We start from the raw sequence: 70,883 nt of genomic DNA, 5'->3' as shown, positions 1-70,883 counted from the left end.
GGAGACATGGGTTTGATCCCTGGTCTGGAAAGATCCCACATGCCACAGAGCAACCAAGCCCATAAGCCACAACTATTGAGCTTGTGCTCTAGAGCCTGGGAGCCACAACTACTGAGCCCAGGTATTGCAAATACTGAAGCCCAAGTGCCCTAGAGCCTGTGCTTCAAAAAGAGAAGCCACAGAATGAGAAGCCTGTACACTGCAACTCGAGAGGAGCCCCTGCTCGCCGCAACTAGAGACAGGCCTGAGCAGCAAGAAAGACCCAGCATAGCCTTAAGTAAATAAGTAAATTAGGGGAAAAAACAACATGAATATTTGGTTATCAAGAAAGTTTCTAAAGAATAAATTGAATGTAGTCAAGAATGAATTGATGACATTCTGTCCGTTCAGTTCAGTCACTCAGTCATGTCCAACTCTTTGCGACCCCATGGACTACAGCAGCCAGGCCTTCCTGTCTACCAGCTCCTGGAGTTTACTCAAACTCATGTCCATTGAGTCAGTGATGCTATCCAACCATCTCATCCTCTGTCATCCCCTTCTCCCGCCTTCAATTTTTCCCAGCATCAGGGTCTTTTCAAATGAGTCAGTTCTTCGTATCAGGTGGCCAAAGTATTGGAGTTTCAGCTTCAGCATCAGTTCTTCCAATAAATATTCAGGACTGATTTCCTTTAGGATGGACTGGTTGGATCTCCTTGCTGTCCAAGGGATTCAAGAGTCTTCTCCAACACCACACTTCAAAAGCATCAATTCTTCAGCACTCAGCTTTCTTTATAGCCCAACTCTCACATCCATACATAACTACTGGAAAAACCATAGCTTTGACCAGACGGACCTTTGTTGGCAAAGTAATGTCTCTGCTTTTTAATATGCTCTCTAGGTTGGTCATAGTTTTTCTTCCAAGGAGCAAGCATCTTTTAATTTCATGGCTGCAGTCACCATCTGCAGTGATTTTGGAGCCCCCTAAAATAAAGTCTCTCACTATTTCCATTGCTTCCCCATCTATTTGCCATGAAGTTATGGGACCAGATGCCATGATCTTAGTATTCTGAATGTTGAATTTTAAGCCAACTTTTTCACTCTCCTCTTTCACTTTCATCAAGAGGCTCTTTAGTTCTTCTTTGCTTTCTGCAATAAGGGTGGTGTCCTCTGCATATCTGAGGTTATTGATATTTTTCCCAGAAATCTTGATTCCAGCTTATGCTTCATCCAGCCCAGCATTTCTCATGATGTACTCTGCATATAAGTTAAATAAGCAGGGTGACAATATACAGCCTTGACGTACTCCTTTCCTGATTTGGAACCATAACTTGATGCCATTAGTTTAACATTTTGTGCTAATTGGGTATTTATGGCTTTAGCCAAACAAATATTTTACTTAAATAGATTTAAGTCAGATGTATAATATTACAAATAGCTTTTTTTTTTTTTCCGTCTTTTTTTTTTACAAACAATTTTTAAAAAATTTTGCCCATAACTTGACCTTTGGTCATGTTTCCTTCCCTTTTTTTCATATGCTTATGAAATAATTAAGTCTTTAAGGAGGAGCCACAAACAGGATAACTACACTAGAGAGTTCATTTTTGTAACTTGAAACTTCAGTGATAATGAAGACTGGTATTTTCATTTCAGTGTTTAGCCAGAGAACTTAACAGAAAGGCTTATTTTCAAATGTTCCTGATCCTTAAGCCCAATAGGCTTATGTTCTATATTTAGTATTGATTTAGTATTACCAGGAAGCAGTAATTCTTTGGACCCTGGTCTCATGTTCTCTGTTAGAGAGCAAGCATAAAAGATAAGCAGTGTCTGAAAGTTTCCAGATCAGAGAGCTGAAATTTTGGCATTATCCTCAAATACAATAGTCTTCTCAGACCTCCCTTTGAAGAATCGTTCTTAAATGATTCAGCTTATCCCATGTGTCCAAGAAGCCTAGGGCAGGTATCCAGTATGCTGGGGATGGAGATGGGGGGGCAGGAGGCAGGGAAAGGGGTTAAAGAAAACATATGTTGCTTAGGAAAAAGGCTTGACAGGTTTTCTTTTTCCCTGGGAAAGAAGCAAGGTAGGAAAGAATTTAGGCTGCCTTTACTGCATTTAATAACTAGAGTCACTCCATTTCATGAAACTTGGAAATGCAGCCAACTATTTGTAGGCCATTTCCTAGAAAGGTGGTTGACATAAAACTAAAATGTTCCTATCTTTTTTCCTTTGATGCCCTCCTGGAAACTCTCTTACCTTAATTTCCATGATCTATACCACCCATTCAAGACTACTCCTTTCCTGGCTCTTCCCCCTACCCTGATCTAAGTGTTCCATGGTGTCCTGGTCTTTGCCCTCTTGTACTGTCACCACAATCAACTGATCAAACTGTCAACCTGTGTGGTCTGCTGATTAGTTCCAGTCCTTATCCACAGTCTGCTCCACTCACTGAAGCTGAGTCTCAAATGGGACACTATGCTATTCTTCTGGACATTTTTACCCAATGTGCTGGCTACTCAAGCATGAGTGTCACATCAGATTGTCCTGACCTGAATTTTATCTGCCTGTTAATGATACCATCAATCATAGTGATAAAATTGATCTGCTTTGATTTCCACATACACTCCTTTAGAATCTCATTCTGTCTTTTGGATCTATTTTTACCACTGATAAACTAGTTTGGATTCTACTAGGTTTTGTTTGTATGTTTTTCTTTTGAACTTTTTGCCAAGATTCCTAACTTCCACTCTGTGCCCATTTTCACCAGACTCTTAGTTCCTTCATTTCCTTTGGTCTTGCTTCCTTAACTACCCAGTTTGGATAAGATGGTTATGACCTCCATTACCCCTTGACACCACTGGCCTCAGCTTCCCACTTCTCGTAATTCTCTTCCACTGTTTGCTTCTCCTCTGCCTAGAGTTTACCATACTCTTACTTTGGTGGAAGATGACCTGCTAGAGGAAATCACAATGCGGACTGATGCCCCATAAATACTGATGTTTAGTCTCAGATTCTCCACATCAGCCTGCAGTCCTTTGTACTTACAGATGGACTCCGGATTTTGGTGGCCTTGATGAGGTTGCTAACTCTCCACTTCCATTATCTCTCATCTTTTAAATGCAGTTGAAACTAGTACTCCATGCATAGAGCTGTGAGAATTAGAGGAGAGAACACAGACTGAAGATCTCAATCCCCAATACACTGTCCCTTGTTACTGTGCTCCCTTCTAGTTTTACTTTCCCTTCTCTTTTCATATAATTTTCTTGAAAGTCAAGTCTTCGCTTGATATTTCCACTTCAATATTTTCATTATACACTCTTTAGCTCACTGTGCTCACTTCTGTCTACATCTCTCCATTTCTCTCAACTACACTGAAACCACTTGGGCTCAGTTCACCAGTGACTGTTGCTAAAGCCAATTTGTGCTTTTGAGTTCCTGTTTTACTTGACTTCCTTGACTATTTAGTGTCCATGATAGTCCACGCACCATCACACGGTTCTCTGCCAATGTGCTTTTGTAGATGACCCAAAGAGAAGAGTAATCCACTAGATGACAAGACCAATACTGAAAAGTCCTGTTGGTTGGGAATGTGCGTGAACTGTCTACCTAGCCCCTTCCCAATAGCAGAGATTTATAGGTGCCTGTGCGAAGTCACCATCTGGTTTCCTTTCCTTGGCAGAGGATCTACAAATACAGAGTGGAGGGAACTGTAGGTACCTGAGAGGTAAAATGGTGGAAGGGAAAGTTGAGAGAAGGAAGATGTTGAGGCCAGCGGTGTCATGAGGTAATGAAGTTGATTAGCCACCTTGCTTGGGAAAATGCCACATAATAAAGATAACTCAAAGCTTGAGGCATATTAGAAAGCAAAATCATTTAATGTACATAGATGCCCAGTCACTCAGTTGTGTCCAACTCTTTGTGACCCCATGGGCTGAAGCCCACCAGGCTCCTCTGTCCATGGGATTTTTCCAGGCAAGACTATACTAGAGTGGGTTGCCATTTCCACCTCCAATGTACATCGATACACATATATAAATCTTGCTTAGTAGAAAAAATAAAAGTTAAGGTATGTGCCTACTTATGAAACCTATGGAAATCATCAGAGGTATGATGCTAACACCAAAATCTGGGAAACTATCAAAATTCTAAGCCCATTATGCAGATAGAGTCAGGCAGCAGACACCTGAAAAAGTGCCACACAAGAGCAGAGTGAGGTGGATAAATTAGGAACTTTATGGTCTGAAAGTCCTGGGTCTGAGTCCTAGCTTTGTGTCCAGTATAAACTCTGAGCAAGGTACCTTACTCCTCTCAGTCTCGGCCCCTACACCTCTGTCAAAATAGTATCCATGTTATATGTAATATATATCCCTTAAACCACTGGGTTGTCGTAAAGAGCAAATAAGATGAAGTGATTTCAAGTGAAATTAGCTGGTTCATGGTACAGAAAAGTAATAAGTATTTCCTTTTCCACATGGTGATCCTTCAGACATAAAAGTGAAGCTATCCTGTTACTTTTTAAAGTTTTTAAAAGATATTTTCACTATTCACAGATGACCTGATGCTCATGTGACAGAATTAGAAAATGCAGATAATTTTTAAAGTTTTTTTAAAAAATTTTAAAATTGAAGTATAATTGCTTTACAGAATTCTGTGGTTTTTTGTCATACATCAACAAGAATTAGCCATAGGTACACCCATGTCCCCTCCCTCCCCATCCCACCCTTCAGCCTGTCACAGAGCCCCTGTTTGAGTTCCCTGAGTCATACAGAAAATTCCCATTGGCTATCTATTTTACATTTGGTATTATAAATTTCCATATTATTTTCTCCATACATCTCCCCTCCTCCCTCCTCTCCTACCCCCATGTCCTTAGGTCTGTACTCTATGTCTGTTTCTCCACTGCTGGCCTGAAAATAAATTAATCAGTGCCATTTTTTTTAGATTCCATATATATGTGTCAGTATACGATATTTGTATTTCTCTTTCTGACTTACTTCACTCTGTATATTAGGCTGCAGGTTCAGCCACCTCATTAGAACTGATTCAAATGTGTTTCTTTTTTATGGCTGAGTAATATTCCATTGTGGATATGTACCACAACTTCTTTTTCCATTCTTCCGTCAGTGGACATCTAGGTTGCTTCCATGTTCTAGGTATTGTAAATAGTGCTGCAGCAAACATTGGGGTACATGTGTCTTTTTCAATTTTGGTTACCTCAGGGTATATGCCTAGGAGTGGGATTGCTGGGTAATATGATGGTTTTATTCCTAGCTTTTTAAGGAATTTCCATACCGTCTTCCATAGTGGCTATATCAGTTTACATTCCAGTTTACCAGTTTACATCCATCAGTTTACCAGCAATGCAAGAGTGTTCCCTTTTCTCCACACCTCTCCAGCATTTATTGTTTGTAGACTTTTTGATGATGGCCATTCTGACTGGTGTGAGGCATATCTCACTGTAGTTGTGATTTGCATTTCTCTAATAATGAGTGATGCTGAGCATCTTTTCATGTGCCTGTTAGCCATCTGTATGTCTGTTTTGGAGAAATGTCTCTTCAGGTCCCTTTCCCACTTTTTAATTGGGTTGTTTGCTTTTTTGGTATTGAGTTGTATGAACTACTTGTATATTTTGGAAATTATTTGTCAGTTGTTTCCTTTACCAGTATTTTCTCCCATTCTGAGGGTTGTCTTTTCACCTTATTTGTAGTTTCCTTTGCTGTGCAAAAGCTTTTTAAGTTTAATTAGGTCCCACTTGTTTATTTTTGTTTTTATTTCCATTACTCTAGGAGGTGGGTCATAGAAGATCTTGCTTTGATTTATGTCATTGAGTGTTTTGCCTATGTTTTCCTCTAAGAGATTTATGGTTTCTGGTCTTACTTTTAGGTCTTCAATCCATTTTGAGTTTATCTTTGTGTATGGCATTAGGTAGTGTTCTAATTTCATCCTTTTGCATGTAGCTGTCCAGTTTTCCCAGCACCACTTATTGAAGAGGCTATCTTTGCCCCATTGTATATTCGTGCCTCTTTTGTCAAAAATAAGGTACCCACGGTGCATGGGTTTATCTCTGGGTTCTCTATCTTTTTCATTGGTCTATATTTCTGTTTTGTGCCAGTACCATACTGTCTTGATGACTGTAGTTTTATAGTGTAGTGTGAAGTCAAGAAGGTTGATTTCTCCAGCTCCATTCTGATTTCTCAAGGCTGCTTTGGCTATTTGGAGTCTTTTGTGTTTCCATATGAATTGTGAAATTTTTTGTTCTAGTTCTGTGAAAAATGTCATTGATAATTTGATAGGGATCACATTGAGTCTATAGATTGTGTTTGGTAGTATAGTCATAGAAAATACAGATAAATTTTTAAAAATTTCATCCATCATCTCAGTTATGGCACCAAAAAAAGAATAAAATAATTTAATCCATCATACTCCTGTTGACCATAGGTCACCATTATATTTTTTGGTAAAATCTTCAGGGTTTCTATGCATATATGTAATTATATAAAATGGGCTCATGTGGTAACTATTGAGTTGTATTCTGCTTTTTTCAATTAAAAATTGAAAATTTCTTCACAGCTCAGTAAACACTATCATTTTTGTTGATTGCATGATAGTACATTTTGTGTTTGTATCACAGTTTATTTAACCATTTCCCTATCACCAGACAGTTAAGTTGTTTACAGGTTTTGCTGTTGCCATTATTTTGCAAGTGCAAAAAGGGTTGACCTAATCATGAAGAGACAACAGGGAACTCTAGGTTGAAGAATATTTTACAGAACAACTGGCCTATACTGTTCGGAAGAGTCAACGTCTTGAAAAACAAAGGCAGAGGAACTGTTTCAAGTTAAAAGTGACCAAAGAGATGTGACAACTAAAAGCAATGTGCTATCCTGAGTTGGATCCTGGTTCAGAAAAAGAATTCTTGCTATGAAGGACATTTGGGGGACTGTTAACTAGATGTAAATATGGATTGAATATTAGATAATATTGTATAAATGTTAATTTTCTGATTGTGATTATTGTTGTTATATAAGAGAATATCCTTGCTCTTAGAAAATACATACTGAAGTGTTTAGGAGTAAAGTTGTGTCATGTCTGCATTTTAACTGGTTTAAAAAGTAATCCATGTGTGTGATGTATAAAAAGACATAAAACAAATAGGGCAAAATGTCACAGGTTGTTAAGTCTTGGTAAAGGATGTATTGGAGTTCTTTGTACTATTGTAACTTATCTGTAACTTTGAAATTATTATTTACTTTGAAAGTTAAACACACCAGCAGAAACAGCAGCTCTTATTAAGGGAGCCTGAAGAAGGTCCAATCTCAGGAAACAGGAGTAAACCTTGGTGAGTCATCAGGATGTTTTACTAAGGAACCACATCTGGAGGAAAGGGTATAAATTGTATTTGGATCAGGTGGCCTAGAGAGGACTCTCCTTTCCCATTTAGGAATCAGGGAACCAAGAATCAGAGGATTCTCTACCTTTTCTACTGGCATACATCCAAAATAGAGGAAGTTGATCTTTTGAGCTGTTTTGATCCTTCACCTGCCACTGTTTTGCTTTGTATTTCATGTCTTCATCTTAGATTCCTTTTTCATTTTGTTAAAGTAACATTTCTTTTTTTCTTATAGGATACATGAGTAAAAAATATTTAAAAATAATGCTGAGATGAACATTCTTAAACATATAGCTTTCTGCCCTGTCTGATTATCTCCTTAAGGTAAATTTCTAAACAGAAACTCCCACGTCAAAGTTCTGCGCACATTTTTTAAAGACCCTTAATTCACATAACTAAGTGCCCTGCAGAAAATTTTTATTGTGTATCCACAAATCAATGTAATACACCACATTAACAAATTGAAAAATAAAAACCACATGATTATCTCAATAGATGCAGAGAAAGCCTTTGACAAAATTCAACATCCATTTATGATAAAAACCCTCCAGAAAGCAGGAATAGAAGGAACATACCTCAACATAATAAAAGCTATATATGACAAACCCTCAGCAAACATTATCCTCAATGGTGAAAAATTGAAAGCATTTCCCCTAAAGTCAGGAACAAGACAGGGGTGCCCACTCTCACCACTACTATTCAACATAGTTTTGGAAGTGTTGGCCACAGCAATCAGAGCAGAAAAAGAAATAAAAGGAATCCAGATTGCAAAAGAAGAAGTAAAACTCTCACTGTTTGCAGGTGACATGATCCTCTACATAGAAAACCCTAAAGACTCCACCAGAAAATTACTAATCAATGGATATAGTAAAGTTGCAGGATATAAAATTAACACACAGAAATCCCTTGCATTTCTATATACTAACAATGAGAAAACAGAGAAATTAAGGAAACAATTCCATTCACCACTGGAATGAAAAGAATAAAATACTTAGGAGTATATCTACCTAAAGAAACAAAAGACCTATGTATAAAAAACTATAAAACACTGGTGAAAGAAATCAAAGAGGACACAAATAGATGGAGAAATATACTGTGTTCATGGATCGGAAGAATCAATAAAGTGAAAATGAATATAGTCCCCAAAGCAATCTATAGAATCAATGCAATCCCTATCAAGCTACCAACAGTATTTTTCAGAGAACTAGAACAAATAATTTCACAATTTGTATGGAAATACAAAAAACCTCGAATAGCCAAAGCAATCTTGAGAAAAAAGAATGGAACTGGAGGAATCAACCTGCCTGACTTCAGGCTCTATTACAAAGCCACAGTCATCAAGACAGTATGGTACTGGCACAAAGACAGACATATAGATCAATGGAACAAAATAGAAAGCCCAGAGATAAATCCACACGCCTATGGACACCTTATCTTTGACAAAGGAGGCAAGAATATATAATGGAGAAAAGACAATCTCTTTAACAAGGGGTACTGGGAAAACTGGTCAACCACTTGTAAAAGAATGAAACCAGAACACTTTCTAACACCATACACAAAAATAAACCCAAAATGGATTAAAGATCTAAATGTAAGACCAGAAACTATAAAACTCCTAGAGGAAAACATAGGCAAAACACTCTCCAACATAAACCACAGCAGGCTCCTCTGTGACCCACCTCCCAGAATATCGGAAATAAAAGCAAAAATAAACAAATGGGACCTAATTAAAATTAAAAGCTTCTGCAAAACAAAGGAAACTATAAGCAAGGTGAAAAGACAGCCTTCAGAATGGGAGAAAATAATAGCAAATGAAGCAACAGACAAACAATTAATCTCAAAAATATATAAGCAACTTCTGCAGCTCAATTGCAGAAAAATAAAAGACCCAATCAAAAAGTGGGCCGAAGAACTAAACAGACATTTCTCCAAAGGAGACATACAGATGGCTAACACATGAAAAGATGCTCAACATCACTCATTATCAGAGAAATGCAAATCAAAACCACAATGAGGTACCATTTCACACCAGTCAGAATGGCTGCTATCCAAAAGTCTACAGGTAATAAATGCTGGAGAGGGTGTGGAGAAAAGGGAACCCTCTTACACTGTTGGTGGGAATGCACACTAGTACAGCCACTGTTGAGAACAGTGTGGAGATTCCTTAAAAAACTGGAAATAGAACTGCCATATGACCCAGCAGTCCCACTGCTGGGCATACACACTGAGGAAACCAGAATTAAAAGAGATGCCTGTAACCCAATACTCATCACAGCACTGTTTATAATAGCTAGGACATGGAAGCAACCTAGATGTCCATTGGCAGATGAATGTAGAAGAAAGCTGTGGTACATATACACAATGGAGTAATACTCAGCCATTAAAAAGAATACATTGGAATTAGTTCTAATGAGGTGGATCACACTGGAGCCTATTATACAGAGTGAAGTAAGCCAGAAAGAAAAACCACCAATACAGTATACTAATGCATATATATGGAATTTAGAAAGATGGTAACGATAACCCAGTATGCGAGACAACAAAAGAGACACAGGTGTATAGAACATTCTTTTGGACTCTGTGGGAGATGGCAAGGGCAGGATGATATGGGACAATGGCATTGAAACATGTAAATTATCATGTATGAAACAAATCGCCAGTCCAGGTTCAATGCATGATACAGGGTGCTTGGGGCTGGTACACTGGGATGACCCAGAGGGATGGGATGGGGAGGGAGGTGGGAGGGGGGTTCAGGATGGGGAACACATGTACACCCATGGCAGAATCAAGTCAGTGTATGGCAAAACCAATACAATGTTGTAAAGTAAAATAAATAAATAAAAAGAAAAAAAGAAAATTTTTATTGTGAACACAGTAGCCAAATACAACAATTACTAATTTCCAATCTTGTTTCATATACACCCCTACTTATTCCTCTCCCACACTCCATGGTTTATTTTTAATCAAATCCCATTATTATATATATATATATATATATATACACACACAAATATATATAGTGCATGAAGACTAAAAAATATAATCACAATAATATTATTGAACCCCTCCAGTGTTTAAATTTCTCAATGGTAAGCGCTATTTAAGTGTTTGCCATTATCTGAATTTCCACAGATTTGAGGAGGAAGAAGCAAACACAAGTTCTTGAGGTTTTGTTTGAAATCATCTTAAAGGTCAAAATTCACTACATATAAGTACCTCTATATTATGTGTTATATAGGTATATGTTACAGGCAATTCTGGTAGGTATATAAAATCAAGTGCTTATTCATCTAGTTTAATGCTAATTTAAACTCCCCAAAGATACTTAAGAATATCAGGAGGTACAATCAACATAATAGAGGCAAAATACAATTGCTAAATAATTATCACAAATGTCTGTCAGATAGTACGCCTTTAAAAGTTCACACACAAATTTGAGTGGAAACATTTCTATATATTCATGAAAATTACAGAATTTTACCTGGATTCAGCCAAACAAATTATTTTGCAATAGCTACTGGTGAAAATGAGTTATTTAAAAAGCAACTGCTTTTTAAACTTCTAATAAATGGTGGAAATTAGGCATAGTCTTAATTATATAGTGACAAAGTCATTATTAGCATTATTTTTAGTCATGCTGATAATATTCCTTCAAACTCATTTCCTATATTAGGAAGGTGTTTCCGAGGAAAATCCTATGATACTTCATTTCCACTGGTAGCTATTTTGTGTAGCGTATGACTCTGTACTGGCAGTGCCCTGCCAGGCCCCTTTACTAGCTATGCCCCCATCCCACATTAGCTTCAAGTGTACCTTACACAGGGACGTCTGGTTTCTTGCAGTTGACTGATAGGAGCTTGAGAGGGTCCACTCCCCGTCTTCCCAGGTAGAATACAAAATTCTTGTCATCTGGGCTTGAAGGCCGGACTCCTGCAGGGGATCAGTCTGAGGCTCTGTATCCTTGCCCACATCTCCCACTCCTGTTTCTATTCCTCCCTCAGATAATGGAAATAATGTATCAGTCGGAGTAAGAATTTATGCTTTTGTTTTAGGAATGTTTCAGTTGGAAGTCCACTAATAGTGATTTTTGAGCAAATGTGTTCATTTCAAGGGCATTGATGCCACCTGCTAAACTGAGGGTTACAAATGGAGCAGAAAAGAAAGAATGGGGCCTTTGTTGGAAAATAGAATATTGAAAGCAATTCTGATAAGAGTCTAAAACAACCACAACTAGATTTCTCATCCATTTTACTCAGTCCTATTTGGTTTTCCACTTGGAGTAGTCATCTACTTTTAAAAAAATTAGTTAATTTATTTTAATTGGAGGATACTTACAATATTGTGATGGTTTTTGCCATACGTCAACATGAATCACCTCCAGGTATACATGTGTTCCCCCATAGTCATCTGCTTTTGTGAACTCATCTCTCTCTGCACTAAAATAGTCCTGGAAATTGTGAGTCTTTGGTACACTGGAACAGTCTGTCAGTTTTATGCACCTGGGATCAGTATCTGCTTACACTGAGAAGCCTGCTTCCTTCCTCCTGAGGCTCTGAGGCTGTTCTTTGGCATTCCTTCCAGAAGACCCATTCTACTTTCTCCAGTAATGGAAATATTCTGGGTCTGCACTAATACAGTAGCCACTAGCTGCAAATGGCTATTGAGCATTTGAAATGTGACTAAATATATATGGAATCTAGAACAATGGTACCGATAAGCCTATTTGCAATGCAGGATTCTTTATCAACTGAGCTATTAGGGAAGTCCGAATAGAGGCACAGAGGCAGATAACAGACTTGGGGAAGGAGCGGGTGGAAGGAATTGAGAGTAGCTTTGACATATGTACATTACCATGTGTTACATAGATAGCTGGAGGGAACCTGCTGTATAACACAGGGGGCTTAGCCTGATGCTCTGTGGTGACCTAGAGGGAACTCACTGGGGGCGGGGGGGTGCTGTGTTAGTCACTCGGTTCTGTCTGACTCTTCAATCCCATGGACTGTAACCCGCCAGGCTCCTCTGTCCATGGAATTCTCCAGGCAAGAATACTGGAGTGGGTTGCCATTCCCTTCTCCAGAGGATCTTCCCAACCCAGGGATCAAACCCGGGTCTCCTGCATTGCAGGCGGATTCTTTACCAGCTGAGTTACCAGGAGGGAGGTCTAAGAGGGATGGGACATATGTATACATATGGCTGATTCATGTTGTACAGCAGAAACCAACACAACTTATTGTGCTTTACACAATAAGTGTAAAGCAATTATACTCCAGTTTAAAAATTTTTTAAAGAAATGTGGCTAAGTAGGACTGAGGAACCAATTTTTAAATTTGATTTTATTTTAGTTCATTTAAATTAGATCTAAAGAGCCACATGTGGTTAGTGGCTGCTCTCTTAGCACAGCTCTATCTTATTTATAGCAGGGCCCTTTAAGTAAGCATGAAGGGAGAGCAGAGACTACTGTGCTGAATGGTGGAATGATTGCTTCATTTGAGTAACCAAAAGTATTAGAATGGAGGAAAATGGAATGTCTGGTTAGAGAATAGCACACAAGCAAATGGACCTACTTGTAACTTTTTATTTACTTAGTGTGTGATAACCCTGAGGCAAGAATATATCATAAATAGAGGAGGCCTTGATAAATCTTCAGTGTTAAAATCTGTCCTGTACAATGTGTACTATATAATCACTTTCAAACAACAGAGGTATTTTAAACTCAGCAATAAAATCTTTTTTTGGAAGTCAATTTCTTATCTGTCTCCCTGTTCCTGCCCAGCTTGAAAAGACACACAATTTCCTATGGTAGTATTTGGCCTATACAAAATTAACTTAAAGTAACCTGAGCTTCTTTGACTTACAACTTTCCCTACCATGGGAACCTGAACTGTATAAGACAGTTTACTGTTGAACTCATTAAAAATATATGAAGCATATCTATTATACCTAATAATTTCTAACACACACCCCTCAATCCTTTTGTTTGTGATACCACACTGTGGGTCAGGAGATGAAGGAGTAAGCCTTTGGTGCTAGCAGCCATCTAAGAAGGTGTTAAAGATAGTCTGGTGTAGAATACCCTGTCCATTTTTAATATTCTGAATTTTGAGCCTGATCCTGGAAAACAGCACCATCAGAAAGAGATGTCATGTTAGCATACAGATACCTGAGAACATCAAGTAGCCACAGTTTTTAACTGTATTAATAACCAGAGTAACAGTGCTTTCTGAAAACCAAAACAGAAGGTAACATAACCTTAGGGATTTTAGCCTCTCTAGAAGCAAGGAACCCTTATTATTCTTTCTGTCTCATTTGCTGATTTTTCTACAGCAAAAACACTCAAATGCAGCACAGAAGCATGAAAGGTATACCTTTTAAGAGTACACATTTATGTTGGGTGAGACAACTCTATCTTCATGTAGAAATTAATTATTTTATTGCCTCACCTTGAGAACAAACTGTATACTCAGTATATAGCCCTTTTTTATTTTTGTGAGCTACTAATTCTATTTTATGTAAGGTTCTCTTTTCAAAAAAGAATTTAACATTCCTTAAAATGTACATGTATCCGTATTTAAATGTACAAACTTAAGTATACATACACATACCCAGGTGGCTCAGTGGTAAAGAATCTGCCTGCCAATGCAGGAGACACAGGAGATGCAGGTTCGATCCCTGGGTTGGGAAGATCCCCTGGAGGAGGGCATGGCAACCCACTCCAGTATTCTTGCCTGGAAAAGTGCATGGACAGAGGAGCCTGGCGGGCTACAGTCCATAGGGTCTCAAAGAGTCAGACATGACTCAGCAACTGAGCACACACACAGCACACATACTAAATACTGATAGATGGCATTACATTTTAAACCTTAGTTTTTAAAATATAATCACTCTTGGGACTTACCTGGCAGTCCAGTGGTTAGGACTCCGCAATTTGACTGCCGAGGGCTGGGGTACCATCCCTGGTCCAGAACTAAGATCCTGCCAGTTGGCAGTGAGGCATGAATGAATGAATCTCTAAAAGCTTATAAGACATTTGGTTTTTACCATCATGATTTGAAACTTATAACCTAAAGGAACCAGGATTTTTTGGGAAAATGGCTGATTCCAAGGCTAGGGCTGGGAAAGCACAAGATGAGCATAGAAAATCATGCAGTGCTAGCAATTAAGAAAGTGCTCAGGACTTCCCTGGCAGTCAAGTGGTTAAGACTCCATGCTCTCAAGACAGAAGGCACCAGTTGATCCCTTGTCAGGGAACTAGGATGCTGCGTGGAACAGTCAAAAAAGAAAAAGACAGTGCTCAAAGAATGGTGGGGAAATATCAAGATACAGGAGCCAACATAGAGGGCCTCCCAATGGCCAAATCTTGAGCAATTTGGGTAACAAAGTCATGCTACTAGTGGATCATTACATATAAGATAAAAGTGGAATCCCTGAGTCTATGATGATATAAATAATTTAATAAATAATGAATAGGGAGAAAGGAAAGCTCTTCATTGTAATAGAATTCAAGCTAATAAACTAAAAAGGAATTATGTTAATAGGAAAATCAACATTTGACAAACACCCCAGTGATAATTATTTCAGGCAAGAATGCTAAAATTGATGAAAGTTTGATGAGAAACTAATTTTTACATAGTCTTAAAGTATCATTCCTCATAATCTTTATTAGTTACAAAGGGGAAAATAGTATCTTTATAGTGAAGAAACCTAGCAGACACTGCCTTAACTAAGTCATCCAAGTGAACATCCTTAATGGGACAGATGGGTAGCGTGTGCCACCTAAGGTGAAGCACTGTGAGGAACACACCATCATAACTGTTGTCTTTCTCACCCAAAGTGGACTGCCTGAAATCTAATGATGTCACACCATTGGACAAACCCAAATTGAGGGACCTTGTTCAGAGTAACTCACCAGTGCCCTTCAAAAAAGACCACAGAGACTGGGGAACTGTTCCAGAAGGAAGGAGAGTTAAGGAAGCGCAGTATGCATTCCTGGAACCAGTCGTGGTCCAGGAAGGACATTAATGAGACAATGGTGAAATTGAAATAAGGGTTCTAGATTAGTTAATACTGTTGTAACAGTGTTAATTTCCTGATTTTGATCATTGTACTAGGTGTGATTGTATTGGATGTTAACGTGGGAAGGGTATACTGGGAAGTTTGAAAGACAAGAAATAGGGCAGTAGGAGAATCAGGAAGGTGGTATTCCAGCAGCCAAAGAGATATAGAGACATTCAAGAACAAAGTGATAAACTACCAAATGCAATGTGAAGGACAATTATGTAAGGCCAAAAAGAATGTCCATTGGATTTGGCAAGATAGCAGTCAATGGTGTTCTTTGTTAAAGTTTTTTTTCAGTACAATGGTTGGTGCAGGAGACAGAGGTAATGAAGGTTTGTTGAGAGGAGATGGGAAATTAAAAAGCAGATGGAGCCAGTATGGAGTGTTAATTTCCTCATCACCTCTTGGCCTGGAAAAAAGAGGTGGAGAAACAGTGTAGATGTTGGTGGAAGGAACTGATGGGATTCAGGTCTGATTCCTTCCTTCTCTTCTTAAGTTAATGGGTTGAATCTGTGTTCTAGAGTGAATTTGATGGAGTTGAAGGAGGATGTGTTCAGAACATGCCTGAGGAGAACAAGAGGGGGAACTGACCAAGCACTTGTAAAGGACTGTGCCTGGGTGTTTAGGGCCCAGTTGAGGTTTGAGACCATGAATTTGTAGAGGAATCAATGTCCATAGTTGTGGGATATTCTCCTGCAACCCTTCATGGCCTAATAGGGTGGGCAAAGCAGGCTGTGAGTTGAACAAGGGGGTGGCACTGCCATTGTACCAGAGCAAAATTAGAAGGGTACAAAGGACCTCTGGCAGTGGTGAGAGAGTGTGCAGGTGGAATCCAAAGTGAAGTGGGAAGTAAAGGTTGTAAGGAGAGCCAAGAACAGAATGCTAGACGATGAAATTGGAGACCTGCCATGAACCTGAAGCACAAATTATGTTAGGCATGGTGGCCAACATGAACTGGAGAGGAAGAAAACTGGTCAGAGATTGGGAGCTGCCAATCAGGAGCAATGGAAAGCATCCTCAACCTGACCTACACCATTGTAGGGAGACTATATATTCCAGTTTGCCAAAGACAGTTCCAGTTTATGTGTTACCCTGCGTCTTGTCCAATTTAGCATTTGTCCCAGATTTTTCATTTTCCTATCAAGTGTTTTGTTTTACTAATTAATTTTTTTTTGCTGCGCTGGGTCTTTGTTGTTGCACGTGGGCTTTTTCTAGTCATGGCAAGCAGGGGCTGGGCTACTCTTTGTTGCATTGAGTGTGGGCATCTCATTGTGGCAGCTTCTCTTCTTGTGGAGCATGGGCTCTAGGCACAAGGGCTCCACTAGTTGCAGCTCATGGGCTTAGCTGTACCATGGCATGTGGGATCTTCCCGCACCAGGGATCAAACCCACGTTCCCTGCATTGGCAGGCAGATTCTTAATCACTGGACCACCAGGGACGTCCCAAGTGTAAGTATTAATAGTTGAGTCGAAATAAGCCAGGATGGGTCAGTTGCATACCACTTTTTAATTCCAGCTTCTGCCTTGGTCTTGTCTACTAGCTTGTGAGATGCAATGTGCAGAGAACCAAACTCTCACTTTAACACAGTTAAACCTAAGCAACAACCAGTGGACAGCCAGTGATAAACCTTCTCCCTTTTCCTCTCAAGGACAGTGTGTTGGGTGTTCACTGGTGTCAGCAAGTGCACTGACATTATGAGTTAGAGACAACCGACTCATTCTTGTCCTGGGTGGGGGTTGGGGAGCAGTATTCACTACTCAGCCTCTTCTTGGACATTGGGTGTGCCAGCTGAGTGTGCCCATGCTAAAACCAGCAAGATACATGAAGCCACTAGGCCAGTGGACATAGGAAATTACATATGTACATGTATGGAAAATATATTCAGGAAACAGAGGTAGAAATATGTCCTGCCATAGAACATAATACAGCAAATAGTCTGAATGCTCTTGGTACAGTAGTTATTTATTATATGTTGCAAATCTACAACCCTTATTTTTTTTAAAACTTGCAGTCCACCCTTTCAGCATGAGTTTAAAAAACTAAAGTGCATAACTAATGAAAAATACTGAGCTTGTTATTTAAGAAAATTGGTCATGAATGTGTAACATGAACAAAACACTTGTTGATAATTATCATCCACACGTGGGTGGGGCTCCTCAGTGATATCACTTATCACATGAAAACCAGAAGCCGTATGCATACCTGCAGAGACAGCAGCATCTACCTCAAAGGTCTGTAGTTATTTTAAGAAAATTGTGCCCAAAGAGGATGACTTAAGGAGGTCCAGCTGCAGAGAGGGTAGCTCTTCATATTGCTCATGAATGACTTTTGTTTAGATCAAACACTTTTCAACATTCATTACTTATTTTTTTATGTCAAGTTTCCTTGTACATGATGAAAAGTGAAACAATAGCTTTTAAGATGTAGCTCTATTAGCAGAACTTGACAGTTAAATGATGTCAGTTTTATACTGATATCATGAAATGATTCAAACTGCAAATCAGTTATATTAGGGTTCTTAAGAGAAACAGAACTAACAGGATGTGTGTGGGGGGGGGTGGGGTGTGGGTGTGTGTGGAGAGAGAGAGAGATTTTATGGACTTGGCTCATGCGATTGTGGAGGCCTGGTGAGTCCAAAATCTGATGGAGAAGGCTAGCAGGCTGGAGACAGGGAAGAGTTGCAGTTCCAGTCTGGCTGGCAGAATTCTTTTTTGCCTGCAGGGGAGGTCAGCCTTTGTTTTATTTAGGCTTTGAAATGGAGGCCCACCCATATAAGGAAAGGTAATCTGGTATACTCAAAGTCCAGTGATTTAAATGCTAATCTCACCCAAAAAACACCTGCACAGAAACATCCAGAATAATGTTTGATGAAATATCTGGGCACCACAACCCAGCAAAGTTGGCACATAAAATGAACCATCCCATTAGTTAATTCCAGTAATTGTTCAGTTTCTCATCCAATTCATGGAATCAAAGTAAAGCTAATGGGAATTTATTCTGATGGAGAAACATCTGACATTGAAAAGGCTATTGTAAATTCAGTCTGAAAATTCAACATTTAGGATAAGGATTTTTGCAGTGATTTTTTTTTTTTTCATAGAAATACACAGCACCATGGTAAAAACAAGGTTCTTACTAAACAAAGAAATCTGTGGAGCAGAAATATACTCAGAATTGGCTGTGGTACAGAAATAATTCCTCATTTTGTCCACATAAGTGGACTACAAAATTGTTTCTTGAAAGGCAGGGGTGGGGCAGACTGAGGAATGTTGCGCTATACCCATACTTTCTTTATTTCTTCCTGCATGCAGATCTTCTAGTGAAGAATGGTGGCATACCTAGCGTATTTGACACCTAGAATGACAAAATTATGTGAGAAAATTATTTTGCCTGTCTGACAAAATTATTTTCTGTTAATATAATGGTTATTACTAATTACTACAGAAAAAAATAGTAATTAGTAAAAACCATTATTATCTTGTTTCGTCTTTAGTTTTAAAACAATTAAAAATTTAAATGAATACATTTCAATTTAAAATTTATCGCCCCAAATCAGCAAAAGATGTCATGTATGAACCAGATTTTCACTTACCAAACGAAAGGATTACCTCTTGTAGATTGCACTCTGTTTGCTGTTTTAAATTTTTAAACACAAGTAAAAGCTCCAAGTTGTCACCTAAAATGACAGGGTTGAAATAATGACTTGTTTCTTTGTCTTTAAAATCACTGGCTTTCCCCATTTATTTCAAATCTCTGTTAAAATACAGGAGTATAGGGGTTGGAGAAAGAAACTGCCAAGCAGAAGCAAGCTGGAAGGGTTCTGAAATATTGTGCTGGCTTCGGAAGCACATGTACTAAAAAAAGGGTTCTGAAATATTGGTAACTGATTTAGAAACCAATGTGGGTGGCTGAGTCCGCATGTGTCAGGGGCCAAATGTATAATCGAAACTTCTCTGAATTAACTTCCCAGGGCAACAGTGTTTCTTAAAGGAATAATAAAAATGTGCTGATATGAAGTCAAAGTCTATACCCAATGGAAATACACTCATGATCACCGAAAGATAGGTACAAAAAGTTCGTAACTGCACTACTTTTTAGAGAAAGAGGCTGAGGCTCCGAGTTAAATGACTTGCCCAGTTTCACAAATCTCCTCCCACCACGTACCTGTCAGTGGCCTTAATAGAGGCCACCAACTATGTGTTAGGCGCTGTGTGGGTGCTGGAGCTACAAAGATGAGCACAGCAGAAATGAACAACTGTTATTGGCGTGCTCGACCTATTGGAGTGTAGGGGAAGGTTTTCTCCCCCCAGATTCATATCGGGAATTGTGGTGGCAAAGAATAAAGATCAGAGAATGTGATAGTTCTCATTTACTGATCATGCACCGTCCTCAGTGTTGTATCATACACATATATTACATATATATATATATACACACACATACATATAAATACAGTGTGTGCTCATAGGACACCGTCTGCGTACATATCATTATTTCTCAACGATCCTCGTTAATACTCATTTTACTGAGACGCAAATGAGTGGCTCAGTGAGTCTGATTGGCATAAAGTCAAAGAACAGTTAAGGTTTCCCTTCGGATTTGTACCCTGTTCGGGCTGACTCCACGGTTCTAGGTCTCAACTCTTACACCCAGTTAAAGATTTTGGTTCGAATTGGGCCACGAGTCAGGAAAATGGAAGCCGCAATGCAGTCCAAGGTCTTGGAGAGGGGACGCTGGGCGAGAGGAACCACGTGGTGACAGAAACCTGAAGAGTCGGCGCCCGATTTCGGGCCACTGGGAGGAAAGGAGGGCGGCGGCAGGTCTGGGAATTTGGGGGCCGTGTGGACAGAGACTGAGGGAAAAAAAAAGACAGCGCGCGGACGACTCTCCGCTTCCTCGGCAAGAAAATTCCCACGGCCACCAGCGGAGGGTGGAAAGCCGCAGGCGCCCACGGAGGCGCGCTGGGAGCGCGCGGGCGGCCCGGGGCGGGGCGGGGCGGAGCGGAGCGGGGCGGGGCGGGGCGGAGAGGGGCGGGGCGGGGCGGGGCCTGTTGCGCCGGAGCTTGGAGCGGCGGCGGAGAGCGCTCCTGCAGACCTCTTGGCTTTCCCGCGCGGCACCGCCTACCGCCGCGCCTCCGCCTCCTCCTCGGCCCCGCCGCCGGCTTCCTCCTCCCCAGACTGCCTGCAGCCCGCGCACCAGCCGGCTCCGTTATGGCGGCCCGCAGTCCCAGCGTGGTGGTGAGCAGCCTGGTCCGCCAGGCCCGTGGCGGCGGCCGCCGGCCCCCCGAGCCGCGGGGCCGCAGTGCGGGCTTGGGTCCGGGGGGCCCGGGGTCGCGGGAAGGGGGGCGGCCGCATCTTCCTGGGTTCGGCCGCGTGTCACGCCGGGGCGCTGGGGTGACGGAACGACGAGGTCGGGGTGGCCGCCTCCGGAGAGCCCCGGGAAGGAGGGCTGCGTGTGGGAGGAGAGGGTGGAAATGGCGTTTGGGTTGACATGTGCCGCTGGCGAGCGTGCTGTGGGGAGGGGCCGTGGGCCAGTTCGGGAATGATCTGGCGCGGTGAGGGTGGGGGCTTGCTTAGGAGAGGCTCTTCTCTTTCGGTTTGGAGTGTGGGAGTCCTCAGGGCAGCTCCGGAGAGGACCCCGGGGCACGGAAGCGACCACACGGGAGGCATGCGGGGACTGGTATTTTCACTTAGTTCTGCAAACACTATGATGAATATTTGTGGGAATGCGCATTGCCTCATTGCATCCTCGCGGCAGCCTTGGCAGCGGTAACCATGCCTACACGCGTAGAAAATAGTTAACTGATATTAGGTAATTTTCCCACAGCCCAGAGGTAAGCCAGGCCTCGTAATCAGATATGCTTGAATCCCAATCCGTTGCTCTTTGATGTCTCAGGGGACACAAAAATGCGAATCTGGTCCTTACCTTCAAGGACACTGGTACCATAATCCGTTTCTGGTATCCTGTCTCCAACCTCATTGGTTCTTGTTTCTCCAAGAAGCCAAGCTGCTCCCTCCCATTGCTTTCCCCTTCCGATCATGCTTGCTAAAAGAGCCAACCCTCTCTCAATAGTTAAATGCCTTAGCCTGCATTATTACTATTATTATTATTTTAACAGTTACCTTATTACCTGTTGATTGTCTCTCCCACAAAGGCAGGAATCACAGTGCCTGACACGTAAGAAATTCTCAATGATTTTCTGTTTGATGAGTAAATTAAATAAACCATTGAGCCCTAAAAAAGAAAGGATTCTATTTCATATTAGGCCAAAGAGCAGCTCTCTTAATGGAGTCTGCCCTGGGATCCTATCTATCATTGTCCTTACCTACCTATCCCTATTTAGTCCTCAAAACAACCCTCTAACAGAAGCATGGTTATCATTTTACAGATGAGGAATTCTTGAGTTCTGTTGGGCTCTAAATCTTTGAAGTTATTGAGAGGAGCTCAGACTCAAACCTAGGTCTCTATCAAGCGCCCATGGGCTTAAATATAATGCTAATAGTACCTACTCAACTATTTTTATTCCGTTGCTGAGGAGGTTCATTGGTTTTAGGTTTTGGGGTCCAATGCTTGCCCCAGCATACAGTGAATTATTTTTGCTATAACTGGCTTTTAGTTTTGTTTGAACATCAAGATATTCGTTGTGTTTTTGGTTTGCAAATTCCTGTTCCCTTTTTTATTTCCTTCCCAGAAATTGTCTACATGTCAGCAATAACAAACACTTAAATAGTGCTTACTATGTGCTGGTTACTAAGCCCTTTATACATATTAATTGGTTTGATGTTTATTTAAAAAGTTTACCTGACTCAGAGAGGTTAAGTAACTTTCCCAAGATGACCCAGCAAACTAGAATTTGAATCTAAGCTATCTGGCCCCAGAGTCTGCTCTTAACCTCTCCACTTTTAAGTTCAAAGTGACAGTAGTAGGTGTTTATTTAGTACATACTATGTTTTAGGCATTGAGGTAAATATTTTACAACATTATCTAATATAAATGCCCTGCTATTGCTAAGTCACTTCAGTCATGTCCGACTCTGTGTGACCCCATATACGGCAGCCCACCAGGCTCCTCTGTCCCTGGGATTCTCCAGGCACACTGGAGTGGGTTGCCATTTCCTTCTCTAATGTGTGAAAGTGAAAAGTGAAAGTGAAGTCGCTCAGTCGTGTCTGACTCTTAGTGACCCCATGGACCGCAGCCTACCAGGCTCCTCCATCCATGGGATTTTCCAGGCAAGCGTACTGGAGTGGGGTGCCATTGCCTTCTCCATAAATGCCCTAAAATATTATTAAGATAATAATAGATATTCCAAGGGAGATTGAGGGAGGTAGATAAATACTAGTATGACCTTGGAGGCATAGATGGATGAAATAACTTACCCAGTATCAATCAGATGAAATTGACCCCTAGATCTGCCTGATAAGACCCATGCTACTTCTAACTATGTCTGTAAACTACCAGGGTAAACTTGGACACACTTGAACAAAGAACAAGCTGAATTTTTGCAGGTTATTATGAAGCATCAGAAATACATTATGTGGATAAAATATCTTCTACATTTCAGTATGGTAGTGCTAGAAATGTAATCCCTATTACCTGGGCTTAAATCTTACCCTGCCAGATTTTCACAGAATTGATAAAATAGTGCTTTTTTGGGGTGCACAACACTATCATTTTATCAACAGGGTTTACGCTGACAGTGTAGACCAAAATTATCCTTGGTGACCACTGAGAAATGGAGTAGTTGAATTTGGCGGTTTCATTCTACAAATTGATTAATTAATGCGACGTGCATCCTATAGATTCATCTTAACTTTTTCTGTCCATTTTTTATATCTAGGTATCACAGAAAGTCCATAGGCAAGAGGTGGGAAAAAGACAAAAGGATCAACCAGATCAGCAGAGAAGAAGGGTCTTGGAGTTCTTTTAGCTTTCTGTAGTTCACTAGGCAGTAATTAGGCCATGTCATTTTTTACCCCCAGTGTGAAGAGATGCTAAAGATGAAGATGTGCTAGTGTCCTCTTCTTCCTCTGTAATTGTATATTATGTACATCTGTAAGATTTATATGCTGTAAAATTGTCAGCCACCATTGTTAATATCAATATTGAGACTAGATTGTTATTTTCCTGCCAGTGGCTGCCAGATTTCTAATATTTAGAAAAATTTGCTACAAATAAGAATTCAAACAGACATTGTAAATTGCTGTGAACTACTATCTTCAGCACTGTGCTTCTGATAATTGGTAGGCATATATTTTGCCCAGAGTTAACATGCCTATTATTCTACTGTGCACACTGGAAAGGAAAGATGATAATGTTGGCTAAATGCATGTCCTTGTACATACAGATAGTAGTTATGGGCCTGCTTACATAGAAGCAGGTAATAATTTATCCCTGAGTTGAATAGAATGCTGATTTTAATTCTTGTAAGCCTTTGATTCTTGTAAGGCTTTTAATTCTTTACCTATTAGAAGGGAGGGCAAGCAAGTGATATATGTAATTTATTTGTAAGTCTGATATAAAATTGGAAAATGAACATACTACTAGCTTAAATTATTTTCACATTTAGGAATAAATGCATCAATAGTTCATAATTTTGGTCATAAAATACCCTGAGTTATCACAAACTATCCCAAGGGTATGACATATCTGCTTTGATGTTTTTTGAGAGTTTTGAAGTGTCTGAATATAAAAGGTAAAAATATGCCACCTGGTCATTTCTGCCCATTCTAGAAGCTTGGAATTATTGTTGGTGCGTGTGTGCCAAGTTGCTTCAGTCATGTCCAACTCTTTGTGACCCTGTGGACTATAGTCCGCCAGGCTCCTCTGTTCATGGGATTCTCCAGGCAAGAGTACTGGAATGGGTAGCCATTTCCTCCTTCAGGAGATTTTCCTGACTCAGAGATTGATCTCTTGTCTCTTACGTCTCCTGCCTAACAAGGCAGGCAGGTTCTTTACCACCATCGCCACCTGGGAAGCCCGTATTGTTGGTTACTAAGAATAAAATAAAATGTATTTTATCTATTACTGTACACCTTTTAATTCACATTTTAAAACTCACTTCCTCACTTCCATTTAGTCTTGTTTAGACCCATAAATATTGTCATTTTTTGATCACAAATAGACCTAAGCCATCCAACTCACAGATGATGAATTGATGTTGTATGTGTTATCTTAGTTCTAGTTAATTTCCTTGCTTACTGTAATTTTAGATAATATATCTTTGTAATTAGACATGTACAAACCACAACATTTCTCATTTATGAAAACCATTATTATAGATGTGACACATATAATTGTTAAGAATTTGTGGCTCCAGTTTTACTGGAAAATAAAATAATCTTGATAATTTATGATAGCAAAAGATTGACTTTGGTACTCAACAAAAGATACATAGTAATGTTAACATCTTTCAGTAATCTTTCATATTAATAAAAGTGCCTTGTAGATTTTACCATTAACAAGTTTATTATAGATAAGTTAGAATTTGAAAGCTACCTTCTAAAACTCTGAGGAGATGCAGTCAGATTTCTGAACTGAGTAAATGGTAAGTATCTCAGAGCTATTAATAACCTATCTTTTGGCCATTTCTGGCTGAACTGGGACTCATAGTAGGAAAGGTGTATCTTCAGAGAAACCACTTTTTCATTTGTTTACCACTTCCAACCCCTCCAGAGCTCTCCCCTAAATATTTTGGGGTTGGGCCCTTCCCAAAGCCATCCAGAAGCTTCTTTGTGAGCTTGAGCCATTTTAAGTTCACATGTTGACATTTTAGCCCCGCCCCTCAACCCCCAAGCTGTGGTATTTGGAGATGGGGCCTTGGGAAGGTAATTAGGATTAGATAAGGTTGTGAGGGTGGGGCCTTGGCCTTTGAAGAAAGACGCCAGAGTTCCCAGCCCCGCCCCTCCCAACACACACATAGCTAGGAGAAGATAGCTGCCTACAAGCCAGGAGAAGAGGCCTCATAATGGAACCTACTTTGCTGACACCTTGGTCTCCGACTTCACAGCCTCCAGAACAGTGAGAAATAAGTTACTGTTGTTTAAGCCACCCAGTCTATGATTTTTTGTTACAGTAGACTGATACAGTTCTTTTAGAAAGTGTTGGTAGTCACCACTGTCCTTAGACACAACACCAAGCTACAAATAATAACATGTAATTTATACTCATATACAAAGTTGGGCATTTCTGTCACCTAGTTGATTTAGAAGGCTGTGCTAGTTCGGTGCCAGAGACATGCCAGTCTAATTTACTCCGTTTGCAATTTAGGCAATAGAATATAATACTTTATCGTATACTTTAAGCTTAATATTTCTTTAGGAGGGAGTCATTGGTGCTAGGTGACCTTGGGTTCCATTTATCTTTAGTGTGTATAAGCACTTTTGATAATCACAAATTTGTGGGCTTGTGGAATTAGATATGGTACAGATTATAAGCTTCAATGTGTGTCTTTCCCATTAGATAATAAACTCTTTGAAGTCTCTAAATTTATAATCATCCTTGTATCCTCCTGCAAAATCTGTGGCATAGTGCTAAGGTGGATGCTGAATGCATTTTTATGTAATTAAATATATTATGATCCCTTCCTATCAAAGTACCCACTGGATTGTTAACTAATCCATATTAGATGGGGTTAATTCATATCAGATATTAACCAATTAATATTGAGATTCCCAGGTAGCTCAGTGGTAAAAAATCCACCTGCCAATGCAGGAGACGCAGGAGACACTGGTTCAATTCCTGGGTTGGAAAGATCTCCTGGAGGAGGAAATGGCAACCCACTTCTTGCCTGGAGAATCCCATGGACAGAGGAGCCTGGTGGGCTACAGTCCATGGGGTGGCAAAGAGTCAGACCCAACTGAGCAACAACAACATTAACTGAATAACCCACATCAGATGAAACAATTAAGGGCTAATAAAATTAAAGGCCGCCAAGTATATGTCTGTCTAGCTCTTCTAAGGATGGAGATTATTGGGCCTGTTTAATATGAAACTTTGGTGTTTGGGATGATAAAAGCAAATTTCTGTTTATTGAATTATATTTTATGTTAATTCTTCTTATTAGTGATCTAGGTGGAAGCAAGGCTAATGAGTGAGTTTCAGTACCCTCTTAAGCTCCCATAATACATCTTTATTTTTAAAGTAATTTAACACTGTCTTATGGTTATTCCTTTATATGTCATGTCTTCTACTACACTATAAGCCCTTTGAGGGTAGTGGTGTCAAATTTATCTAATCATCTCTAGTATGTGCAACATAGTATGTACTCAGTAAATATTTGAGTATTGGTAATAAGAATTACAGGTTCTGAGTAAGATCCTCACCACTTTAAAAATTGCTATTCATATTTGATCATTAAATATACATTTTTAAAACTTGGATTTTTTTTGTTAAGTGTAAAATTGAGAAAAATTGATGTTGGTGCCTTGTTATTAAAATGAATTTCTCCTTGTTTAACTTTATTCACAACATACACAAGTACACATATTAGTATAATACCCTCATGTAGTCTGCCCAGTTCTGACAAAATCATATGTATTTCAAATTAGGACCCTCATAAATATACCCCATGTATTTATAGTGAATTATAACAAAGTTGTGAATTTATGTCTAAAGTACCTCAAGTGATGCACATTTTATGAATTCTTGTTTTTGCCTTTTGGAAAGAGTTATATTGATGTATTTTTTTAATGCTTCAAATAACAAATCAATCCTTTTACACTGAATGTGATATATAAATCGAATAGTACTGATTGAAAATAAAACCTTTTGACTTGGAAAAAATTTTTTTAAGAATTTCATTTTTCGGCCATGCCATGCAGCTGGAGGGATCTTAGTTCCTTGACCAGGGATCGAATCCGGGCACTCAGCAGTGAAAGCATGGAGTCCTAACCACTGGACTGCCAGGGAATTCCCTGAGTTGGAAATGAATTCGGCATGTTGACAGAGAGAATTCCTGTTTGGGGGTATATCCCTGCTGGTCTGTCTGTGTTAGACTGTGTGTCTGGGATGAACTCTGGGCAGAATTCACATCAGCTTTGATGGAGACAAACAAGATTCTTGAAGTTCTTAGGATGCATGCAAAACCCATAGCCAAATACTGAGCCATTTTCACAGAAGCAGTAGTCTTCTGTGAAAGTGCTGCATGTTTAAGAGTCCTGGGTGGGTCCTGGCTTATGCTTGTGACAGAGCAGTGAGTAACTGGGAGGAAGGGAAGCCATTTTGGTGCTCCGGATCTTGATTTTAAAGCACTCTGAAATGATACATTTTCATTCTTGTCAGGTAATAGCAGATCTAGTCTGACAAGCCTGACATGAATGTTTATCCTCTCATAGGATCTAGCAAGGTCTGCCTCTCCTTTTCCCAAAACTTTCATTAGGTTTCAGTTTATAAAATTTAGAAAAGCAATACCTTGCTTGTTATGAAGCTTTATACAAATAACACTCACTTAAAATACTCCTGTAGGTGTCACAGGTGTCTCATTCCCATTCTTTTTGTAGTCATGTCTTCTGAAATAAGCCTGATGTGAATGCTGAGTGGATACATTCGTACTTCACCCTAGAGGATCTGGCATAATCTTTCTCCCATACCCAAAATAGGATTTTCCTCCCTGCGTATGAAAGTAATACATATTTGTTTTTAAAACAAACCAATATTGACTTCAGACTGCATGCCCAGCGAGTGCCTGTGCGCTGCATGCTGCTGGACCTTGCCGGTGGACATGTCCTGATCCACCTGCCCAAACGCCCGCCAGCCTCCTGGCCACAGCTCCAGACGGAGGTGGCTGCAACTACTACCAGTATGCCAGCACTGGAAACGCCACCAAAGTCTGGAAAACTCAGCTCTGGGGACTGAAGGAAAGACGACATGAACTTCAAGTTTCTTAAAATATAATGATCAGTTCTGTGGATAATAAATGCATCTTAAAATACATATTTTTAAAATTTATTGAAAACCAAGCCACTTGTCCTTAAGCACCTAACACAGTGCTGACTGGAGCTAGGAGATGCTCAATAGGTAATAACTGACTTGGCAAGATTTAATTATGGTTTGACCAATATTTCTTGCCAATTGCCAAAGCTCATGTCATCAGCTTCTTGAATGTGATTTGGAAGATATTCTGTCTTGAATAAAATGTGAAACAAAATATTATAATTCTGGCTGGTGTCTTTGGAATAAGCTGTATTAGCACCACTCTAAACAATTGAGCTAACTGGCTAGGTGCTGAAGAAGTTTTAAATATAATGCTGAATAGAAATTATAAAAAAAACTATAATTTTTGTTTTAAAGTGAAATTGACAATGAAAACCCAAGTCAAGATTAATGTGCAGAAAGTGGCAGGTCCCCAGTTCTTACAGTTGACCATTGTTTGGTATATTGCATACCAACCTTTCTTTCTTTTTTTTCTTGTCTTCCTTTTATTTCTATTATGTTTTTTTGTTTATAGATTTGGTTTTAATATATCTTAGAAAATTTCACTATGCTTTTCATATTATATATGAAAAGACATACTACCACAACTAATTAATAAGGACTTGAATTTTTAAAAAGCAATATATACTCATCAAAGACAATTTGAAATATACAGCTAAATAAAATCACTATAGCTCCACTCCCCAAGATAAAGGTTTTTGTGGTTTTTATTATAGTTTTTCTGTGTGTATGCATGCTAAATCACTTCAGTTGTGTCTGATTCTGTGTGACCCTATGGACTATAGCCCACCAGGCTCCTATGTCCATGGGATTCTCCAGGCAAGAATACTGGAATGGATTGCCATTTCCTCCTCTAGGGGATCTTCCTGACCCAGGGATCGAACCTGTGTCTCTTACATCTCCTGCGTTGACAGACAGGTTCTTTACTACTAGCACCACCTGGGAAGTCCTCTGTGTGTATAGGTTCATATATAAAATTTAGAAAGCTGTAGTCATAGTATATTTTACCACCACAGGTACCACGTCCTCAGTGTTATTAATATTTTATTTTCCAGGAACTGGACATACCAAGATGACCAATATGTGGTCCTACTCAAGCAATCTTAGAGTGTCTAGTATGAAGGCTCCTCATGAGTTGATTATAACAATCTCAGACTTATACAAGCGTGGGTTTTTAAGGAATCACTTAGCTTCTTTGGTGGGTTTTTTTTTCCCTACTGTGAGATGAGACTATTTTGATTTGAGTTAGGGAACATCAATTTTTCTTGTTCACTGTGATATTTTAACTTGTTAGACAATAGTGTATTAAACATTTTTTACTAAATTTTCAAGCATGCAAAAGTGGAGAGCATATTAAAAGTATATTTGATCTCCATATACTTATAACCCATGTTTATAATATTATCAAGATTTTGTCATATTTGTCTTAGCTATTTAAAGTTTTTCTTCTCTGCTGAACTAAAGAAATTTTCATGTCATTCTACTTCTGTAATCTTAACTGTTCATCTCTGAAACATGTGGTTGATTTCCTCTAAACTACAATTCATTATACCTATGAAGTTACAGAAAGTTCTTGGCCACAGTCCGTAGAGTCACAGAGTTGGAAACAACTGAAGCGACTTAGCACACACAAGATATCTCAAAATATCTAAATTTCTGTGATAGGCTAAGGTTTTTAAACATCTAAATCCAATCAAATGTTTGTATCCTGAAATGCTCTCATTAACACAGCTGTATTTCTTTTTCAGATTAGCGATGATGAACCAGGTTATGACCTAGATTTATTTTGTATACCCAATCATTATGCTGAGGATTTGGAGAGGGTGTTTATTCCTCATGGACTAATTATGGACAGGTTAGTATGATCTCAAGTTGGAATTTTGTCTTTTCTTACATTAATTTCTAGTGTCAGCAACTGTTTTAAGTAGTTGATATTTGAACATAAACTAGGCCAGCTTTTCACATAATTGATGCTTTCTGTTTTAGAAGCCCTCTTGACAAAAAAGGGAGGGGAGGAGAACTTACAAATAACCCAGTATTACCGGGAATCTGTATGGAGTAGAATAAAGTAAATATTGAAGGGAAACTGGAAGAATGAACTTTAATCACAAAGTCTGGTTTCTCAACCCTGAACAGGGTAATGGACTGGGGCTCAATCATGGGAAGGCAAGGTCATATTTTGATTATTATGCACACTAGCTTGAAAATTTTCTTTTAAATGAATTGCAGTGAAAAACTTCACTTTATTTGAATGCTTGTTTTGTGTGTCTGGCTGTTCTTTTTTATTCTAAGATTATAATATCATTATCATAACTATATTCTAAAATATTGTAACTCTAGATGCTTAAACATGAAGAGTAAAGTTCTCTCAGTCTCCTGTACACATTTCTTCCCTACTCACTGCCTATGTATGTATACCATATATTTTAACACATGAGTATTGCTGTTGTATAGCTCTACAATTTATTGGACATTTTTTCACATTAGTACATCTGGAGCTACTGCAACCTTTAAAATATATTTAATGGTTGCATGGCATTCCACTTTCTGGCTGTACCATAATTGATATAACCAGTTCCTTATTGGTGAATGCACGATGTCTCCATTATTTTGCTTTTACAGATCATACTAGAAGGGAACATCCTTTTACAGATATTTGGGCAGTTAACTTTATCCATGGGGAAATTTTGGGCCAAGGGGAAGGTGTTTATTGAATGTTTTGATACTATCAAAGTATCCTCCAGAAAGTTACATTAACTTATACTCCCAATGGTATATGAGAGTGCTGTTTTCCTCACCATTTCTTCTAATATTATCAGAATTTGCCAATTTGATAGGTGAAAATTGTATCTTATTTTAATTTGCTTTTAAAAAATTTTTATGATAGATGTTATAGTACACGTGGATTTTGAAGGTTTTTGAATTTTTTACCTTCGCTTTATGAACACAGATAGACTTCATGGGGGTAGAGAATGTGTTTTGTGGAAGCTTAATCCTTTTTTTTTTACATTTGTAATGCATTCATTTTATTTATTTATTCATATTTTTTTGAACTTATTTATCTTTAATTGAAGGATAATTGCTTTACAATATTGTGTTGGTTTCTGCCATACATCAACATGAATCAGCCACAGGTTTACTGACTTCAACGTCCTTTTTTTTTTTAAATGTTTGTCCACTTCCCTCGGCTGGCAGGATCTAAATTCCCTTACCAGGGATCAAATCCAGACCCTCATCAGTGAAAGCATGGAGTCCTAACCACTGGACTGCCGGGGAATTCCCATAAAGTTTAAATGTGTTTTTTTTAATAACATAATTTAATTTCTATTAAATGATTGATTTTAATTTCTGTAGGACCGAACGACTGGCTCGAGATGTAATGAAGGAGATGGGTGGCCATCACATCGTGGCCCTCTGCGTGCTCAAGGGGGGCTATAAGTTCTTTGCCGACCTGTTGGATTACATCAAAGCACTGAACAGAAATAGTGACAAATCCATTCCTATGACTGTAGATTTTATCAGACTGAAGAGCTACTGTGTAAGTATATTTCATATATGTTTAAAATAAACATGGCATTTTTATTGTATGTATCCTATATGTATCAGCTTTAACTGATTATGCATAAACTCCTCTTGTTTATAAATTTTATAGAAGAATCAAAATTGATCTATATTAATAAATAAAAACAAAACTACATGGATTCTAAGATTCTACATGAATTTATTGTGAAGCATTATGTTTTGCTGAAATAAAAAACAAAACCAAAAAAACCCATGGCAGCTGTAGGTTTTCCTGTATGTTTTGAAGCTCTTCAAACTATACTTACATGTTCATTTTACATGGTTACTGAGCTTTTCTAATATATTCCCTAGTACTTTGTATCCAAGTGAATATTGTTTTTTTCAAACTAGTTGCCTTAAACAGTTGCCAGTATTTGTTAGTTTTTTCAAACTTTTGACCTTTTATTTTGTATTAGGGTATAGCCCCTTAACAATGTTGTGGTAGTTTCAGCTGAACAGTGAAGGGACTCAGCCATATATATACATGTGTCCATTCTCCCCCAAAGCCTATATTTTAAAGTTTTTTTGGCTTAGTTTCGGTTTTCTGGAGTTTTAAAACCCCCTTGAGGAATTGCTCCTGGGACTTAGGGGATCCTCTATTTACTGGTGGCAGACATCCTCTCTGGCGCTAGATTGACTTGCAAGGGAGCCCTAGGCATTTGGAGTTAGTTGTAAGTAATACGGAGGGTTAGCAGTTGTCCCTTAGAAAGCGTGTTGGAGTGCGAGCATTAGCACATTGGAGAGACCACCTTTGAGTCAGTCGCTCTGTTTGTGTCACACAGTCTCAAATGCTTCAGAATATTGACAAAGTAAGCATTATTGATGTTTGTGGGGTGAACCAAAGTCCATGTCATCTTTTCATGTGAATCTCATCCTCTGTATGTTTGACTTTTATTACTTCATACTGTTGCCTTTTATCTGGTTGCATGTTGGCGTTGTAATTCCTGAGAGTTACTATTTTCCTTAAATAATAGATTTTTTTCCCTAGCTTCTTCAAGGATTAGAATGAATGTCTGATCTTTTTCTGTTTCATAAATCAGTATTGTAGGGCATCTTTGTAGAAACTTGCCTTATGTTTACACCTTCATTTGGAAATAAGGACCACTTATCTACATTTAACTTTCAGCCTCCTTTCTTTTCGTTAATCATCTATTTGACCCAAGTGTTTGACCTTTCCCCATTTTTATCAGTCCTGCCGGTGATTGGACAACTATTTAAGTATCATCATAGACAGTTTCCCTATCCTGTTAAAAATCTTTGTGCTTATATATCACGACATTACTTTGTAATTATAAACTCCTTTTAACTTGTCGAAGTCTTGCTTGAATTAAAGACTTGCTTAAATGCAAAATTTGGATTTTTACTTAACAGAAGTTGTTTTGCTGATTTACACTAAGATTTAATTCTAGTCAATATAACTGACTTTAATATGTTGTTGCTTAGAGGCTCACAGTCCAGGGCATGACTTCTCTTTTTGATCTTCTTAAGAATCCTCCTGCCCACACACATACACATAAAAAGTTTTGTTACTTTATGACTTCTACTTCATTACTCTGGAGACTTGTGCAGAATGTTCTTTCTTTGAAAAGAAAGCTCATTAAAAAATGAAGGGAGTTTAATATTTTCTTTTTAAGTGTATTTATAGTCATAGAGCAATTTGAAGCAGTAGGAACATTGACATTTTAATTCCGTTTTTTTGGCTACACCACACAGCATGCAGGATTTTAGTTCACTGATCAGAGACTGAACTTGTGCCCCCGCAGTGGAAGTGTGGAGTCCCGACCACTGGACCACCAAGGAATTGCTAGTTTTTTCCTGTTAGTTTAGATCTTAGAGGATTGTTAAGCTGAATTCCTCAACTGATAAAAAGTGTTGAAATCTTGAACATAATTAAAGCAAACATTTAGGTAAATTCTCCCATAGAGAAAAAAATTATCTATTCTATTTGATGTGACATTTTGTGTAGATTTACTACTAAACAATAGAAATTAGGAAAACCATATATACTTCGTTGATTTGAAGTAGCATTTCTACCCTCTTTAATAATTCATCAATTTGTTGTGGAAGATATTTGCATATGCATATTATAAAACAATTTGATATAATCATAATATAGACATTTAAAATTGTTTGTAGCATTGGTAACAATGACGTTAGTGTAATCTTCACCAGTTTGAAGTAGTGAATTAAACATTAACTGATCTGTACTTATCCTAAAGAAATGCTCCATGAGCTATTAAATTTTCCCAGATATATGAACGGCCGTAACACTGTTAAGACACCCTATGTAGTTTTTCTTCAGAATGAAAAGTAAACTTTTCTGATTAAAAAAAAACCTGTAAAAGAACAGACAACCATAAAAAAATTATAAAGGAAATAAATTCCAGTACCTCTTTTAATTTTAATATTTTGAAGAATTTTCTGTGTATACACACACATATTATAGTTTACATACTTTTAGCCTAGCTTTTCAGATTTTTATTTGCTTACTGCCTAGTTGAGAAATTGCCTAGGGATTCCAGATACCATGTTTAAATCTAAGATAGCCTTGATTTTGAGATTTACCACTACTTTTTGTACTGCTGAGAAAGAAGACACTGTCAGTTATAGCTGTAAGTTGCTGGCAACTGTCATGTGTCAATTTCAGGAGGTATTAAGATGTGTATCTATATCCTTCAAAAAGAAAATGTTATATATTCAGTGACCTTTTCTATCACTAAAGATCTATGATATTTTTAAAAAAGCAGTAAGTGTGCAAATGTATTTTCTCTATTGTGAGTTCAATTTTGTAGTATATTTTTTACTATAATAGTTTAATAAAAAAAATGAGACAGCCACTGTGGAGAACAGTATGGAGATTTCTTTAAAAACTAGTACCAAAACTACCATATGACCCAGCAATCTCACTACTGAGCATATACCTTGTTGTTGTTTAGTTGCTAAGTCGTGTCTGACTCTTTTGCGACCCCCTGATCTGTAGCCCACCAGGCTCCTATGTCCATGAGATTTTCTAGGCATGAATACTGGAGTGGGTTGCCATTTCCTTCTCTAAGAGCATGTACTCTGCTGCTAAGTCACTTCAGTCGTGTCCAACTCTGTGCGACCCCACAGACGGCAGCCCGCCAGGCTCCCCTGTTCCTGGGATTCTCCAGGCAAGAACACTGGAGTGGGCTGCCATTTCCTTCTCCAATGCATGAAAGTGAAAAGTGAAAGTGAAGTCGCTCAGTCGTGTCCCACTCTTCGCGTCCCCATGGACTACAGCCTAGCAGGCTCTCCCATCCATGGGATTTTCCAGGCAAGAGTACTGGAGTGGGGTGCCATTGTCTTCTCCCATATACTCTGAGAAAACCACAATTTTAAAGGACACATGTACCCCAGTGTTCATTGCAGCACCGTTTACAGTAGCTAGGGCGTGGAAGCAACCTAGATATCCACCGACAAGATGAATGGATAAAGAAGTTGTGGTACATGTATACAATGGAATATTAGTCAGACATAAAATCAGTTCTAGTGAAATGGATAAATCTAGACCTTGTTATACAGAATGAAGTAGGTCAGAAAGAGAAAAACAAGTATCATGTATTAACACATATATGGAATATAGAAAAATGGTACTAATGAACCTATTTGTAGGGCAGCAATGGAGACGCAGACATAGAGAACAGATTTGTGGACACAGCGGGGGAAGGAGAGAGGGTGGGACGAATTGAGAGAGTAGCATGGAAACATAGAAATAACCATATGTAAAATAGATAGCCAGTGGAAATTTGCTGTGTGATGCTGGGAGCTCAAATCAGGTGCTCTGTGAGAACGTAGAGAAGTGGATGGGCTGGGAGGTGGGAGGGGACATATGTATACCTATGGCTGATTCACGTTGATGTACAGCACAAACCCACACAACATTGTAAAGCAATTACCTTCTAATTAAAAATAAATACTTTTTTAAAAAAAGAACAAAGCCTCATGAGGGAAAGTTGTCAGATGAGTAAATTTTGTGTGGGCCATAATCAAAGGAAAAATTAGCCTGATTTATGATGTGTTCAGACTAAATGGCTCACCTTAAAATGAAATTGTTTTTAGGATTTTAAATCTTGCAGAAAACTTTTTTGAGTTAGGAATTATCTCAGTGTACATTTGGGAGGGCTTCGCTGGTGGCTCAGCGGGAAAGAATCCACCTGCCAACACAGGAGATACGAGTTCGATCCCTGGGTCAGGAAGATCCCGTGGAGAAGGAAATGGCAACCCACCCCAGTATTCTTGCCTGAGAAATCGCATGGACAGAGGAACCTGGCGGGCTACAGTCCATGGGGTCGCAAAAGAGTTGGACACGACTAAACAACAGCAACAACACATTTGAGAACAATGAGGGGCAGAGGGATTAAGCGACTTACCCAAGATCATGCAGGCCTTTAATTTGAACCCAAGCCTTTAATTCTGTGCAGAAGAGTCTTACTTGGGAAAACTTTTTAACTGACTTGGATCCTCTGATATGGGCTTCCTATTATTTCTTCATCAGTTTTACATGCAAAGACAATTCATTTTGCCAGTTATGGGATTTTTTCTCAATTATAATCAAGATTCATAAAGCTGTAAGTTTCAGTTTTAATCTTGGAGGTCACTTGATTAGTAGCTTGATTAGGCCAACTGTTTAATACATGAAAGGCGCAAATTACTTACAGCGATTTGTTATTTGTAAGAAGCTGGCTTTTTGAGTGAGTTTGTTAAAGAAAAATGCAGAAAGTATTGGAGTAGTTTCTTAAAGTGTCTCTTGTAAGAAGAGGTCAGTAGCTTTCAATCTGTATGTATTTAGTCAATTGCTTTAAGGTATGCTTTTTTCTCCAGAACAGTTGAAGTTTAAATGTAAAGTACCACTTTGATGTGGTCTAAAGCTTATCTTCTGTAAATCTATTTATATATATATAAAGCAAGTGAAGTGATTTATGCCTTTCTCCTGCTTATTGAACTAAGACCATTGGACATTGATGGGGGAAAGAATTTGTTCAGTTTAAATTGGCAGGAATGGGGATATGTACTGTCCACGGTATAAAGAAACTCTAACAGAAAGGTCAAAAGTGTACTTTCTCATCCTTGCCTGTGGATTTTTACTTTGATGTAGTCCTTGTTGCGCAGCTTAGGTTTTATACAAGCACCCTGACTCATAGGACATGAAGGAAGTAGTCACATTTGGCCCCATGAAACCACAAATTTTATTTTTTTAAAAATTGAGGGATTTCCCTAGGGGTCCAGTGGCTAAGACTCTGCACTCCCAATGCAGGGGGCCTGGGTTCGATCCCTGGTCAGGGAACTAAATCTGACATGCTGCAACTAAGAGTTCCATGCCACAGCTAAGACCTGGTGCAGCCACATAATATTTTTTAAAAAGAAAGGAAGTTTGATAAAATGGAAACACAGACACTAAGGGTATGTATCTGTCAACCCAAAGAACTTCTCTGGGAATTTTATGTAGTGGACAGTGACATTCTGAGTTAAGGACAGATTGGGCTGTCCCATGCCAGTACCATCATCATCTCAAGAAGGATGAAGTACTTGAGAGTCACTCAGTAATGAAATGCAGCAGGGAGACAGTGGGAACCTTGTCCTAGACGGGAATGGAGGGAGTGAGGGAAAATCCTCTGGTGGGGTAATGGATTCATGGTTGTCGTTTGTATGCGGTTTGGGAACATGTACCTGTATTCTAGCCCAGTGGACTGTAACATTTTTCTTAAATGAATGTTCTGTTTTAGCCTGCATTTTAAAAGTTGTCTGTGTTTTCATCAAAGAAGCCTTAGAAGCGAAAACCCTTGGGGCAAACACAAATATGGAGATTTAGATCTACCAGAGCAGCAGTGTCTTGCATACTTGGAGTTCTCTTGTCTGTCTCCCTATTACCATCGCCTTTAGATCACAGGGTTTTTTTCCATGATTTCATACTTTCCATACTTTTCAGTTCTCAGATCTTTCCTCTGTACAAAAGGGTCAATTGAAGTTGGAGTGTAATACCAAATTTCAACAGAAGATGTCGCTGTTTACCTTGGTTTGTTGTGCTCGTTGAAAGCTTCAGGTTTTCTACACTTCGTTTTCTATTATGTGTTTGAAACTCTAGGTTTTAAGTTAGTTAGAATAAGAGGTGGGGATGAGAAGTGATATGCAAGGGTTTTTTGATATTGGAAGTCATACTTATGTATCTTATATTAGTTTGCATCACTGTGTTCTGTTGGCCCATTTGTGTTTTTCAAAAATAATATTCCATCAAATATGGACACGTATATAGAAGCATTCAGGCACACCTTGTTTTATTGTGCTTCATTTTATAGTGCATTTTTAAAAATAAATTGAAGGTTTTTGGCAGTTCTGTGTCAAGCAAGTCTATTGATGCCATTTTTCCAGCAACACTTTTGCACTCTTTGCATCTGTGAATTACATTTTGGTAATTCACACAATAGTTCAAGTTTTCATTATTATTATATTTGTTATGGTGATCTGTGATTAGTGATCTTTGATGTTACCATTACAAAAAGATTAAGACTCACTGAAGGCTCCGATGATGGTTAGAATTTCTATTTATGTATATTTTGGGGGAGGTTGTACCATAGTTTCATGTTTTATTTTTAAAGAAACTGCTGATTTCCAGAGTGCCTGTACCATTCTACACTCACATAAAGTATAAATGGTCCAGTTTCTCTGCATCCTCCACAGTGTTTGCTGTCACTACTTTATTTTCTTTTTAATTAAATTTTTATTGGAATGTAGTTGATCTACAATGTTGTATTGGTTTCAGGTGTACGGCAGTGAGTCAGTTATACATACATGCATATGCATGCGTGCCTGCTAAGTCACTTCAGTCATGTCTGACTCTTTGCAACCTTATGGACTGTAGCCCGCCAAGTTCCCTTGTCCATGGGATTCTCCAAGCAAGAATACTGGAGTGGGTTGCCACGCCCTCCGGGGCAAATTTCTGAACCTGCATCTTGTCTACCAGGCGGGTTCTTTACCACTAGCACCACCTGGGAAGCCCCACATAGGCATATCTCCATTTTTTTTGTCTTTTCACATAGAGGCCATTATAGAGTATTGAGTGGAGTTCCCTGCACTACACACAGTAGGTCCTTATTATCTATTTTATCTATAGTAGCGTGCATATGTCAGTCCTAATCTCCCCATGTATCCCTCTCCCCCCTTACCCCTGGTAACCCTAAGTTGTTTTCTACATCTTTGATTCTATTTCTGTTTTGTAAACAAGTTCATTTGTGCCATTTTTTAAGATTCCACATATAAATGATAACATTTTCTAGCAATAAAGTAGTTTTAAATTAAGGAATGTACATTGTTTTTCAGACATAATGCTGTTTCACACTTCATAGACTACAGTACAGTGTAAACATAACTTTTATGTCCATTGAGAAACCAAAAAATGTGTGTGACTTACTTTATTGCGACATTCATGTTACCATGGTAGTCTGGAACCAAACCCAAAATATCTCTGAAGTATTCCTACATATAAAAGTAGAAAGTCTTCTTATCCCTTGTCACTGCTCAGAGGTAATTGCAGTTGTAAGCTTTTTAAAAATGCTGAACAGAAATGGCTTCATAGGCAGCACATTGCTCTACAACTTGGTGTTTTATTAACTGTTTTTCATGACAGTATGTACAGATTGTCAGATTCTTTTTAATAGCTGCACAGTATTACACTGTGTGGATGAACTTAATTTAAATAATTCTGTTAATAGACATGTTGGTTGTCTCCAATTTTTGTTGAGAATGTGAAAATATTCTGTGCTTTCTTCTGGTCTGCTTATGGCTTTATTTTTTATGTTTTGATTGTAATCCATCTGGAATTTATTTTTGTGTATGCTATGAGGTAGGGATCATACATTATTTTTTTCCCAAATGGATTGCTAGTTGATGAAACACCATTTATTGAATAATTCATCTTTTTCTTATTGACTTGAAATAACCATCTTTATCATGTACTAAATCCTCATATATTTCTGGGTCTCTTTCTGGGCTCCATTCTGTTCCTTGATCTCTTTGTCTATTACTGTGCTGGTCCAGCACCATTGTAATTGGCAGAACTTTGGTATGGTTTGCTCTCTGGTAGGGCAAGTCTAAGCTCTTTCATTCACTGTTCTTTCACTAGTTTTCTGTCTTGAATCCAGCACAGCTGAATTACGATCATTATCACCACCAGCTAGAGTGGGTGTGGAGCATTCCTTTTTGAAACTCCTGTAATGGTTTCTACTAGATTCTGTGATAACAGAAAACTGGGAACCTAAGAGGTATGCTTTAAAGGACTACTGATCAGACCTGATTTCCCAGACTGTGCTGAAGATGGCCTGGGCCTCAGCTAGATGTTTGAGGGAGATATCTTTGGAGTTGAGTGTGATATAGCCCAGACTCTACAGTTTGATTGACTCATGGGAATGGTCCAGGGCCAGAACCAGACACCTGTCATGCTAATAAATTCTTTCATAGTTCAGAAATTCCTGAGACTGAAGATGGGAGGCTGCCATAATACTGCCCACTCGAGAATGCATGTGCCCCATTTTTGGGACTCTTCAAAGCATCAAATCAGTAATGGCCAATTAGAACTTCTCAATTTTTTGTCATTCATTTCTAGAAACATAATTCTTAGAGTATCATAATGCTGTGACATGAGATAGCTAACTTCTTAAGTCTCCTAGTTCCCATTTGGTAACTTGAAATGTGTGTGTATATATGGAAGGGTCTACATGTATCTTTATGCCTTTGTTTTTAAAATTAGAACGACCAGTCAACAGGCGAGATAAAAGTAATTGGTGGAGATGATCTCTCAACTTTAACTGGAAAGGTATGTATCTTGTTCTTTTTCTGGTTCTCTTAGGTTAGGTTGTTTATTTGCTGTTTTTCTCATTTCTTGAGGCAAGCTCATAGATAAACTTCCTCTTAGGGAAAGGTATGTATCTTGAGGGAGAAGGAAAGAACACTCCATACCAAGAGTCATACTGTGCTTTCAATCCATCACCAAGAGACAGTTTAGATAGTTATTTATGTACTCAAACACAAGTTATTTAGCCCTTGGAAACAATCTAAGTTAGGCATCTAAGCTAGGTCATATAGCAAAGAGGCCACAGAATCCAACATTAAACTTCAAATCTCTTGTTGCCAAGTACTGATGGTATGCTTCTGTGGGGATCTAATTTGGGATCCTTCAAAAGAATATATGAAGGGAAAAGCCTCCTTTTTAAAAATAGATCACACGTAGTTTCTTAAAAGATAAACAGTATAATGTAGTGACTAAAAGTGTGGGTTCTGGAGCTGGAGAACTTCGATTCAATGCTTGACTCAGTGCTTCCTAACTGCGTGACCTTGGGCAGGTTCTTTAACTTCTCAGTCTCCCGTATGTATGGTGGGATGATACTGGCAACCACCTCAGAGAGTTAAAAGGGTCAAGTGATAATAATTGTGTAGAACTCTTTCAGCAGTTTCTGGTAGTTCAAACACTTCAAATATACTACTATTTTAAGGAATCGCAAAAAGAGTTTTAAATACATCAAAAATCTTCCAGTATAGACGTTTAGCTGAGATAATAGAGCTATTAAAATATTTGAATATTATTCTTCTGATACACTGAAATGATTTTTGAGTAACCAGTGATAAATGATGGAATGCTATGATTTCTTTTTCAGCTGCCAGTTGTTTTATTTTAATTTTTTTTGCTGATAGACACAGTACCAAATATAAAGGCATAAACTTATATAAAAGTTTCACAAGAATCCTGTGAGGTAGATATTATCATTCTCGTTTTATAGATCAAGAAACTTAAGACTCAGAAAGGTTGAAGGACTTGTCCAAAGTCACTCTGCCAGCAGAGTGAAAGAAAGTTCAAGTGTTAGTTGCTCGGTCATGTCCAACTCTTTGCGACCCCATAGTCTGTCCATGGGATTCTCCAAGCAAGAATAGTGGAGTGGATTGCCATTCCCTTCTCCAGGAGATCTTCCCAACCCAGGGATTGAACCCAGGTCTCCTGCATTGCAGGCAGATTCTTTACCATCTGAGCCACCAGAGAAGCTGGCGAATGATAGAACTTGAATTTAAATTTAGGTCTATCTAGCTCCAAAGCTCTTTTATTCCTCTGGTTTTTAGATTTTAATGTTTATAGCTTACTTACATGACTGAGTATCTGTAAGGCAATTTTAAGATACGACACTTGTGTCAAATCCTATGGTCCCATATCAGGGTCATGCCAAACTAATGTTGTCTTCCTCAACATCTTTTGAAAACTTCAAAGGAGAAATTGTAATCTGTTGACTCTTCTCCCTTTCTGCCAGGCATATCCTCCTTCCCTTTCAGCATGCTTTGTCCATATTTAGAAGTCATTTGAAGCCGTTACTCCTAGAATCAGTTTTTAGTGCTGGAAGGGACCTAGCCTTCAAAGCTTTCTGATTCCATTTGACCTTGCCTTTCCCACCTAATGGCTGTTCCACTGTATAGCTCTGTGATCTTATAAGTTCTTCGCTTCTGAAATAACTTAGAGCAAGCTCATTTATTGTGGAAAAAAGTCAAGATGCAGAAGTTGGGTGAAGTCATTTCTTAGTGGTGAGATTATAGATTATTTAGACTTTCTATTTCAATTTGTCTCTATGAGTAGTTTTCCCTTTTTTTCCAGTTAGTAGCTGAGAATATGGGCTTTGAACCCTGAAAACCTCTCTTCAAGTCTATCCACTTGACTATTTTTATAACTTTAAGCAAATCATTTGACCTCTGAGCCTCATTTTTTTTCATTTATTAAGTAAAGAGGTAGCTATTTGATATAAAATAAACTCTCAATAATGGTAGCAATTCTCATTCTTTTATTTTTTAAACAGTAATGATACCATACTCTGGATACTATAATTTTGTGTGGCAAATATTTACTCTCTCTAGACTTTGATTTGTGTAAACTGTCTCATAGTACTAAAAGTCTTTGATTATGATTTAGACAAGCATTTGCAGCTACTTAGTATTAGAGCCAAGACTAGACTCCAGTTTCTCTGTCTCATAATTCAATGCTGTTTTCAAACTATAACTCCATCCCATGGTTCTGATTGCCACATCAGTGAGCCAGAGTTACTGATGGGAAAATATTATCCTTCAGATGTGCTAGCTGGGCTAGGAAAAATGCTGAGAAAACCACATGGTGGGTGGTGAAACAATTATTGGTTCATTAATTGATTGGAGTTGGCCCTTGAACAACATGGGTTTGAACTGTGTGAGTCCACTCATATGTGCATTTTTTTCCATCAATCCATACTATACTACTACACAATCTGTAGTTGGTTGAATCTGTGAATATGGAGGAACTGTGGATATGGAGGGCCGACTGTAAAAGTATACATGGTTTTCAAGTGTGTGGAAGGTTGGTGTCCCTCGCCTCCTTGTCGTTCAAGGGTCAACTGTGTATTCAGTTTTCCTAAAGATTTAGGTTACAGTATCTTTTGAGAAGAAAGAAATTAGTTGTTATATGAGGAAGAGAGTATTGTATATGAACTATTGTAATAATATAATGTACATTATAAAATACATGTAATTATAAAATTATAGATTAAATAAGATGAGGTTTAAAAAATTTCTAATGTTTCTTTCAAACCTCCCTTGATAACCACTGACTTAGAAAAGTATAGAGAACATCATACCTGATGCTATAGGTATGTGACAGAAATGAGAACTACAAATAAATAATATAACATGAATCTTCTTATGACTGATTATAATCAGTATGTGAAATGCTGCCTCATTCTCAAGACTAGATAGGACTCTTCTCTACCTTAGACAGTTAAGGCAGTATTTCCTCTAAGGGTTCTTTCAGCTATAAAATTCTGAGAGGTAGAAATTGAGATAAGGGTTTATGGTAACAGGAAGCTTTGGTATCTCTTTTTAGTTTAGTCCAAGAATATGAGCACATGCAGGTCAATTTCAGCCTACCAAGAAAATGGGGGTTTTAATAGGATTCCATATGGTAAGTTAAATGCATGATTTTGGAGTTACTGTACAAATTATAGTTTTTGAATGTTAGAGTTAGAATACACATTAGTGTATTTCTACATGGGAAACTGAGGCCCAGAGAAATTTTTCACCTTGCCCAAGGTTATTCTGTTTAAGTAATGGAAACTCTTTTAAAAAATTGAACATATGGGTCAAATTTTATTTTAAAAATTCCATTGCAGTGAAAATTTTATATTAAAGAGTTCCAAATCTCAACAGATGGCCCATTTGTTTAAATCAGGGTTTGATAAAGTAGGTTAAAACAAGAATTGGGAGAAATCCTTAGAGTTTGTTATGATGTGACTTAAACTATAATTGGAAACACTGTCTGATTCACTGTACTGATTTTCATTTCTCTTTTTCTTCCAGAATGTCTTGATTGTTGAAGTAAGTTTGACATATTTTTAATTTGGTGTTTATGATTTTCTAACTTGGTATACGCAGTCCTAAAGGTAACCTAGGGAAAGAAATTCCTTTTCATCAGTTTTAGTAATGGGCTTGTGTTATAGGGAATGAAATTGTTTGTAAGAAGTATATAGTCATTTATTTTTAAGTTAAATTGGATAGTGGAAACATGGTATATATTTTACCCCTCTCTTTTTGGCTTGGAATTTAAAAATTTCTTTTAAAGTTATATATATCATTCCCATCCATGTTTTTATGCTTCTGTTGCTTATATATAATCATATACACAGCATATCTTTTGATAATTTACATGTGAAAGTCACTCAGTTGTGTCCGACTCTTTGTGACCCCATGGACTGTACAGTCTATGAAATTCTCCAGGCCAGAATACTGGATTGGGTAACCTTTACCTTCTCCAGGGGATCTTCTCGACCCAGGGATCGAACCCAGGTCTCCCACATTGCAGGTGGATTCTTTATCAGCTGAGCCACAAGGGAAGCCCAAGAATACTGGAGTGGATAGCCTATCCCTTCTCCAGTGGATCTTCCAGACCCAGGAATCAAACCGGGATCTCCTTCATTGCAGGCGGATTCTTTACCAACTGAGCTATGAGGGAAGCCCATAGTCTCTATATGTTCTCTCTTGCAACTTATTTTTCTCACTCAGAATTGGTTTTGAGGTCATTCATGTTGAGACATATAGAGTTACTTGACCTTAAAATCCATCATAACATTGCAGTGTATGAATCAACCTATTTGTTGCCCTACAAATAGGGAGTTTGCTTCCAATTTTTCCTACTTCCACAGGATTGCTAAGAGCATCCTTTTGTGATGTCCCATGTGCATGTGTTTGAGTTTCCTTTGGTTGCAGGCACTTAGAAGTGGGATGACTTGGTTGTAGAATTTGTACATTTTCAATTTGACTGTTACTGCCAAATGACTCATCAAAGTACTATATAGAAAAAATTCTCACTGTTTTACGTGAAATGGTGTAAGGCTTAAGAGCAGCACGTGCTCAGTTGCTCAGGTGTGTCCGACTCTTTGCAGCCCCATGGACAGAGGAGCCTGGTGGGCTACAGTCCATGGGGATTCTCCTGGCAAGAATACTGGAGTGGGTTGCCATTTCTTTCTCCAGGGGATCTTCCCGACCCAAGGGTCGAACCCAGGCCTCCCACATTACAGGCAGATTCTTTACCATCTGAGCTGCCAGTAACCCCTAATTCATTTTTTCATTGTTATCAGGTTTCTTAGATTTTAGCTTATAGATTAAAAAAATAAACAAGTAAGGCTCTTTCCAAAGGGTTTGTGTACATGAGTATCCCTGGGAACTGGTTGCTTTTTTAAAATGCAGATTCACTAATTCCACTTCAGATTGATTCATTTTGTCTAGGGTAATGCCACTTAAGAAATTACTACAAACTAAGCAGCTTAAAACAGCACACACTTATTATCTCAGGGTTCGGGGATCAGGAGCCTGAGTTCAGGGTAGCTGAGTCCTCGGCCCCAGGTCTTATCAGGCTGAATCAAGGCTAGGACTCTGATCTCACCTGTGGTTCATGGTACTCTGGTACTTTCTTCCAAATTCATTCCCATCGTTGGCACAACCGAGTTCCTGTCGTTGCGAGACTGGGAGCCCCATTTTTTTGCTAGGCTGTCCTCATGTCCTGGCACATGGCCCTCTCACATGGCAGTTAACTTCTTTAAAACCAGCCGAATCTCTCTCCAGGCTGCTCCAGCCATTTTGTGTAGCACAACCTAAAGACTACTCCATCATTTCACAAGTCCTGCTCACACTCAGGGAGCAGGGGATTATTCTCGATGTGTCCACTAGGAGGCGGGAGTCACAGTCTGTCTACCACAGCCCAGAAATCTGTATTTTTCACGAATCCCCAGCCCTGGTGTTTCTGATGACTTACAGCTTCATTTTGTGAGCACTGCTTTAGACCATCTGTAGAGAATATTTTCACTGAAGAACATTAGGGTTATGGTTGAAGAAATATTTTCCCAATTAGAGATGGGTTTCTTTTGAATAATGTCCTACTTTTGACTAAATAGATAAAATTCACTTTCATGTAAAGTCATTCTATATGGTAAAATCTTAATATTTTGGATACTTTAGTCTTTATTTACTTGGCTGTACCTGGTCTTAGTGGTGGCGTGAGGGATCTTAAGTTGTGGCATGCAGGATCTAGTTCCCTCACCAGGGATGGAACCCGGGCCCCTGCATTGGGAATGTGGAGTCTTAGCCACTGGACCACCAGGGAAGTCTCTTGAATACTTTTAAGATGATATAAAACAGTGTTTCTCAGTGTGGTCTTTTAACCACCTGCGTCTAAGAGTTGGAAGGAGAGCATCCTCATCTTGAATTTATGAAAAAATATCTAATCTCTTATAATGAATGGCAGTACCACAACTCTCTAATAAAATATGTGTGTACATACTTGCATATATATTTAAACTAGCTGTCATTGACCTCTTGGTGCCTATAAAATCCAGCCCTGAGGACTGGCATTCCTACTGCTTGCTGAGAGCCAACTGATTTTCAGATTCCAGAATATCTCAGTATGAATTGTGAGAATAACTGCACTGAAAAAAATGGCATTATTCCAGTTATACATGGGATTTTGTTTTTTTGGTGTGTGTTTGTGTAATGACTGAATTTAAAGCTGTGATGGTTTTTTTTGCCATTTAAATATCTTTTCTTTGTTTTTAAAGGACATAATTGACACTGGGAAGACAATGCAAACTTTGCTTTCCTTGGTCAAGAAGCATAAACCAAAGATGGTCAAGGTTGCGAGGTATGTATATAACATTTTGACATAAGCTACTTCATTTGAAAAAAGAGTACTTGCTTCTTTGTAAGGGTAAATTTTCTCAACTCTAGTTTTATCTTCAAAAAGTAATATAATCTCAAATAGGATTCAGTAAACGTTCTTATAAATCATTCGTCACGTTTTAAAGACTTTCATTGCAGTTGCCTTGTTGTCTTATGTTATTAATGTTTGGTTTTTCAACAATATAATAATGATACCAACTTGTCCAGGATAGCATGGCAGAGGATTTGGGGCCACTTAGCAAAATTGAGACCAAGGATCCTAAAGACAAGTTAGAAGGTGGTGGGAAAGGGTAGGCCCTGAAGCTCCTTAACTCCTGCAATTGATTGATGGAGTGGTCCTGTGTATTGCATCTTGTTTTGTGACTACATTGAAAGTGGACAGTGCCTGCTTCCTTTCTTCTGAATCAGCCTCACCTCCTGGTCCTACCTATGCTGTCTGGCTTTTGCTTTATTCTTCCTGTGTTTATTTTATCCCTAATTATGGTTTCATCACCCGCCCCCCCGCCCGACAACTCCTGAGATCAGTTGTTAGTCCAAAAAGCACAGAGCTGGATCACTGTAAGGGTGAGATTTGAACCTAGAAACCTGGCTGAGTTTATGCTGTACTATTTTAAGTGTTTTGTTGACTGATATTCCTGTGTGGATTTTTTTTTCCTTATTATTATTTTTTTTTTAATTTGACCAATCTGCAATTTTTATGTAGGGGTCAGATAGCAATCTGCCTTTTTTCCCCTAAATGATTACCTGGTTTTTATAAACCTCTCTTAAAGGAACAAAGTATCTGTTGAACATATTTGAATCAGAGTAAGCCTTCCACTGAGTCATATGTCTGCAGTTTGTCCTTTGGGGCTTTTCTGATAGCTGGTGCAAATTTATCATCAGAATTTGGGACAGGCATGATGAAAGTGTAGAAATGATGCATTCTAGTGCTCTCAGCAATTTGCTGTAAACCAATCAGTGCACTTGCTTATTTCTCTACATGCTTTTAGGGTTTTAAATGTCAACCTACTATGGTATGTACTTCTCAGATATTCTTTTGTGCCTCTTTACTGGAATATGCTGAGAAACTGAGAAAGACTGCCTCATGAGAGAGGTATTTCCTGTTGCTGGAGATGCGAAGTATTCAAAGAATACCTAGGTCATTTCTTAGTGATGGACTTGACCCAAGTCAGTTGTTTTTCAACCTTTTTTTTCTTAATCTCTTCCTTGCCATTACATTTTAACATCACGGATATATTGTGTATTTGTTTGTGTAGTGTATGTGTATCTGTGCTTTATGCATAAAGAGAGGAAACATAACGCTTATTGTTTTTATTCAGAGCAGGGTTAAGAATGACTAGAAAGCTTTTTAACTTCAAAGTTAAAGTGAAATTAAAAAACTATTAACTGAGAGGCATGTCAAATGCTGCAGCCACTTTGGGAAACAGTTTGGCAGTTTCTTAAGAAACTAAACCTGTATCTGCCATACAACTTCCAACAGCTGTACACTGGGCTTTTTTCCCAGAGAAATGCGAACTTGCATCCACACAAAAACCCATGTGTGGATGTTCATGGCAGCTGCATTTGTAATAGCCCCAAACTGGAAAGAACGAAAATGTCCTTTGGTAGGTGACTGGTTAAACTGTGGTCCACCCTACCATGGAATCCTACTCAGCCCTAAAAAGGAACAAGCTACCAATCCACACAATGACTTGGAGGAGGATCAAGGAACTGTTCAATAAAAGCCAACCTTAAAAAAGGTACATACTGTATAATTCCATTTATACAACCTCTTAAAGTGACGAAGTGATAGAAATGGAGAACAGATTAGTGTTTGGCAAGGGTTAGGAGGTGATGTTTAGAGGTGACTATAAAGAGGTAGCAAGAGAAAGCCATGTGTGATGGAAAGTTCTGTATCCTGATTGTGGTGGTGGTTACAGGAATCCACACATGTGATACAATTGCCTAGAACTACATATATATAAATATGAGCAGGTAAAGCTGGTGAAATCTGGACAAGGTCAGTCCACCAATGTCCATGTCCCGGTTGTGGTAATGTGCTACATTATGTGAATTGTTCATTGGAGGAAACTGGAGAAAGGACTCAGGCACCCTCCCTGTGCATTTTTTGGTAACTTCCAATTATTTCATTCAGATCCAAAGGAACATAAGGTGCTGAGTTCCCCTGAGCTCTTAGTACAGCTTGCACTGAGTTTAATGATACCTTTTTCTGGACTGTTCCTGAATGAGTTCAGGTAGATAGAAGGGGTTTTGCTGTGATCGATTTGTTATTTTCTTTCTAAATGAAAACCGAGTCCAAGTGTCTCCTCTCATTACTGGAAGGAGAATCACGAAGGACTTACTAGACTATGATCTCTTGGAGGCTAAGGCTTAGGCTAGTGCTTCTCAACTTAGGCTGCACATTGTAATCACCTGAGAGTTTTTCTTTAATAATTATTAATTTAATTTATTTATTTGGCTGCCCCAGGTCCTAGCCATGGCACTTGGGATCCTTGATCCCCAGCTGCAGCATGTGGAATCATGAGTTGTAGCATTGTGAACTCCCAGCTCTGATGCATAGGATCCAGTTCCCTGACCAGAGATCAAACCCGGCCACCCTGTATTTGGAGCAGGAAGTCCCAGCCATTGAACCACCAAGGAAGTCCCTCACCTGAGAACTTAAAAGTCCCTTCCCCTGAGCTTCAGATATAATTGGTGAGGGGTATGGCTTGGGTATCTGAGTTCTGTTACATATTTTTTAAGGTGCCCAGTTGATTCAATGGTCCTTTCCAGCCCTTTTAATATACTTATCTCTGAAGGTGTGAAACCTTGAGTTTTATTGGGAGTGTCCTTATCATATGTAAAGACTTTCAAAGCACTATTACAGGTTTTTTTTTAACAGCTGAAAAAATTCTGCAGGCAGCATTTGGGTTATGAAATTAGCTTTTGTAGAGTTGCCGCATCCTACCAGCAGTTTCTGCTCTCCAAAGTAAATACCAACTCTTTTAGTGTGGTAGTTTTTTTTTTTGCTAAAGTGCCTCTTTGTAAGCCACTTATTTGTGGCTTAGGGATTGTTTTCTGTGGATTTGGGACTAAGAGTCTTTATCTTATCTTTGCTCATTGGCATTCCCCACCCATTCATCCTCCCAATGAGCTGCCCTTTGATGGGCATGTGGGTAGTCAGGGGGCAGCTCTCAGAACAGTCCCTTCTGTCCCAGGTGGAGATCAGTCAAGGGCCCCATCAGTAGTGGGAACTCATTGCTGCCCCTGCCCAGGGAGCCCTGTGATGTTGCTGTCCATTTCACAGTCTTTCTTTGAGTTTGTGAAAACCGACCATAGCATGCTAAACGGCAGATGAAACCATGTTGCAGAACACACATGTTCTCTTCTGTAATGCCCTCTGGTGTCTCCATGTATCACATGTCACATTTTATAATTAACAGCTTGCTGGTGAAAAGGACCCCTCGAAGTGTTGGATATAGACCAGACTGTAAGTGAATTACTTTTCGTCAATCATTTAACCATCTTTAACCCAAACAAGTTTTATATGAAATGGTTTAGAGTTACTTTAGAGAATGTTTACACATATTAGATTTGAAAGTGATGTTTTCTCTATCTGAATGATGAATTATGGTTCTTTTTAGTTGTTGGATTTGAAATTCCAGACAAGTTTGTTGTGGGATATGCCCTTGACTATAATGAATACTTCAGGGACTTGAATGTAAGTAATGCTTCTTTTCTTCACTCTCAGTTTTCAGAACCCATATAAAAATTTACAAAAGGGAAGACTTGTTTTCTCCTTCCAGCACCTCATAATTCGAACAGACTGATGGTTCCCATTAGTCACATAAAGCTGTAGTCAAGTACAGACGTCCTAGAGCTGGAACTTGGCCAGGAGAGGGTGACACTTCTTGCTGGCTCAACAGTTGAACAGCTTTAATATACAATAACCGTCCCATTATTATTTCAGATGATGGATGTGGTCATAAGAAAGAAAGGAACTAGTTTCAGTCTCTTAAGTCACTCTCCTTCAAATACCCACCTCCTCCTCTGGAGGCAGGAATCTGGAGAATGCATTTGTGAGCATGGGTGAGGAAGATGGGGAAGGCACACAGACCTCTGTTGGTTTCACTAAAACCCCCGCAGCATAAACTATTCATAGAAGATATGCCAAATATTGTTCTTGCCTTTCACTTCAGATGATACTTTTCTAATGTAAATTTCTCAATTTTTATTTTATAGCATGTGTGTGTCATTAGCGAAACTGGAAAAGCAAAATACAAAGCCTAAGATGAGAGTTCGAGTTGAGTTTGGAAATACCTGGTGTCCCATTGAAATCACCAGTGACATGATCCGATGTTCTCGTTCTGTGGCCAGCTGCTTAGTAGAGCTTATTGCATGTATCTCCTAAGAATTTGATCTGTTTTGTATTTTAGAAATGTCAGTTGCTGCATTCCCGAACTCTTCATTTGCACTATGAGCCTAAAGACTATCAGCTCCCTTTGGGTAGATCGTTGTTTGACTTGTGAATGAAATATCTCTTAAACCATACCACTATTGACTGAAAATATGGAAATTGTATCTGTAAGAAACATTTAAAGAGAGGAATATATTAGTTTTTTAATTGGTATTTTAATTTTTATATATTCAGGAAAGAGCAGAAGTGATTGAATATTGTTAACTATATCACTGTGTGTTTAGAAAAGTAGCAAGCAGTCAGTTTCGTATCCATGACAGCACTTAGAGGTATTGTTATGTCAGAGAAACCGTATGTCCTGGAACTTTTTTAGTAGGTTTCAGTAGTATTAACTATATTTTCTTGCTTGTTCAGATTATTTCTGGTGAATCTTTGTCAACAGTTCCTTTTCAATACAGGTCAGTAAGTTCCAAAAACCTACCACTTTTTCAATTCTTCAGTGTAAAAATCCTTCAAATAAAAGCTGTCTCTTTAAAGGAAATTATGCATACCTGTCATTTCTCTACAAATTAACCTAGTTTAGTTTTCCGTTGGCTACCTTTTCCTTGTCTGTTAAATTTTAGTAGATAGTTTAATTGTAATCTTTACCAAACACAGCAAATAATGATTATCTATTAAAATGGCTTGGTGGAGCTAGACCTTCTTCAGAGGCTTTACATTTTAGACACATAGTATATAGTTTATTATATTATCCTATGCTAAAATAACACGGCTCAGGGAATTCTCTGGCAGTCTAGTGGTTAGGACTCTGCACTTCCACTGCCAAGGGCCCAAGTTCGATCCCTGGTCATGGAAGAAAGATCCCACAAACTGAGAGGGGCAACCAAAAATAAGATAATATAAAATAACTTGGCTCTCTCTTTTGTAACTCTGTTAAATTGTTTCAGTCACAACTTCACCTTCACTTCCGTAGTTTTTCAAACATAGACTGCTACCTTCTTTGGGTAGAGAATACTCTATTGACTAAAGAACAACAACAAAACCTTAGCAGGAAGGTAAGTTTTAAGCCAAAACTCTTCATTGCTTCTCTGCTCCAGGTAAGGTATGAACTAGCAACCTTGTATGCCATCCAGCTATATTTGTGCCTTAAAAAGTTTTCTGTAATTCCCCACAGGGAACTTTGAATGATAATGAATAATAATGTGTTATAGTCCTAGAACTTCCTAGTTTGCAAAATATTTTCACTTTTGTTATCTCATTTGATCTTTGTGACCTGTGAGTCTGAGGTACGTGTTACCCTGTGAGTATAGCATCCAAGATCAGGGAGAGGATGACTCCCGAGTCCTCTCCTCACCGCATCCACCCCACCAGGTGTCCCAGGCCACCCTACTCACCACTGCATCCTGCCTCCCACTGCAGACCTGCCTCACCCTCCTCTTTCCAGTTGCACTTGCCACCTTCTCTGTATTAGTTGCTAAATTGTGTCTGACTCTTTGGGACCCCGTGGACTGTAGCCCACCAGGCTTCTCTGTCCATGGGATTTTCCAGGCAAGAATACTGGAGCAGGTTGCCATTTCCTTCTCCAGGGATCTTCCTTACCCAGGGATCAAACCCGTGTCTCTTACATCTCCTGCAATGGCAGGCAGGTTCTTTACCATCTGAACCGTCAGGGAAGCCCACCACCTTCTCTCATGTCAAACCATATGAAGTTACCATTTGTGTAGGTCTAAATAGTTGGCCTATTGGCAATTTTGAGTGACATAACCTATTAACATGAGGTATAATTTACATTTGTATTTGTTGCTTACTGTTTGTCTCTTTCATGTCTTCTAGAATGTAGGCTCCAAAGGAGGGCAAGAATTATTTTCGTTTTATTCAAACAGAGTGAAGAGACGAGAGAAGGATAAGAGGGGGGAGATTCAGAGGATCAAACTACTATGTATAAAATAAAGGAGGCCAAGAAGTTTTGTCTGTCACTGAGCTATACCTAGTGCTTCACAAATAGGAGCAGAATAGCTAAGAGTTCTGGGTTAGACAGACCGTTCCTTATTAGCTATGTGACGAGTTACTTAACTTTGGAAACATTTCTTAACTGATTAATGGGGATGATGTTGCGTCCTTCTGCAGGCTTCCTGTAAGGATTTGTTAGATGGGATTGTGCAGGTGTAACAGGACAGCAGCCTGGGGCATAGCAAGTGCTCCATAAACATGAGTTGCCATTGAGAAAAAATGAATGTTTTGAGAAGATAGGTGCATGGCTAGTAAGTGGTAAGGAATAAACTGAGATTTGTCTGCTTGTTGGCACAATATCATAAAAAATCAGAGATGTTTCCTCTTCTGATTTATTTGTTTAACCAACTTTCAACAGATCAGATGTAGTCCATATATGAGAAAGGGGAGGGGAGATACTGACAGGAATAGCAGTAATTTTTAGGATAACAGCCTGTCAAAGTAGAGGAAGAATATTTAAAAGGAAAAAGCTGCAGGTTTCAGGACCATGTAGTCATTGAGGATTGGAGTAGATGGTCATAAATATCACACCTCAGTAATCCCTCAGGTCTGCTCTTTCACTTCAACCTCTTACAATAAGGAATGTTCATAAGGAAGGGAAAATGAAATTTCATTTACTTGATTTTAGGAGCTAGGGCAACACAGACTGTCTTAGGAATGTTACCATCCAGGGAAATGTTGGTGCTTAAAGAAGAAAACATCAGCAACCTGGAAAATTCATTATGTCAAAGTCTTCATAAGTTCCCATATTGTGAATGCTTATAATATTCTATGAATCATACCTGTAAATATAGGTAGGTCCCCATTTTAATTCCATGTATAAAAGATAACCTGGGCTAGTGCCTTAAGTCTTTAGCTAGGCTTAAGTTAATCAAGTAATGTCCTTCCCTGCATTTGAGATCCTCAAAATACATTGAGCATCTGCAATATGCTAGGTCCTGGGAAAGATGGGCAAGGTTCCTAGTTTCACAAAGATTTCATTCTAGTTGGGGAGAGGGACAGCAAACCAAATAATTTCCAATAGTGGCAGGTTGTGAAGGACCTAAAACAGCAATGTGCTAGGGACTGGTGGGTGATGGGTGAATGCCATATGTTAGATAAGGCAGTTAGGGAAGGTCATGGTTGAGCTGCAACTGAATGGAAGAGAAACCAGCCACATGAAGAGATGAGCTGATGGTAACAACCATCTGAGGGGTTGGACGGAGAGAAGGAAAACCAATGTCTTCGAGCCAGGAGAGAGGCAGGCCCTGAGATTGGAGAGGAAGGTCAAGGCCAGACCATGGACCACCCAGTAGGCTGTGACCAGGAAGGTAGATTTTCTGCATTCCACAGGGCTAAGGCACTTCAGGGTTTTTAAGTAGAGAGAGATAAGATTGTATTTGCATTTTTTAAAGACACAAGAACCTGTAAGAGCAGTTCTCAAGGTAGGTGCAGAGGCTTCAGGAATGAAACTGGCAAAGCCAGTAGTTACTATTTAATAGGTTTAATATATGTCAGATGCTGTGCTAAATTCTTTGTATACATTATTTTTATCCATTCTAAGCACATTTCACAGAAGAGACTATCTCTGAGCTTCAGTTGCCAAAATCATGGAGGGAAGGCTGCCACGGATGAATTGGCCATGATTTCTTCTGTGGATTATGGCAGTAACCTCCAATTCTATTTGATTTGAACTCCAGCTTCCATTCTTGTCCCCCTTTCCCCTGACCAACAGACACAGTCTCTCAACACAGCAGCCTAAGTGATCCTAATTTAAATCTTACCTAGAGTGAGTCTTTCTTGATAGAGCTGTGTGAACATGTGTGCAGGGCTCAAATCCTTCCTGTGGCTCCTGGTTTCAGAGTTCAAGCCAAACTCCTACAAGGGTGGATTATCTCTTCCCCACCTTGATGCTCCTAGCACCAGGCTCCTAGCACTCTGAGCATATTTTACCAGAGTGCTAGGCCCCTGCTTTCAGTCGTGTCCAACTCTGTGACCCCATGGACTGGACCCCACCAGGCTCCTCTGTCCATGGGATTCTCCAGGCAAGAATACTGGAATGGGTTGCCATAGTTTGGGACATCCTTTTTTCATTCTTACGTGTTTTTTTCTCTCTTTTTTTGGATGATAGTCATTGGAAAAATACAAATCAGATTACAGTTGACCCTTGAATAATGATGTTCACTTGTATGGACCACTTACACGCCAGTGTGTTACAAAAAATACCTACAGGGCTACACACTCTGCCGTGCACTGAGTCTGCATGTGGAACTGACACCTATGTGGATTTCTGACTACTTGGAGGGTCAGCGGCTCTAATCTCTGTGTTGTTCAAGCGTCAACTGTATATCGCTTGCCTTCTTAACGCTGGAAAACTCAAGCTATCCTCAGACTTGCAAAAGTAAGTAAGTAAATGTTAGTCACTCAGTCGTGCCCAACTCTTAGCGACCCCATGGACTGCAGCCCACCAGGCTCCTCTGTCCATGAGATTTTCCAGGCAAGGATACTGGAGTGGGTTGCCATTTCCTTCTCCAGGGGATCTTTCCAACCCAGGTAAATTAGCCCGCCCACTCCTCTAACTTCATTTATCCTCCGCCTCCTGTCTCACTTCACTTCACACTGCTGTCCCTTCCACCTATTTCTCTGTTCCCCCAGATGAGCTCACCTATCACCTTGGTGGACCTGTCCCTGGTCTGCCTAATAGCCTCAAAGTCTCTCTCCATTATCTCTGTTTTAATTTCCTCATGGTCCTTAGCTCTGTCAAGCGGTCAGGCAGTCCCTAAATGGCAACTACTGCCACAGCTGCTAAGGTGGGACTTGCCATTCTGCCATCGATTGGGGTGGGAAGGGGGAAACAAAGCCCAAAGTGGATGCAGAGAGTTTATTACTTCAAAGCGTAGGCGAGATCCCAGCATGATGTCAGCTTCCTGCATCCCCCGTCCCTACAGGATGGCACCAAACCAGGGAGGACAGATGACACAGTGTTAGGTTGCCCTGTCGTGGTGTAGTCGGCTCCATGCTCCAACTAAATGATCGTATGGCCCTCAGCTGTACCCTCAGTGGTGCAAGGTTGGAAGTCCCTTGCCTCTTGGGAACCAACGAGAGGGACCATAAACTGCCTTCCAAGGCAGCCCCCTCAAGATTGGGAGGTGGGTGACTAATAGCCTCAGGACAGCTCCTCACAAAGCTGTTTACCATGTTCCTGGGAGGGTTACGGGGTGTTGATTTGAGACTTGGGTCTGACTGCAGTTGGCCTTGTCCACAGGGCTTATGGCAGAGCTGTTCCCTTACAAGCACCTGCCGGGTGGAGCTTTTCCTATTTTTCTATTTATTGGCTGTCTCTGGTGGTACACCATCAGCTCCATGAGGGCAGGACCTGGACAGTCTTTTTCACTGCTTTATCCCAGACCCCTACAACAGTGCCTGCCAAATTGTAGTGCCCAATAAATATTTGTTGAATAAATGATAGGAAGTTAAAAGGTAAATATAATATTTTAAACTTGTATCTGAATTACCTAGAATAAGGAACAAACATGTTCAGGTTGAACAACAACAACAAAAAAAAACCCACACAAAACCCCCAAACCCTATTTATTATTAACCTTTTATTGAATTATCACCATATGCAATAGAACCATTCTAAGCATTTTGAATCTTTATGATAAACCCTATGATGGTGGGTTGGTTTTTTTTAATTACCCCAGTTTTGCATATAAAGAAATGCAAGCCCAGAGAGGCTGCATCATTTGCCCAGGATCACACAGCTAGAAGTGGCAGCCGAGGAATTTGAACCCAGGCAATCTTAGTCCAGAACCTGGCTCTTCATTCACTGCCACTTAACCTTTGGCACTCAGCTCTTAAGTGGAAATGAATATACTGATAGCATAGAGGAAAATATTAAGCTCATTGAAGGTAATAATTCCAAATGACTTGTACATTAAAGTGCTTTTTTGAGGTCATGGTTGATCTTTAAGAATGTAAACTGACTTCCTCTGGCACTGGGAAGCATTTTCAAAGATGATTACAGAGTTCTTCTAATGTGATCTTCAAATTTTTCTGCTGGCTTATTTTATGATCCCGTGGGCAGCTTCAGACAAAATAACTTTCTGGCATGAAGGATTGTGTGTGCTCTTTGCCATTTTTAAATGTGAATTTTATAGATACTTCAAACCACTTGAAAGAGTAATGATTTTTTAATGGCTTTTCATTATTATTTGTAACTTCAAGCATTACCAATAAAAACTGCCAAATTAAGTTTCAAGTTTTCTCTTTATACAGCCTGAGTGTACATCATAATGAGCTTCCTCATTATGATTCATGACTGAAGTGACTTTCAAACTTGGTAGCTTTTCAGTAGAACTTCTCTTCTTAACATTTTTTCTCCTATTCCTTTCATTATGACAATATTTAAGAGTTTTGAACGTAAATCACAGGTCCATTTATATTGCACATTTTTTCCCCTGGAACATTTGCTGTGCATCTTCCCATTAGTCCCACCCTTTTCCAAGCACTTTCCTACTTCCTGGCACCATGGACTTTTACAGGTTTACCTTGTGTTTACCCTGCCCTGGTATGGAATCAACCATTACTTCAAGAAGCTCTGGTTCCTTTACTGGACAATGGTATTAGAAATCAAGATCCAAGGGCTAGATGTGCTTATGACTATTGGGGTGTTCTTGCCTCTAGGTCCTCCCAGTGGACAGAGCTAGGAAATACAAGCATGCATACTGACCCATGTACACACACATCTATGTTTACTTCTGTATCTGGGCTAGAATGAATTCTGTAGTTTGAGTGAGAGGGGATGTCAATATGTTTACTTCCATATGTCTATTGTCTCCATTCTCAACCACGCCACAAGATTCATTCTAACCTTCCCCTTTTCTTTATTCTTAAACTTTTTTTTCTTTGACAGAGAGAATATGGCTCAACTCACTAGTTTGTTTGACCCTAGTATCATAAAGTAGTTACATATGCCTGTAACAGATTTATTAACTAGAGTCCAGTATTTGTGGACAGATCTTTGTCATAAGACTTACAGTATTCAGTCAAAATGCTGTTTTCCACAATTACTTTATTCATCTATAATGGAATTTGATTCATGTGTTAGTGTTTATACTTCATGTAGGCCCTCTAGCTCCTAGTCATAAATACTTATTATGGCAAAATGTAAGAGTCAGAGCTATACAAAAAGGTCTACTTAGATGTTCCCTCCCCAGTCCACACTATCCTGTCCCCATTACCCCCTACTTTCCACTGCTTTCTGCTCCTATCCCTTGAGGATCATCCTTGTTGTTAATGGCAGTTACATCTTTACCGAGCACTTACTATGTGTGGACACTGGGCATGCACTGCTTCATTCCTATTCACAACAACCTTTTGAGTATGCACTATTACTCCCCCTTCCCATTTTCTTAGGTGAGGGAGTTGAGTTCCCAGAGAGTGGAAGGAATTTGTCCAAGGCAATATATCTGGAACATAACCAGTACTGAAGTTGGGATCTGTCTGACACCAGGGATGGTGTTCAAACCACCCCTATCTTAAAGTTATCTGGTCTTCCCTCAGTCTGGGTCTTCCTGAAACTCAGCACTTCCAGAATCTCCTTTCTGAAGACATTTTGTTAACGGTTGCAGCACTTGCTGTAGTTGGTCAGGTGTGGTTAAATAAGTTTCACAAGGGGCCATCTGGCCTTTTGTTGAAACTTGGGGGAAGATACTGCTTTCAGTTGAATCTGACTTCCCCATTTTCAAAATGTGTTTATATATGTTACTTGTAAATTTGGAGACATAACAATTTCTTTAAAAAGTCACTGAACCTTCATAGGAAACAATTGTCTGGAGTCACAGAAGTTAAAGAAGCAACCACATTTGGTATTGTTCAACTCAGTACAAGTGCCCTACACAAGAACCTTCAAGTTGCCAACTTTCAAAGATGTGAACATCTGTGTCTGGCATACGTTGTCACATGCGTGCATCCTCTACAAGTGATTGCACTTGAATGTAATTTACTGTACAGTACTGGATAGATAGAGTATAGTAGTACAGTATCTTTATTTCAAGCCCAGGATGTCTGGAAGCAAGTGTAAAAGCAGTTGTGATGTAGCTGGTACTGCTAAGACGTACCAGGTGTTGTACCGTACTAGTGTACTTTTCAAGGTACTGTACTGTAAGATTAAAAGTGTTTTATTTATTTTTTGTGTTTTTTTATGTATTATTTGTGTGAAAAGTATTGTCAACCTATTACGGTACAGTACCATATAGTCAATTGTGTTAGTTGGGTACCTAGGCTGACTTTGTTGGACTATGAAGGCACACCCGAAATGGGAATTTTTTGTATGTGAAGGACTTATTATGGGGCCTTTCTGTGTCTCAGGCTCTGTGCTAGGTTCTTCAGGGATAGAGATGAAAGAAAATTATCCCTGCATTTGACGGGGTTAAAGTCTAGTAGGGGAGAGGGATCAAGTATATAAGTAAAGCAAGGCAACTCTTCAGTGCTAGAAAAGGGGCACACCTAATGCAACAGGAATTCAAAGAGGAAACTCAAAAGAGGGAGGCGGAGGTGGGGGGCATTCTGGGAGAAGCTTCAGGGAGATATTTGAAATGGGATCTGGGAGAGTGGGAAAGGTTTTGACAATGAGATATAGAGGAAACAAAGTTGGGGGAAATGTTTCAGCCATAAGGTCTGCTTGGGCAAAGACATAGGGAAAAAGTTGCATGGGAGTGTGGGAAATGGTGAGTAGCCTATTGTGGGTAGGTAGAGGGGAGTGACAAGACAGGAAGCCAGACAGGTGGACTGGAGTCATCAGAATGGCCTTTGTATCAGTTAGGATATTCTATGCTCCCAGTCATATTGCCCAGATCAAACTAGCTTACACAATGAGATTTATTGGCTATGTAACTGGGAAATCCAGAGATAGCTCAGGCATGGCCAGTTGACCCACCGCTCCACTAGGATGCCAAGGACTCACGGGGTTCCCATCGCTCTACTCTGTGGTCCATAATGCCAACCTCATCCTCAGTCTGTGCCTTCTTGCGGTCAGGAATTGTTCTTCAGTTGCTCGGTCATGTCCGACTCTTTGCGACCCCATGGCATGCCAGGCTTCTCTGTCCTTCACAATCTCCCAGAGTTTGCTCAAACTCACGTCCATTAAGGCCATCATGTCCATTAAGTTGGTGATGCTATCTAACCATTTATACTCTGTTGCCCCTGTCTCCTCCTGCCCACAATCTTTCCCAGCATCAGGGTCTTTTCCAACGAGTCGATTCTTCGCATCAGATGGCCGAAGTATTGGAGCTTCAGCTTCAGCATCAATTCTTCCAATGAATATTCAGAAGAGAGGCTGACAATAGTCATGTGAGTGCAAGCTTCCTCGAGAAAGGCTTTCTGAGTCAATTCTCAACAACAGTGACAAATCTCTCAACTCCCACTAGCCAGAATGAGCTCAAATGTCCCATTTCTTAATCAATCACTGGAAATTGGGGATGGGATTGCCTTTTTCCCAGTCAAGCCCACTTTTAAACCTAAGATTATATTTAATTTCCCTTGGAACATGTTGAATAAGGTCAGGATTCAGTGAGGAAGGAATAAGGGATAAATTTGTGCTGAGGAGGCAAAAAGCGCCAAGAAACTGTATTATGCTTGTTAAGTGAAAAATTGGAGAACCTGGAAAACTTTCTAGGTTTCATAAAGCAAAAATATTTCTGTGTTTCTAATTTAAGATGGTATCAATTGTTTTTATATGGATAGCAACCTGGTTTCTTTAACGAATAAGTTGCAAGGAAAAAAGACATAAGGGAGAAACCAATAGATAAAGAGATTCAAGAAATATCAATTAGGGACTTCCCTGAAGGTTCAGTGGTTAGGACTCTGGGCTTCCACTGCAGGGGGCACAGGTTTGATTCCTGGTCAGGGAACTAAGATCCCACATGTCATGCATGTGGCATGGCCAAAAAAGAAGAAATATCAATCAATAGTGACATATGAACCTCATTTGGATCCAAATTCAAATAAACTTTAAAATATACATGCATTTAAAAAAGGGAGAGTTGGTGCAGAAAAAAATACACATTTATGACACTTAGGAGACAACTGGAAATTTGCACACACTTGAACGTACATTGATATCAAGGAATTGTTGTGGCTTTTAGAAGGCTTAGATGGTAAAGTGTCTGCCTGCAATGTGGGAGACCAGGGTTCAATCCCTGGGTTGGGAAGATCCCCTGGAGAAGGAAATGGTAACCCCCTCCCATACCCTTGCCTGGAAAAATCCCATGGACAGCAGAACCTGGTAGGCTACAGTCCATGGGGTTGTAAAGAGTTGGACATGACTGAGCAACTTCACTTTAGAATATGAAATAATATACTGTGGTTATTTTTTTTTTAAAGAGTCCTATCTTTTAGAGATACAATAATATTCAATTATCTATAGACAAAAAAGCCTTGATGTCTGGGATTTATTTCAAAATAATATGGGAGTTGGGGGAAATAGGTGGGGGCATGAAAGTAAGATTGGCCATGAACTGATGATCATTGAAGCAAGGTGATGGATCTATTGTACATTTTTATATGTTTGAAATTTTCCGTAATAAACCTTTTTTTTTTAATGAAAGGAAGAAAAACAAGATATCCGGATAAGCCTAATTGAGAAGGTGACATTTGCTGTGGAATGCTCAGCATGTACAGGACCCCTGTCACCATCTGGCAATAAAATTACTAAAAACATAGTCTAGGGGCTGTTGTGATAGATTAAATATGGCCAAGAATTCTTCTCTAATCCTACCATCAAGAGGTGGAGAAAATTCCCCTCCTCCTGAATCTGGGCTGGCCTTAGAGACTTGCTTGAGCAATAGACTACAGCAGGGTGACATTCCAGACTTCTAGACTAAGTCATAAGAAGTCTTATAGCTTTATTTGGCTTTCTTGGGACACTGAGAGCCCTGAGCTACCCTAGGAAAAGTCTGACTACCTAGAGTCAGTTATTCAGAAGGTTTGGCTCCAGTAAACAGTCCCAGCTGAACCCAGCCTTCTACCCATCCATCTCCACCAAGGCTTCAGACTTGTGCTGAGTCCATGTAGGCCTTCCAGCCCAGCCCATCTGCTCTTTGTAAAGGAAGAATCTCCTACCAGAATGCTGCTTGAATTCCTGATACACAGAATCATGAGATATAATTAAATGCTTGATGCTTTAAATCACTGTTTTGAGACAGGTTTTCGGGCAGCAAGAAGTAGCCAGAATAGAGCCAGATACATATGTGACAAGCAAGAGAAGAATAAACACAAAAGTCAGAACAGTGTTTCTTTTTAAAAAATTTATTTGTTTATTTATTTATTTTCAGGACAGTGTTTCTTGGTGGCAGGGGATGGGGTGCAGGTAGACAGAGGCAGGGGGATGACATGACATGGTGCTGGACACAGTTGGATTCAAAGGTATCCACAGGGGCTAGTTCCAAGACTGGGTGTTGTGGTGGGTTCTTAAGTGTGCATTTAAATTCTATATGCACATTACACACAGAATATTGTAGGTATTGAATATTACATGATAAGAGACTTTTATAAAAGGTCTCAGGCAAGAATGGGAAAATACAAAAAATTTTCTAAACTTGAGTGGTGGGTACATGGGCATCTACATTATGATTCTCCATACATTTGAAATATCATACAATACTAAAATATTTTGAAATTAAAAGGATTTCTATGAGGACAAAAACCACATAATATATATACATGTAAGTGTAAAGATGCATGAAAAGATGAGTTCCCCAAGTTTTTGTGTGTTTTTAAATTAATTAACTAATTATTGGAGGTTCTGGGTCTGTATTGCTGCTTGCGGGCTTTCTCTAGTTGCAGCAAGCAGGAGCTAGCCTTCGTTGTAAGGCACAGGCTCTAGGGTGCATGGGCTTCAGCAGCGGTGGTCTGTGGGCTCAGCAGTTGTGCTCCTGGGCTCTAGAGCACAGGCTCAGTAGTTGTGGCACATGGGCTTAGTTGCCCTATGGCCTGTGGGGTCTTCCTAGACCAGGGATCAAACCTGTGTCCCCTGCATTGGCAGGCAGATTCTAATCTACTGGTCCACCAGAGAAGTCCAGTTCCCTGGTTGTAATGAATACTATCTCAGGGAAGTCCTTGCGCATTTTTTATTGTGTTATATATACACAGCATAAAACTTACCATGTTGACTATTTGTAAGTGTAGAATTCAGTGGCATGAAGCACATTCACATTGTTATGCAGCCATCACCATCATCCATCTCCAGAACTTTTTCATCTTCCAAAACTGAAACTCTGTACTCATTAAACAATAATTCCCCAGTCTCTCCTTCCCCTAGCCCTTGGCAGCCAGCATTCTACTTTCTGTATCTATGAATTTAATTCCTCTAGATTCCCCATGTAAGTGGAATCATACAGTGTTTGTCCTTTTGTGACTGGCTTATGTCTGTTACCATAATGTCTGCAAGGTTTATCTGTGTAGCATGTGTCAGAATTTCCTTTTTAAGGCTGAATAATATTCCATCACATGTATATATAGCCTTTTTGTGTATCCATTCATCCATTGATGGTCATTTGGTGTCATGGACTGAATTGTGTCTCCTCAAAATTCATAATCCCTAATGTGACTGCATTTGAGACAGGACTTTGAAGAAGTAATGGAGTTAATGAAGTCATAGGTATAAGACCCTAGTCCAAGAAACCAAGTGCAAAAGGCCTATGTGAAGACACAGCAAGAAGGTGGCCATCTATAAGCCAACGAGAGAGGTCTCAAGAGAAACCAACCCTACTGACAGCTTGATCTTAGACTTCCAGCCTGAAAAACTGAGAAAAGAAATTTCTGCTATTTAAGTCACCCAGTCTGTAGTATTTTGTTATGGCAGCCCTTAGCAAATTAACACACTTGGATTTGCTTCTGCCTTTTGGCTATTGTGAATAAGGTTGCTATGCACATGGGTATACAAATATCCATTTGTGTCTGCTTTCAATTCTTTTTTTTTCAATTATTTTTATTAGTTGGAGGCTAATTACTTCACAACATTGCAGTGACCTGGTGCTTTTGTTTACTAGCAATTTGTATATCTTCTTTGGAGAAATGTCCGTTCAAGTCCTTTGCCCATTTTTAATCAGGTTGTTTATTTGATTTTTGAACTTTTATGTATATATCTAAATGATTATGTGGCTTCCCAGGTGGCTCAGTGGTAAAGAATCTGCCTGCCAATGCAGAAGATGCAGGTCCAATCCCTGGGTTGGGAAGATCCCCTGGAGGGGAAAATGGCAACCCACTCCAGTATTCTTGCCTGGAGAATCCAATGGACAAAGGAGTCTGGTGGGCTACAGTACATGGGATCTCAAAGAGTTGGACATGACTGAGAAGCTGAGCATGCACGATAAAAGTATATAATCAGAAAAAAAATGAAACTGTTTGCATTGTAGCTAAAACAGAGAAATAAGAAAATAATTTTTAAAATAAAGCTAATGCTCTGTGATTTTTCCTCTTTTCAATTATTTTTCAATCTTTCTGATTACATCAAGAAGACAACCTGTTTGTGCTCCTATAGATTTTAATGCTCTCTGATTTTTAAAAATGTGGAAATCAGAGAAAAGTAGGTCATATCCAAACACAATCATAGGGCATAGTATTTTGTATCCTAATTTTAATCATACTTTGTACATGACCATGACATTTTTGGGGGCTTAACTTTGTACCTTCCCTGGTGACTCAGACGGTAAAGAATCTGCCTGCAATGCAGGAGACTCAGGTTTGATCTTTGGGTCTGGAAGATCCCCTGGAGAACAGAATGGCTGCCCACTCTAGTATTCTTGTTTGGAGAATTCCATGGACAGAGGAGCCAGGTGGGCTACAATCCATGGGGTCACAAAGAGTTGGACAGAACTGAGCAACTAACACTAACATTTGTGTGTCATACACATTTCCAGGCTATTGCATGAGAAAACCAACATGTATCTACTGTCAGAATTGAATTTATGTGCTCACCTCCACTTCCTCCCTACCCCTGGCGTCTGAGCAAGGTTCAGTTCCCACTGAGTGTCCATTTCCAACAACATGGGGTAGATAGTCAATAAATGCCAATTCTTATGACAATTGTTACACAGACTTTTATTACCAATTTTCTTAATAGTTGTACATGATCATTATTTTTTAATATTTATGTTTGGCCGTACTGGGTCCTTGTGGCTGCACAGGGGTTTTCTCTAGTTGCGGCAAGCAGGGGCTGCTCTTCAGTTGTGGCGTGAGAGCTTCTCATCACAGTGGCTTCTCCTGTTGTGGAGCATGGGATCTAGGTGCATGGGCTTTAGTAGTTGTGGCAGGTGGGTTCAGTTGCTCTGAAACATGTGGGATCTTCCTGGGCCAGGGATTGAACCAGTGTCCCTTGTATTGCAATGGGGATTCTTAACCACTGAACCGCCAGGGAAGCCCTTAACAGCTGTATATTATTTTTAAGACAGTAACTATTTCAAAATCAAAATAGTTTTTTTCCCTTCCCTGTGATTTATGGAGGGCCCTGACTTACAGCAGGTCCTTTCACAGTTCAACTGAGATGGATTCAAACTTCCAAAGTAGGGTCTTTGTTTGACCCAGACCCCCAATGGTGGGATTTTTAAAATTAACCAGAGTGATTAATTTGTTAATCAAAATAGCATTATCATTTTTTCTGGACATACAAGAAGGTATGAAGAGCCTTGGAAATGGCAAGTAAGTGAGTAAACATAAAAGACTGTGTTTTCTTCCTGTCATTTACTTAAAAGACAAATGACTATAAAAATAAACAATAGAAACTGTCAGCTGGGGTTTATAAGACTTGTAGAAGTAAAAGATATGACAATGATTGCCAGAGAACAGGAGGGCAAGTGTATGGAATTATTGTGTTGTTAGGGTTCTTAGATTTGTGAAGTATCACACATAAGATGAGAAGGGGAAAGCTGGAAGTCTGATGTTTTGTCTCTGTATCAATAATGACTCTCAATAGACTTTCTAAGTTAAGGATGAATGTTGTTAACCCTAGAGCAACTGCTAAAAAATAACAAAAAGAAGTAAAGCTAAGAAGACAATAGAGAAAATTACATCATCACAAAGAAATATTAATCCAAGGAAGGCAGGAAATTCCCAAATATTAGAAAACCAACACACTTCTAAACAAACCATAGATCAAAGAAGAAGCTATGTGAGATATTAGACTTACAGACAAAAAAATCCTGTGGTAACACTACTCTTTCCTGATTTTAAAATTTTAAATATTTCCTATTGACTGCCTCTGTCCCATCTCTTGTGCCCTCTCTCTCCCTCTCTCCTTGACTTTCTTCAAATCTTTGGCTAAATATTTTCATGATACCCAATAACTTTTTTTTTTTTGGCTGTGCTGTGTAGCTTGTGGGATTTTAGTTCCCCAACCAGGGATCGAACCTGTGTCCTAGGCAGTGAAAGTGCCAAGGCCTAACCACTGGACTGCAGAGGAATTCTCAATGTCCAATAACTTTGTACGACAACTTTCAACTCAATTTTTCATATGGGAAATACATTAGAGAATCTATCAACTCCACTCTATTTTTTTTCCTGCTCCACTTTTTTTCTCCTGAAAACAACCCTCTTGAGGCCCTCCACTTCCTGCTCCAGCCTGAACTGGTAGCTCTCAAGGTCTGGTGTACAGATTTCATCCTGGCATCCTCCTTCCCTATTGCTGTGGGAATTTCCTTTGTATTTCACCTGTGTTACATTCTCTATTTGATGGATCCCATGTCTTTGTCTTAATTGGTTTACTCTCATGTTCTTTTTTTTTTTAATCTTCTAAGACTTGTTTTATGGTTTTCAGCTTCCTGTTACAGTTGTAAAGCTTGGCATTTCCCCTCTGAACAAAATACACATCACTGTTTTACAATCATGGTTGAAAATTGTGGTGCTAGGAGTTCTCCTTTAATTTGTATTGGCTATCATTTCTACTGGTTCTTGCTCATCATAGTGTCTAAAAACTTTAGGAGTTTGATTATGTGTTGGACATAACTTTTTTTATGAAGCCTAGGATACTGTTCTATTCCTCCAAAGATTTTTATTTGTTTTTCCCAGGTGCCTCGGAGTGCTAGCTATCTGAAATACACTGAATACAATTTCAGGGCATGAAGTTTTGGGGGTTACTCAGAAGAATGGAAGGCAGGCTGCATTGCATGTGAGAGCTGGTTTGTTTCCAAGCCATCCTTACTCCTAAGCTACAGCTTTTCCAGATACCAGCCCAAGACAGGTGATGATTTACCAGAATCTTTGTCGTGGCCTGACCCTGGACTCTGACTTTTGTTCCCTACTCATTGGAGGCCACTGGAAATGTTCAGTCTCTTGGCTTCTTCTTTCTGATTGGAAAAATCTCCTTGAACCAAAGTGACCCCAAGAGCTGGTCTCATCTCTCCTGGATTTTGGCCCACTACTTTCTGTCTTGTTAAGTGTTTCATGCTTTTAAGGATATTTTTAAATTATGTTATCCACCTTCTTTGATGTCTTCAGCAGGAGTGTTGGTCCAAATGACCTAGCCTGCCATGTGCAGAAGCTGAAGTCTCTGTTCTCATTTTGGTGGCATATAGCCTCCAGGAGCTTCCTGAGAAAGGAAGCAACTTTTTTGAGATCCTGCACATGTGCAAATGTTTATATTCTCTCCTCATGCTTAATTGTTGCTTTAGCTGCATATAAAATTCTCGGTTGGATCTTAATTTTCCTTCAGAATATTGTTTCCTGTCGTCTAGCTGCCTGTTTTCCTCTTGAAAAATCCAAAGTCATCCTAGTTTCTGATCCTTTGTGTGTAATCTATTTTTTTTCTCCTGGAAGCTCCTAGAATCTTTTCTTTATCTTTCCGTTTGAAATTTTCATGATGAGGTGCCTTGATGTGGGTTTTTTTTCATTCACTATGCTGGGCACACATTGTATTCTGCCAAACAGAAAATTCATGTCCTTCAGTTCTGGGCATTTTTATGTATTATTTCTTTGATAATAGCTTCTCCCCCTTTATTTTTTTTCTGGCTCTCTTTCTAGAAACATCTATGATTTGTCTCTTGGAACAATCTTCTAATGCTCTTTTCCTTTTCTTTTCCATTTTCCTACTCTGCCTTTTTGTTCTACTCTCTGAGAGATGCCCTAAACTTTTCATTTCTTGTTCTTTAAATGCTCCTTCTTTTCTTCTTGAAGAATGCATAAATTATGCTTCTGGAGATATGGTGGATTTTTCAAAGTTGTGTTCTGCTGTGTGCATTGTTTCCTTTATTAGCGTTTCTTTTTTCCATTTGTTGGTTTTAGTCTTAAGGCTTTTTGCTACTGTCTCAGCCAGTGCCAGGACTTGCGAGAGGCAAACAGGACACCCTGGGCGCCTCCCTTGGCTCACTCTCATCCCAGCTCTGGGCCCTGGTCCACATTTAGGGATGAAACACTAACGTGCTGACTGGAAGCTTTGTGACCTGTGTCAGGCCTGTCCACTGGCTCCAATCTAGAACAGCTGGACCAGCATTCCCTCAAAAGCAGAGGCTCAGAAAAAAAATTGAGAGCAGGTAGTTTATTTGGGAGTTGATCTCGGGAAGTTGGAATGAGGGAGCTAAGAGAGTGACACAGGGCAAGAGGAGAAGCCAATATAACCAAGTGTTACTGAGGTCACCCTTGTGGGAAACATGAGTTTTATTCCACCCAGGGCCTCCCTAGAAGCTTTCAGAGACCTTCCAGAATTGACCACTGAAGAACAGGAAGCTACAGCCTTTAAACACCAGCTCCCATCTCCCTGTTGGGTGAGGGTAAAACCTTATTAACCCTGGGGTGTTAATTGACCACACTTACAAGCTACTTTTATAAGTAGCTCCTACAGCCTCCTAGTCCACTGGGGCTGCTATAACAAAATACCACAAACTGAGGGGCTTGTCAAAAACAGACATTCTTTGCTCACCATTCTAAGGGGCTGGGAAGTGCAGCATCATGGTGTCTGCCTCCTGATTCATAGACTGGCCTCTTTCCACTGTGTCCTCAGCTAGCAGAACGGGGAAGGGATCTTTCTCCACCCTCTTCCAAGAGGTTTAGTTCAGTTGCTCAGTCGTGTCTAACTCTTTGCAACCCCAAGGACTGCCACATGCCAGGCTTCCCTGCCCATCACCAACTCCCAGAGCTTGCTCATACTCATGTCCATCGAGTCGGTGATGCCATCCAACTATCTCATTCTCTGTCATACCCTTCTCCTCCTGCCCTCAATCTTTTCCAGCATCAGGGTCTTTTCCAATGAGTCAGTTCTTCGCATCAGGTGGCCAAAGTATTGGAGCTTCAGCTTCAGCATCAGTCCTTCTGATGAATATTCAAGACTGATTTCCTTTAGGATGGACTGGTTTGATCTCTTTGCAGTCCAAGGGACTTTCAAGAGTCTTCTCCAACACCACAGTTTGAAAGCATCAATTCTTCGGTGCTCAGCTTTCTTTATGAGGTTACTACTCCGATTCCTGAGGACAGCTTCACCCTCAGGACCTAATCGCCTCCTACCCTGACCTAATCAGCCCCATCCCCCAATACCATCACCTTGAAGGTTAGGTTTCAACATATAAATTTTCAGGAGTGGAGACATAAACATTCACATCATAACACACACAGCATTAGAGAAGGCCTTGGAACTGAAAGCAAAGAGAGACTTAATACTCTCTGAAGGTCAAATGATGCAAATATGAGGTGAGTCTGATCTCCTACAAAACAGTGCACTTACGCAGCTGAAATCAGAGGTGCCCCAAGGGGAAGGGACAAGAGGTACCAGAGGTGTCTACTACATAGAATAAAATCCCACCTGCTGTCTAAGGGACATAAGCCCGGTTGCCAGCATTCTGGAAGATCAGTTGGAAAGACGGGTTTGGGTGATGGTAATATAGTTCTCATTCATTTGGACTTTCAGTTAATCCTTTCCATTTTGGTTTGGTGAATAGCTCCCATTCTCAGTTGTGTCAAGTGTTACCAAGGGCAGATCTTCTAGAATTCACCCCTACCCCCCATATTGATGCCTTCCTTAACCCACTTGGGCCAAGATGCCCCACATGTGTCAGGTTACCCCTCTGCATGGATGTGTGCTTACAGGTCGGCAGCGCTGCACTGAGGTTTGTGTCCTGGGGGAGGTCGCAGACAGAGCTTCCAGCTCCAGTGTCCCGCGTCCCCGTCCAAGTACCGTCCAAGTACCAAAGAGCATTGGGGGTGTAGGCTTAAACACCATTAGGCGCTCCTCAGTCAGCCTTGGGTCCTGGTGGTTGACCCTGGGGGAGCTGGGAGGCTGGATTTTTCGCCCCCAGACTCCGCCGCCAGGTATACTGGGGTGATACAAGCGGGTCCATCCCTGAGTCTTCTGGGAGGGAGTCCGTC

General features: G+C 39.5%; 1 protein-coding gene across 2 annotated transcripts; it reads left to right on the top strand.

Moving 5' to 3' along the window:
- Positions 1–20,486: 20,486 nt before the first annotated feature.
- Positions 20,487–52,080, top strand: HPRT1 (hypoxanthine phosphoribosyltransferase 1). Of its 2 annotated transcripts, XM_065915750.1 has the most exons (10): positions 20,487–20,655; positions 29,404–29,546; positions 30,097–30,203; positions 31,703–31,886; positions 40,671–40,736; positions 44,279–44,296; positions 47,029–47,111; positions 50,572–50,618; positions 50,773–50,849; positions 51,371–52,080. In XM_065915750.1, exons 2-10 carry the CDS (start codon positions 29,421–29,423, stop codon positions 51,416–51,418), a joined length of 756 nt encoding a protein of 251 aa, XP_065771822.1. In that variant the 5' UTR covers positions 20,487–20,655; positions 29,404–29,420; the 3' UTR covers positions 51,419–52,080. The 2 variants fall into 2 exon arrangements, with proteins under 2 accessions (XP_065771822.1, XP_065771823.1); XM_065915751.1 differs by lacking the exon at positions 29,404–29,546 and having other exon boundaries at positions 20,489–20,655.
- Positions 52,081–70,883: the final 18,803 nt, after the last annotated feature.

Source organism: Muntiacus reevesi, chromosome X (assembly GCF_963930625.1).
Source record: "Muntiacus reevesi chromosome X, mMunRee1.1, whole genome shotgun sequence".
NCBI classification, from domain to species: domain Eukaryota; kingdom Metazoa; phylum Chordata; class Mammalia; order Artiodactyla; family Cervidae; genus Muntiacus; species Muntiacus reevesi.
This window is presented reverse-complemented; position numbering and strand designations above follow the sequence as displayed.

Excerpts from the sequence above, each read along its gene's own strand:
- HPRT1 (XM_065915750.1), top strand. The coding sequence starts at position 29,421 with ATGACCAATATGTGGTCCTACTCAAGCAATCTTAGAGTGTCTAGTATG. Across the intron at positions 30,204-31,702 it reads CATGGACTAATTATGGACAG|GACCGAACGACTGGCTCGAG; the intron begins GTTAGTATGATC and ends TAATTTCTGTAG. Across the intron at positions 31,887-40,670 it reads TCAGACTGAAGAGCTACTGT|AACGACCAGTCAACAGGCGA; the intron begins GTAAGTATATTT and ends TTTTAAAATTAG.